This window comes from Trichosurus vulpecula, chromosome 1 (genome assembly GCF_011100635.1).
Source record: "Trichosurus vulpecula isolate mTriVul1 chromosome 1, mTriVul1.pri, whole genome shotgun sequence".
Lineage (NCBI taxonomy): Eukaryota > Metazoa > Chordata > Mammalia > Diprotodontia > Phalangeridae > Trichosurus > Trichosurus vulpecula.
This window is the reverse complement of record NC_050573.1, coordinates 23,219,547-23,283,980: the sequence shown is the minus strand read 5'-3', so window position 1 is coordinate 23,283,980 and position 64,434 is coordinate 23,219,547. Positions and strand designations below refer to the sequence as shown.

The 64,434-nt window shown below is 42.3% G+C and overlaps 2 protein-coding genes across 2 annotated transcripts; both read right to left on the bottom strand.

The window, feature by feature from the left end:
* Nucleotides 1-4,081: 4,081 nt before the first annotated feature.
* Nucleotides 4,082-30,692, bottom strand: LOC118833575 (2'-5'-oligoadenylate synthase-like protein 2). Its single transcript, XM_036740950.1, is given in 8 exon segments — nt 4,082-4,501; nt 5,441-5,959; nt 6,352-6,499; nt 12,586-12,848; nt 16,257-16,450; nt 21,370-21,658; nt 28,977-28,985; nt 30,495-30,692. Coding segments are annotated over 8 exon segments (1,734 nt in total). The 3' UTR covers nt 4,082-4,387.
* Nucleotides 30,693-37,109: 6,417 nt separating this feature from the next.
* Nucleotides 37,110-52,094, bottom strand: OASL (2'-5'-oligoadenylate synthetase like). The gene is made up of 6 exons (XM_036742409.1): nt 51,693-52,094; nt 49,916-50,216; nt 48,479-48,654; nt 42,538-42,779; nt 40,584-40,731; nt 37,110-38,959 (listed from the first exon to the last, which is right to left on the bottom strand). Exons 1-6 carry the CDS (start codon nt 51,888-51,890, stop codon nt 38,489-38,491), a joined length of 1,536 nt encoding a protein of 511 aa, XP_036598304.1. The 5' UTR covers nt 51,891-52,094; the 3' UTR covers nt 37,110-38,488.
* Between the last annotated feature and the right edge of the window lie 12,340 nt (nt 52,095-64,434).

The following is a 64,434-nucleotide window of genomic DNA, read 5'->3' as shown; positions in this document are numbered from 1 at the left end:
CCCATGATAAAGGATTGGAGAAAAGGGAAAAGGACTCATTGAAGTAAGGCTCAGTTCTCTCTTTCTTGGGGCCAAATACCTAGCTGGGGGATGCCCATATGGAGTTTCAATGAGCTCTCTTTTTATGCCACCTTAGCAGGATCTCCTACCATGTTTATAGCTCTTTGAGTTTCATTTCTTGCTTTTCCTGTTTGGAGACCCCAAATCACACGGACCCTTTGTAGGACAGAATCTCAAGGTTGAGTCTGGTAATTTTATAAGTTTCTTCTGGTTTTGATTTCACATTGTTTATTTGCTAGTTTGTTGATTTGATTTTCTGTCTCCTTTTCAGTAAGGTTGGATAAAGGTTTATCACTTTTGTTAGTCTTTCCAATGAACCAGTTTTTAATTTTATTTATCATTTCTATATTTTTCTTGGTTTCCTATTTATTTATTACTCCTCTACTTTTCATCTTCTCTTTTAAGCTATTATTAGGTTTATTTGTTGGCCTTCTAATTTTTAAAATGCACGTTCAGTTCATTAATCCTCTCTTTTTCTATTTTGCTATTGTATTTTTTAGTGATATACTTTTTTTTCTCTTAAAGATTGCTTTAGCTGCATCCCAGAAATTTTTGTATATTTTTATCATCATAATTTTTATTTCTCATAATTATTAATTATTTCTGTGATTTTTTATTTGATTTACTCATTTTAAGATTTTATTGTTGACTTTCTATTTGGGTCTGTGTCTTTTGTTCGTGTTCTCCAAACTGATTAACATTTTTATTGTTAATAAACATTGTCTGTGAAGAATGTACTTACTATTTCTGCCTTTTCATATTCACATGAAATATCTCTGTGCCCTACTACATGGTCAGTTTTTGTAAGGGTTCCATGTGATTCTAAGAAATGCATTAATTCTTTCACAGTCCCATGTCATAACTCTTTTAGCTAGTATCTCCAGCTATTTTTCCAATTGTATATTCTCTTTTTGTTTATCTTTCCATTAGATTTGTCCAAAACTTTGAGGACATTAAGGTCTCCTGTTATTATTGTATTAGTCCATGTCTTCTTTTAATTCAGCTCACTGTTCCTTCATGAATTTAAATGCTAAATAATTTGGGCATGTGAACTTAATACTGAAATTGTCTTGTTGTCTGTGCTTCCTTTCAGCATAATACAGTAACCTTGCTCAATCTCTTTTTATGTTGCAGATTTTTGTTTATGCTTTGTCTGATAGCACAGTTGCAACTCGTCATTTTTTGAATTCATCTGATACAGAGTAAATTTTCTTCTGAGTCTCTCATTTTTATTCTACGCGTGTCTTTGCTTTTTAGGTGTGTTTCTTATAAGCACCATATTGTGAGGTTTTGTAGTCCCTGTCAACTCTTTTTCATGTTATTGGATTAATACATTTACAATTAAAGTTATGAGAATTGGTTTATATTTTTCTCCATTTGTCTCCAATAGTGTTCCCCAACACTGCCCCCCCCCCATTAGCTACTTTTAAAAATTCCATTGCCTTTGTAAAGATCCCTTTGTCTCTTTAATTATTTTTCCTTTATCTACTTGAAGGTAATCTTATTCTCACAAGCTCTCATCCTCATGGCTTCCCCTTTCCACCTGTGTGTTATCCCTTTTCCTAGTTTTAAAGTTTTGCTTATCTTGTTAATTTTCTTTTCTTTAATCCTTTAGTTATCTAATTCTTCTCCAACTTTCCCCTTCTCAGTCAAGTAAAATCCCCTTTGCTCTTCCTCTTCAACTTGTTTTGTTAGTTTTTTTAATCTAATTTTCTAAGGCTTTTAATTTTTTCTTTTTAATATATTACATTTTAATTTCAGATTAAAATCCCTTTTCTGTCCCTCTCCCTTCCCTTGTGTTATTTGAGAGAGAAATTTCTCATTGGTCCCTCTGTTGTTATTTTGTGGTGGAGACAGCTACAGTTACTTTTACCACTTGTACATAATTCTCATTTGGAAGAGGTTTGAGAGAATCAAAAGATATCCAGTCCTCCATTTAGTTGGTTAGTGTGACTTGACTCTTCCAGAAGGGACCTTAGCAACCATCTCATCCAATCAGAATCCAAGCAAGAATTTCCTCTATGATCTCCTCAACAAGGGGTCATCAAACTTTTGCCTGAGGCCATCCAGTACAGTGGAATACCCTACATCCTGAGGCATTTTATTCCACTGCTGGACAGCTCTTAGGATGTTTTTCCTTCCATCCAGCCTAAATCTGCCTTGTTACCAATGTCCATTCATTGTTCCCAGTTCTACCCTCTGATACCAAGCTGGGAAAGCATTCTAGCAGATGTTTGGATAGCTAATGTCCCCCATCACTACTATATCAGACTTTTGATATGGGTTCCCCCAACTCCTCAGTGGTTTGTGGCATACTTTCAATTTAAAAAACCACATTTTCCTTTGATCTTTACCCAAATGCTCCCCACTATTCTCCATTTCCCCCACCCTCACCTTCCAATCCCTACTTCTTAGTTCTGTCGACCTGAAAGTTTGGTTAAAGGAGGCAAACAAGGTAGGTGATATATAAATTCATGATGTTTATTCCCTTAAACCTAGCAGAGCTAACTTACTTGTAAGTACAAGGAGCCAGAGCTTAAGTTCTGACTGTCTGAACAAAAGAATAAAAAGGTTTAAATACATTTTTTAGTCCCAACTCAGCATGCCTGTGTTACTCAATTTTATGATCCCCATGTATGTTTAACCATGATACAAGAAAAGGACTTTTCTTAATTGAATAGGTTGTAAATACAATAAGATAAGAGAGTTGACAAAGTGTCAATTGAAATTACAACCCAGGATCTCTGTATTTAATTTACCATTAACATGCCATAACATAGTATGTGCCCATAAAATATTAAGATAAGAAAAAGTCACATTATTCAAGATAGTTCCTCGGGTTAAGGGTCTCATCTTTAATGGCCATAGACAGAGGAAAGAAGGCTCTTAAGTCAGCCCGATCTGGCCTCGTTGACATAGGAAGAGGTATTCTCTGAGTTTACTAAGAGAACAAAGAAGCTTAGGTCCAGGCTCTTCTTCTAGTTGATTATTAGTTCAGGCTCTGGCCCTTATTGAAGTTACGAAATTGATATTAAATGATTGTCAGTTCTCAGAATTCTTTATGTGTGCGAGCCTTCTTAATATTAGTTTCTCTCTCTCTCTCTCTCTCTCTCTCTCTCCGCCCCCCTCTCCTTTGCTTATTAAGTTCTTTTGAATGAGGTATGTCCTGCCACAGTTCCCATGCCTGGAACAACAGGACTATCACCTCCCTAGTCAGGGACACCATGCTTCTCTTAATTCATTTGAAGATTACACTAGTTTTGCTGGTGGGAGGAGATATTATAGAGAATTTTAACTGTTGGTTCTTCACTGCCTGGAGGCTGATCTATGGGTCTGGAGAAACTGATTCCACAGGAGTAAAAAGAGCCTTATATCAGTTCCCCATTTCCATGTAGGTGACTGCCAATCAATTAATCAATCAATCAGCGATCATTTATTAATGTCTGTTATGTGCTAGACTCTGGGGACAGAGATACAAAGAATGAAAAAAAATCCTACTTGCAAGGAGTTTATATTCTAATAGGGGAGATAACACATCCGTATACATAGAATAAGTATACAGAGAATAGGGCATGGTTAGGGACTGAGCTGGTGATTTCTTTGACACAGGGAACTCCTAGGTGGGAAAACTCCATCTACTAATGGAGGTCAGCACCACCTCTGCAATGCACTTTCTTAAAGTGTTTCAGTGATTAAATGACTTGCCCAGGATCATCCCTTTGAGGAAACACTGGAGTTTATTGCATGCCAAAGGGGAGGAGGAAGGGGAGGGGAAGAGGTGACATGGACAGATCTGAGCTTTGGGAAGACCACATTGACAGCAGAGTAGGGGACAGACTGGAGTGGGGAGAGACTTGCGGCAGGGACATCACCCAGCAGCTGTTGCAATAGTCCAGGTATCCAGGGATATTCATGCCACTTGGATTAGCAGGGAGTCACCAACCATCACCCTTCCAGTAAGATGGAGGACACCTAGGCTTTGCTATCTGCCCTGCTGTAGCATCCTCCCAACCTGTAGGCACTGCCATCCGACCGGCTGATACACCCCAAAGAACCCAATGCCTTGCCATCCACCCCTTTGATGCACCTTTAGGACTTCTGGAGCTTCCCATTAGCTTTGCAAATGAACTCTGATGTGTGTTTTCTCCCCCAATTAGAGTGTGAGCTCTGGGAAGGCAGGGGCTGTTGCTACTCAGTGCTTAGTATATAGTAAGTACTTAATAGATGCTTATTCATTCATTCACTTATCATAAACCTCTTGAATCTTCTCCAGGGATTCGTTATAGACTGAAGTATGTATAGACCAAGCCACATATGGCACTATGGATCAGAGATCTCCCACACGTGAGCCTATCTGCTCCCTCGGTCCTGTAACACATCCTCTGTGCCTGATGCCTTTTGTAGTACACGAGGAGCCAGAGACACCAACAGGAAGAGAAGTCTGAAATGAGACAAATTTTATTGATCTGTAGAGCAAACAATTGGCTGGGACCACTCAGAAGACACAGAACAGCATGTCCATCTAGACCCTCCCTAGAAGCATCCCTTCCTTGTGTAAGATCAGAGTAGAAAAGGATGACACAGAGCAAGAGAAGAAGCATTGAGGGACTTTCTAGAGGGACAGCCTAGAAGGGAAGGCCTACCATCCCTGGCTCCTTTCCCTGTATTCTTATTTATTTTTTTAGATTTTAAAAAATTTAATAAGTTAATTTATTTATTTTTAGTTTTCAACATTCACTCCCATAAGTTTTAAATTTTCTCCGCCTCCCTCCCCTCCTCCTCCCTAAGACAGCATGCAATCTGATATAGGCACTACACATACATTCCTATTAAACATATTTTCATGTTAGTCATGTCATATAGAAGAATTAGAAGAAATTCCTTTCCCTCTATTCTGGGCCAGGCCTAAGTTAGGCCATTTTAGGAATTGCAGACCTGAGGATTAAAATGCAATAAAAAGCATTTATAAAGTGTAAAATGCATTTGAAAACTCAATTTAAGAAGAGAGGAAAAGAATCAATTTAAAAAGATAGCGGGTCAAAATCAAACACTCCTTCCTCCCCCTCATCCTGCAGAGTCATCACAGCAGCTAAGCAGGTACTTCCTGGAGGGCACTGAGAGCCCAGATGTTGCTGCTGATGCAAATTCTCACTTAGCTGGGCTTTTTTATACTTTTGAATGGCAAAGCAATCACACAGTCTCCCCACCCTTTAAAAGAATCATCCCAGTCCTACACTCAGGGCAGCCACCATCTGGCCCACTTCTGATATGAAAGAGAGAGTGAGAGGGTGGGGCAGGAAGAGGAGGAGGAGTTGGAGGAGTCAGGGCTTGCTTCAGTGATGGGAGCATGAGGATGTTCCTATGACTGCTAAGTTCTTACCAATGCCTCCTTTCTTTTCTTTTTCTCCAACCTGCGTTTTTCCTTTCTGGTCAACTCAAACTCCAGGGTGTCGCCATCTTTAATGCCATAGTCTATGAGATCTTTTCCCATCTGAAGGAGTTGACCTTGGAATCTTAGATTCTGCCCCGTCACAGGCAGCATTTTCTGATCTTCAATCTGCTGTTTCACCATCAGGACAGTATCTTTGCTTTCAAAGGGGTAGGTTTGGTAGGTGTCATCAGGAAATTTCACATGGATTTTGTATCTGGCAGAATTGATATCCAGCACTTGGATTTGTATTTGGTAGAAGATACGGTATTTTGCCAGGGTCTTGTGTCCCATCAATACCTCGGGCTTTGTGTTGGGTTCCTCAAAGGAGAGGCGCTGATCAGCTATGGGGATCTTTTTAACCCTTTCAATCTCCTTTTTCATCTCTTGGATGGGGTCACAGGGATTCACATAGTATTTCAACTCCCATAAACCAGGACATGTTAGAGTCACCCATATATTTCTTGCTCCCTGGGGGGAGGAGAGAGAGAAAGAGAGAGAGAGAGAGAGAGAGAGAGAGAGAGAGAGAGAGAGAGAGAGAGAGAGAGAGAAAGCATTGGTTATCTGTAGGTCTCTCCTGTCCTAGGTCACAAGAGCCCCCTCTCCTCCTGGGAAGTGCATTTGAGTATTCTTTGTTACCCATTCCTGTGCCCTTGACTACAGAAACCTTGTCATTAGAGAAGAATGACTCCAGTCCCAGGAAGAGTCAATCCTGGGGATGGAGTTCAGCTCATCTAGCCCAGACCTCATTCACTTTTGTTGGCTTTGTTGGACCTAAGAAATCCCAAAGTCATGTTAGAGGCTATGAGGGGGGGGCAGGAAATAGGTAGAGGTCTCTGAAGCCCCAAAGGAAGGGTCACTACCTTTATTCTCCAGCTTGAGATGTACCTTCCATCTTTCATTCGACAGCAGGCCTGTTTAAGGCAGTAGGAAGCCTCTTGGATTACTAGGTACCACTCACATTCGTATCCTACTTTGTTGGTGGGGTCTGCTGGGTCCAAGATAACTGGCCTATAATATCAAAGAAGATTGTCATTTTTGTGCAGGGAGGCTCCTCACCCAGTTCTGTCGGAACCATTTGGGCCATGCTAGAGAATGCTTCCTCTCCTAGTTCAGGATCATAGAATTTAAAATTGAAAACTAATTATAAGATCGTAGAATCAAAGATTTGAGCAGGAAGAGCCCTTAGAAGTCATCTAAGTAGCTAGGTGGAACAGAGAATAGACTACCACGCCTGGAGTCAGGATGAACTGAATTGAAATCTGGCCTCAGACACTTACTAGCTGTGTGACCCTGGGCAAGTCACTTAATCTCTGTTTGCTTCAGTTGCCCCAACTGTAAAATTGGGATAATGATAGCACCTATGTTCCATGGTCGTTGTGAAGACCGAATGAGGTAATAATCATGAAGTGCTTAGCACTGTGCCTGGTACACAGTAAGCGCCGTATAAATGTTAACTATTATTATCTTTATCATTATATCCAACCCCTTCATTTTATAGGTGAGGAAATGGCAGCTGCTGGGTAATCTTCCCAACCTCTTGGGTGAGGCATACCCATCAGTGGGAGTCCACTAATCACGGGTCAAAACAGGAGGTCCAGTTAAAAGTAAAGAGATTTATTAGCGTGCTAGGGAATCTGCTCTTGATGATAGCAAATTTGGATTTCTGGGGGACAGAAAATCTTGTTTTTTACAACCTTTCAGGCCCACTTAGACTGCACAGGCAATAAGCAACATTCTGTAGCAATTCAGGATAGAGAAGTAAGGCATTTCTCAGGCAAGGGAGAGGTTGAGAAAGAAGGGGATCAGTCAAGGGAGACAAAAGGAGAGTACAAGTGACAGGATGTAGTAGAAATTTAGATTCGAACATATTTCCCACCCATCAATAGGCCGTATGACCTACTTACAACACAGGAAGCCTAAGTGATGTGTGGTGGGAGGAGCTGCCTGACAGGAAAGGAAGTTATGTGGAGAGGAAGAGGGAGATGGGGAGGGGGAGGGGGAGGGGGAGAGGGGGAGAGGGAGGGAAAGGGGAGAGGGGGAGGGGGAGGGGGAGGGGGAGAGGGAGAGTTATGGCTGCTAATGGCCATTGTGATTGTTAGAACTGAACAGGCTGACTTAGCTGTACTGGGAGATTGTTTTGGGTAAGAACCCAGCAGGGGGTTGGAGAGGTTTTGGGATGGCGAGGCTCCAGGTTGTGACGTTGTGTGTTGGGTGTTTTGCTGCTCTGATAGACTGGATAAATGGCTTGTGGGATATAGTTCTCTGGTGTCTGAATAAATGGTTTACTTCTTCTACCTTCTACGTGGAGAGTCTCGTATACTTTGTGATACAGAACTACATAGGCATTTTGATAATTATCATCTACATTGTTATCATTGCCTTACTGATACGCAGGATGCTTCAGAATAAGAAAATATTACATGTTCAAGGGCAAGAGAGAAGAGGAAATGACCAAATACTTTTTATAATTGTGAAAGAAATCCTTTTAGACAAACCTGCGATCTCTTATCCAAGGACAAGCAAGTAGTTCTTACAGCTGTGGACGAGACCATCCACTTTGCCATGTGTTTGTATGAGAATTCTAATATTAGGCCACCAGGTGGCTGGGGGATCCCTACATTGTTAGTCCATCAAGATGTTGAAAAAATAGTTGTGGTTCTCCTTTTCCTCCCCACAAGGCTCTGAGAGGGAAACGACCTGCTTAGTTATTATTTCCATCAAAAAGCATCCCATTAAATTGAGGGGATGCCCATCAATTTGGGGTGGCTGAACAAGTTGTGGATGGAATACTATTATACTATAAGAAATGATGAGCAAGATGGTTTCAGAAAAATCTGGGAAGACACATGAACTGATGCAAAGTGAAGTGAGCAGAACAAGAACATTGTGCACGGTAAAAGCAATATAAATGACACAGGACGATTCCAAAGAACTCATGATGAAAAATACTTTCTGCCTCAAGAGAGAACTGATGAACTCTAAATGTAGATTGAAGCATATTTTTTCACTTTATTTTTCTTGTGTTTTTTTTGCAACATGGCTTATACTGAAATGTTCTGCAAGACTTTACATTATAATTAATATCATATTAATTGCATTCTCAGTCATTAAGGGAGGTGCTGGGGGGAGGAAGAGAATTTGGACCTCAAAATTATAAAATGAATATTAAAAATTGTTTAGAATGTAATTGGGAAATATTTAACGAAATAAATAAATGTAATGTTTAAAAGTATTTCATCTCTTGTCTCTCCTTTTTCGTAGGTTGTGCTGAAATGTACCCTCTCCTCATTGCAGTTTCTTAGGAGCTTTATCTAACTTTGATGAGTTTGTGGAGTCTTTTGTTCTATAGCCACTTTTCATTATTTACCCAGTTATGTAGTTTGGACCAAGTTCAGTGCTGGAGAGGCTGGTTTCTAATGAAATGTGGCTAGGTTCCCTGTTCTCACAATCCTCAGCTCATTAGACTCCAGTACCCCAGGACAACTTTACTTAGAACAAGGGCAATGATTCTCACCTATGATTTCCCCAAAAGGGGGAATAAAAAGGTACTCAATAATATACAATATAAACAGTTGATAATTGATTTCTACATTCAACAGAAATGCTAAACATCAATGATTTGCAGTATCTGTTTGACCAAAAATGAACTTAAAACAGCATCCAGTAATTTGGCTTATAATTGTCCTTAAATCTTCTGAAAGGCTGATACTATCATGAGAATGTAACATGGTCTGTAGGATTGTTTATCAAGTATTTTATATTTCACCTCAACTCTGTACTGTACAAACAATTCTTGGCATATCTCAGCTGATTAAGCAGCCAGGCTTTGGCCAGTTCTCTTGTCTGTGATGCTAAGTAAGTCACTTAACCTCTCAGTGGCTCAGGCAATCCCTAAAACTATGAGTTTCAGAGAAAGTGCTGATCTATTCCGGTAGAAGGAGTTTCCTCATGAGAAGTTCTGTTCAGAGAAGAAATCAAAGACTGGTCCAACAAAAATGTAGACACTTTTTTGGGGGGTGGGGGAAGTTTTTCTTATTTATTATATTTCCTCCAGGAGAATGAAAGTTCCTTGAGGGAAGGTTTATTTTGTTTTGTCTTTGTATTCTCTGTGTTTAAAAGCATGCCTGGCACATAACAGGTGTTCAATAAATGCTTGCTCTATTGAGTTGATTCAATCCACAAAAATATAATACAGCTAGTGAATGCCAAAGCTGGTATTTGAAGACTGAGCTTTTTGTCTTTAAATAGAGTGTGTTCTACAAGTGATGTTGCCACTGGCCATGTTGTTATTCTTCAGTCATTTCAGTTATGTCTGACTCTTTATGAACCCCCTTTGGGATTTTTTTGGAGGGGGGAAGGTGGGGCAATTGGGGTAAAGTGACTTGCCCAAGGTCACACAGCTAGTAAGTGTGTCAAGTGTCTGAGACCGGATTTGAACTCAGATCTTCCTGACTCCAGGGCCAGTGCTCTACCCACTGCGCCACCTAGCTGCCCCCATTTAGGTTTTTCTTGACAAAGATATTGGAGTGTTTTGCCATTTCCTTCTCCAGCTCATTTTACAGATGAGGAAACTGAGGCAAACAGGGCTAAATGACTTGTCCAGGGTCACACAGCTAGTAAGTGTCTGAGGCCAGATTTGAACAAGGGAAGATGAATCTTCTTGACTCGAGGCCTGACATTTTATCCACTGTACAACTCAGCTGTCCTTGAACCCTGAACACCTTCAGCAATATCTTTGGCTAGTGTTTATCTAGCCTCTTGAAGAATTCCATTCATAGAGAACTCACTAGCTCCTGAAAAAATCCTTGGGGATATGAAGAAGAAGGCAAAAGAGGAAGACGTTTTCAGTCATAAAGTGAGGTCTTCTCCAAACCTTATGTCCCTGGTACCCAGGGGTGATAGGGTTTTGGGGGGGTGAGGGATTTGATACAATTGACTCATTCCTTGCCCATCCTAACCCTTCTCTCCCTTTTCACCTACAAGGACCTTCTAATATCGTACCTCTTCCTGTGTAGCTTGTTAGAGGCAGCATGGCATGATGGACTTTGAATCAAGAAGACCTGGGATCCCACCTACCTCAGATACTTACTCCCTGTGTTACCCTCGGTAAGTTACCTAATCTCTCCGGGCCTCAGTTTCCTCTTCTATAAAATGAAGGGGTCTGACTTGGTGGTGGCTCTAAGGTTCCTTCTAGCTCTAAGTCTGTGATCCCATAATTAGTTAATGGAGTCACAGATCTTGAGCTAATAAGGACTTTACAGGTGCCCGGCCATGCCTCCGTCTGACATTAGCACGATGTGCCATGACTGCTGTTGTGGAGATGAATGACTGTAGCAGACAGTATCTCAAGGTAGTGATAGGTGTTGGACAACTTGGCTCGGTGGGACAATGTTTTGGAGAAGAGAGAGAGAGAGAGAGAGAGGGAGAGAGAGAGAGAGAGAGGGAGAGAGAGAGAGAGGAAGAGAGAGAGAGAGGAAGAGAGAGAGAGAGGGAGAGAGAGAGAGAGAGGGAGAGAGAGAGAGAGAGAGAGAGAGAGAGAGAGAATGAGAGAGAGTGAGACAATGAGAGAGAGAGAGAGAGAGAATGAGAGAGAGTGAGACAGTGAGAGAGAGAGAGAGAGAGAGGGAGAGAGAGAGAGAGAGAGAGGCCAGAAGAAGAGGCACTGTCACTCTTGTGGATTCTGTCTGCTGACTTCTGGGCAGCAGTGGCGGCTGCTCTCCTCCCCCTTTTCCCTTTCCTCCAGGACCTTGTGAATTCCTGACATAGAGGTTGAGGATTGACTAAATGACCCTCTTGCTAAGATGTGATGGACTGTGCTGGTGAAGTTGCAGTGTAGTTACAGATGCAGGGAATGCTACTTTTCTTCTCACTTGCTTATTAGAGAGAGACTAGCTTAAACTGTGGAGCATCATTAAGTGGGTCAATGATTATAGGGTGTTTGTATCCTTTCTAGTAGTTTAGGGGGAAGTGGTGGCCACTTATAAGGAATACAAGAAAATTTCAGGGTACCCGCATGTGATGGTGCTGACTGCTGCTTTCCCTAAGGGTTCTCCCATCAGGATAGGACTGAGCTCAGGGGAGGAAAGTCATCGCATTTCCCTCTGAAACCAGCTCAGGGAACTGTTGGCTTATACACTTAGTGGTTTGAGAACAGACTGGTTATCCTGGAGTTTGGAACACTGTGCCATCACAATCTACGAGCCAGAAGATATACTGGAGTCACACCCAGGCATTCTTAAAGAGACCCACACCATTTACCGGAGAGCAGACTGAAAGGAATGGGGAGCAGCTGAGCAGCAGCAAGGATAGATGGCAAGTCCCACCCGGTGCTTACCAAGCTGATCTGGAAAGAATGGGCAACACGGTGACAACAGGTGAAAGGGAACTGGGAGGGGAGCTGAGCTCTGGTAGAGAAGGGAGAGGCTGAGGGAGGCCACAAGACCCTTGCAGGTATCTTGGAACACTGAACTCAGGCAGAATCTTCTAGTTCTTATCACCTCTTTGAGCATCGAAAGCAGTTCTCTGAGTTCTCTTTCCCTGATTTCCCTTCCAGATTTAGACACAAGTACTACAGTATACTTAAACTCTCTTATCTAAGAGTTTCCCATACCCTGATTTGGCCCCAAATACAAAAACCCCAGGAGTTAGACAGAAAATTAACTTCTTAGAACCTCAGGTTCCTCATCTGTAAAAATGCAATAAATAATCATAAGATTTTACTGGGTTACTGTGTGACTCAAATGGCGAGCATTTTTATACACCTACTATGTGCCAGGCACTGTGCTAAACACTTTATAAATACTATCTCATTTGATCCTCACAACAACCCAGGAGACAGGTGCTCTCATTATCCTCATTTTATAATTTAGGAAACCGAGGCAGACAAAAGTGGAGTGCCTTGCCCAAGATCACACAGCCATGAAGTGCCTGAGGTTGGGTTTAAACTCAGCTCTTCTTGACTCCAGGCCCAGAGCTCTATCTGCTATATCACCCAATATGTAAAGTGCTTTTTAAATCTTAAAGCACTACATAATTGCCAGCTCTTGCAGGCATCACCCATAGAGAGCAGAGACAAGGAGAGGAGCGTTGCTCACCTTTTCTTCTTCTTGCCTGGTCTATCATACCTCAGCTGCCTTTTCACGAAGTGCTCAACCACATGACTTTCAAAATTGTAGTAGTCGGTCCAGTAGATACAGATCCTTTTGCACTCCTTCAGCAGCTTCATCACAGTCACAAATACTTTAGCTAGCCAGAAGTCTTCTGCTTTTTGGGTTGCTGTCTCCCAGGCATAGATAGTCAGCAGCTCCAGGGCATATGTGGGGGGGCAATGTTTTTCTGGGTATTTGTTTTCCACATACTATTAGAAGAGATAGAGACGTTTTAAGATTGAGAAGTTTTAGGATTTCAGATAGGGAATACTGTTCGATAAAGTCCAAGGTCTTCTCCATCCTGTTTTTCTCTATGTGTTTCTCACCCACTTGAATTCTCCAAGACAAGCATGTTCTTAATCACTTAGCCAATCCCTAGAATTTCAAGGCTCCCAAGAACTTCAATTTCAACCTCTTCCAAGACCTCCATGTATTGATAAGAAGTCTGAGTCTCACTTTCACCATGGCCTACCTTTACCTATACTTTACCTTACACTGAAAACGGAGATGATGGGAAGAGAGGAAGCATTTAGTCAGCTCTTACTCTGTGCCAGGTACTGTGTTAAGCATTTTACAAACATCTCATTTGATAATAACATTGCTCTCAGGTCATGGCATAGCAACGCTGGTTTTAGTGTCTAAAGATTCATTAGGTCATATAAGCACCATGTGGTAAGGTCGTTCTCTTGGGTCATCAGAAGGGGGCAGAGCTTAGGCTGGAAGAGGGTTGATGAGATCAAAGACAGTTCTGCGGAAATGGCCCAAGGGAAACAGTTCATACGTTTCTTGGCTTTCAGGGAATACTATGAAGGCAACCTCTGGTAAGCAACAGGTATATTTTAGTTACAATGTGATTCTAACTTGCTTTTCTCCTGCATTGATTAGCTCTTTTTGTGTGCTTGTTGGTCCAGACAAACTGGACTTCTTCTTGTGCCTTACACACGGCTCTACCTCCCATCTCTGCGCTTTTGTGCAGAATGTTTCCCGTGCCTGGAATGGTCTACCATCTCACTCATGTCTCTCGGAATTCCTAGTTTTCTTCGTAAACTCAGCACAGACACCCACCTTCTACGCGAAGCCTTTCCATTTCTCCTTGCTCCTTTTATTTAATTCAAGGACATCACCACCCTTCTAATTAGGTAGGTTTGCAACTTTAGCATTATCTTCAACTGTTCACTCTCATTCAAGTGAGACATCCAATCGTGTCTCACGGTTTCTATCCAGAACATCTCTCACCTAATATCCCATCCTCTCCACTCACATAGCCACCACCCTGAACCAGAACACTATCACTTCACATCTGGATTATCTTCTCCACTCACATAGCCACCACCCTAAACCAGGACACCATCACCTCCCATCTGGATTATCTTCTCCACTCACATAACTACCACCCTAAACCAGGACCCCATCACCTCACATTTGGATTATCCTCTCCACTCACATACTCACCACCCTAAATCAGGATCCCATCACCTCACATCTGGTATCTTCTCCACTCACATAGCCACCACCCTAAACCAGGACACCATCACTTCACATCTGGATTATCCTCTCCACTCACATACTCACCACCCTAAACCAGGACCCCATCATCTCACATCTGGATTATAGAAATAGCCTTTTAATTGTTCTCCCTGCCTCAAGCCTCCTCCTCCATGCTAATCCATCCTCCACTCAACTGCCAAGGTGATTTCCACACCACCCCAAAACACAGGATTGACCATGTTATTCTCTTACTCGATAAACTTCAGGAGTTCCTTACTTCTTCTAGGATGAAATACAAACTCCTTTATTTAGCATTTATAGACCCAGCTCTTTACAACTGGGCTCTTCTCCACATTTCCAGACTTTTTACTCCATTTCATGAATGCCACAATCCAACCAACCTGACACTTCTTGCTGCCCTCAAACACAGTGCTCCATTTGCTGTCTCTCCACTGGCTGTTCCCCATGCCTGCCTCTGCCTTTCAGGATCTCTTCAAAATTTAGAGCTCCAATGCCACCTTCTGCAAGAGACCTTTCCCTCTCTCCCCCTAGCTCCTAGAGTGTTCCTCTCTAAAGCTACCTTGCACCTACTTTGTATGTATCTTGTGTGGACCTACCTATCTATGTGTATGTTCTTTCCTCAAAATTGTCCCTTCAGATTTATAAAGCCTTTTACACAGATCTCATCCTCACAATAACTCTAGGAAATTGCCAAGTGCTAGGGTTACCCTCATTTTAAAAATGAGGAAATTGGGGCCAGGAGAAGTTAAATGACTTATCCAGGACCACAGAGCTAGGAAATGTCTGAGACTAGATCTGGATTCAGGCCTGCCTAATTCCAGGGCTAGTACTTTGTCTACAGAGGGTGTTCCTAAAGTCTGGACACATAGGAAAAAATGCATATTTTCAAAAAATGAAATAATTGAAATTTTCAACAACATTTTATTTAATTGGAATATAACAAATAACATCTTCAACTTCAAATAACATCATATGATTTCATATTCATATTCCAAGAGTGAATGTGTTAAAATTGACAGCAATGCGGAGTTATTGCATCGAGTTCATGTGAATCTTGCAAAGTGCACCAACGTTTGCATCACAAATGATGGAAATCATATTGAAGATGTTAATTGTTAATATTCCAATTAAATAAAATGTTGTTGAAAATTCAATCATTTCATTTCTTGAAAATATGCATTTTTTCCTATGTGCCAAGACCTTAGGAATACCCTGTATTATGCTACCTAGCTGTCTCTCTGAAGCCAAGGACTCTCACTTTGTATCTTCAGTGTGGACACAGTTCTTGGTACATGTCAGGTGCTTAATAAATGTTTATTGATTGTTTAATATGGCCCTTATATCAAGGATTCTTTGCCCTTTTTAATGTCCTGGACCCCTTTGGGAGCCCAATGAAGCCTATGAAATTTTTCAATACATAAAATAAAATACATAGAATTGCAAAGGAAACTAGTTGTATCGAAATATGATTATAACATTATTTTCCATATCCAAGCTCACAGACCACCACAAATCTATTCCTAAACCCCCAGATTAAGAACCCCTGCTTTGTATTTACTTTGTTTCTACTTAATAGTAAGCATACCTTGTTAGTTTGGGCATACATTTGAATATGTACATATTATCTCCCCTGCCAGAGTGCCAGCTTCTTGAGGTCATGGAGTATTTTATTTTTTAATCATTCTCTCTCCAGCACCCAGGACAGCACCTACCAATTTTGTTCATTGATTTAGCAATGTGACCTAGCAATCTTGATACCTGTGTGGACATCTCACAAGACCATAAGATTTATGGTTGGAAGGGACTTTGGAGATTCTCTAATCCAACCCTGTCATTTTAGAAATGAGGAACCAGCAATTGCAGAAATGAAGTGATTTGCCCAATGTCTCCCAGGTCATAAATAGGAGAGCCAGGATTCAAACCTGGGGGAAAATACCCAGTGCTCTTGTCAGAGGAACATCGTAAGGCTTCTAAAGGCATCTTTACAGTCACATCCTTCTCTTTGTCACAATCCCACTGCTCTTTCCCTTGGTCACACTGGTCTTTCTAGGCTGTCTCTCCCCCCACGCCCTGGAGCCATGGTGCAGCCTCTGCCCTGCCCACCTTACCTCTCGGTACCAGTATTTCACTAGGCGAAGAAGGCTCTTTAACTTGGTAGGACGCTGTTTCACAAAACTTTTTTGTAGTGCACTGAAGGATGGAGTGAACTCTCCCGGGCTCCTTCCACTCTTTATTAGATTTTCATAGACCTTTTGCTATACGGTAAGTCTTGGTTCCAGATCTGAGGGTGGATTTTCTTTTCCTGATAGTGGGAGAGGCACTGTCTGGATATAATAATCATCTGAAAGCAAAATCTGACTATATCACTCCTTTTTTTTTAAAATTTATTTAATATATTTAGTTTTCTGCATTGATTTTCACAAAGTTTGAATTACTAATTTTCTCCCCATTTCTACCCTCCCGCCTACTCCAGGATGGTGTATATTCTGGTTGCCCTGTTCCCCGGTCAGCCCTCCCTTCTGTCACCCCACTCTCCTCCCATCCCCTTTTCCCTTCTTCTCTTGTAGGGCAAGATAAATTTCTACGCCCCATTGCCTGTGTATCTTATTTCTTAGTTGCATGCAAAAACATTTTTTTTTTGTTTTTGAATGTCTGTTTTTAAAACTTTGAGTTCCAAATTCTCTCCCCTCTCCCCTCCCCGCCCCCTCCCTAAGAAGGCAAGCAATTCAACATAGGCCACATGCGTATCATTATGTAAAACCCTTCCACAATACTCATGTTGTGAAAAACTGTTTTGCTCCTTCCTAACCTATCCCCCTTTATTGAATTTTCTCCCTTGACCCTGTCCCTTTTTGAAAGTGTTTGTTTTTGATTACCTCCTCCCCCTATCTGCCTTCCCTTCTATCATCCCCCCTTTTTTATCTTCTTCCTCCTTCTTTCTTGTGGGGTAAGATACCCTATTGAGTGTGTATGGTATTCCCTCCTCAGATCAAATTCGATGAGAGCAAGATTTACTCATTCCCCCTCACCTGCCCCCTCTTCCCTTCCTACAGAACTGCTTTTTCTTGCCACTTTTATGTGAGATAATTTACTCCATTCTATCTCTCCCTTTCTCTCTCTCTCTCTCTCTCAATATATTCCTCTCTCATCCCTTAATTTGATTTTATTTTTTTAGATATCATTCCTTCATATTCAACTCACCCTGTGCCCTCTGTCTATATATATATATATATATATATATAAAATATATATATATTATATATACACACACACCTACACACATATATACATACACACATTATATATATATATATATACACACACACACACATATATATATATATATACACATACACATATACATACGTGCATATTCCTTTCAGCTACTCTAATAGTGAGGTCTCGTGAATCATACACATCATCTTTCCACGTAGGAATGCCAACAAAACAGTTCAACTTTAGTAAGTCCCTTGTGATTTCTCTTTCTTGTTTACCTTTTCATGCTTCTCTTGATTCTTGTGTTTGAAAGTCAAATTTTCTATTCAGCTCTGGTCTTTTCACTGAGAAAGCTTGAAAGTCCTCTATTTTATTGAAAGTCCATATTTTGCCTTGGAGCATGATACTCAGTTTTGCTGGGTAGGTGATTCTCGGTTTTAATCCTAGCTCCATTGACCTCTGGAATATCATATTCCAAGCCCTTTGACCCCTTAATGTAGAAGCTGCTAGATCTTGTGTTATCCTGATTGTGTTTCCACAACACTTAAATTGTTTCTTTCTGGCTGCTTGCAGTATTTTCTCCTTGATCTGGGAGCTCTGGAATTTGGCGACAATATTCCTAGGAGTTTTCTTTTTGGGATCTTTTTGAGGAGGCGATCTGTGGATTCTTTCAATTTCTATTTTGCCCTGTGGCTCTAGAATATCAGGGCAGTTCTCCTTGATAATTTCTTGAAAGATGATATCTAGGCTCTTTTTTTGATCATGGCTTTCAGGTAGTCCAATAATTTTTAAATTATCTCTCCTGGATCTATTTTCCAGGTCAGTGGTTTTTCCAATGAGATATTTCACATTGTCTTCCACTTTTTCATTCCTTTGGTTCTGTTTTATAATATCTTGATTTCTCATAAAGTCCCTAGCTTCCACTTGCTCCAATCTAATTTTTAAGGTAGTATTTTCTTCAGTGGTCTTTTGGACCTCCTTTTCCATTTGGCTAATTCTGCCTTTCAAGGCATTCTTCTCCTCATTGACTTTTTGGAGCTCTTTTGCCATTTGAGTTAGTCTATTTTTTAAGGTGTTATTTTCTCCAGTATTTTTTTGGGTCTCCTTCAGCAAGTCATTGACTTGTTTTTCATGGTTTTCTTGCATCATTCTAATTTCTCTTCCCAATTTTCCCTCTATTTCTCTAACTTGGTTTTCCAAATCCTTTTTGAGCTCTTCCATGGCCAGAGACCAGTTCATGTTTTCCTTGGAGGCTTTTGATGTAGGCTCTTTGACTTTGTTGACTTCTTCTGGCTGTATACTTTGGTCTTCTTTGTCACCAAAGAAAGATTCCAAAGTCTGAGACTAAATCTGAGTGCATTTTCGCTGCCTGGCCATGTTTCCAGCCAACTTACTTGACCCTTGAGTTTTTCATCGGGTATGACTGCTTGTAGAGTAAAGAGTGCTTTGTTGCAAGATTGAGGGCATGTGCCGTTGTTTTCAGAGCTATTTCTATACAGAAAGCTCTGCCACACCAGTGCTCTTCCTTCCCCAAGAACCACCAACCAGGACCTGACTCAGATCTAAGAGGCTCTGCACTCCTGCTCTGATCCGCCACTTAATTCCTCCCATCAGGTGGGCCTGGGGCCAGAAGCAACTGCAGCTGTAGTTCTGTAGCTGCACCACCCCCACTGTCCCTGGGGGGGGGTGGCCGAACCGTGAACTCTTTTCACTCTGTCCCCCGCAGCTTTTCCCACTAACCTTCTCTGTTGTCTTTGGTGTTTGTGGGTTGAGAAGTCTGGTAAATGCCACAGCTCACTGATTCAGGGTGCTGGGGCCTGTTCTGCCCGGCTCCTGGTTTGGTTGGTCCTGCTGCCACTCACGCTGGGCTGTGCTCCCCTCTGCCCACAGCCCTGTGCATGATAGACCTCACCCAGCGACCATCCAGGCTGTCCTGGGCTGGATCCCTGCTTCCCTCTGCTATTTTGTGGGTTCTGCAGTTCTAGAATTTGTTCAGAGCCATTTTTATAGGTTTTTGGAGGGACGTGGTGGGGAGCTCACGCAAGTCCCTGCTTTCCAGCTGCCATCTTGGCTCTGCCCCCTATCACTCCTTTTCTTATGAATACTCAGTGGCTCCCTATTGTCTATAGGGTAAAATGCCTCAACTTGATATTGATAGCCCTTCACAACCTGCTCCAATCTATCTTTTCAGTCGTATTAGTCTTATTTTCATCCATTTGTTATATATCATTATTTTAAATTCATTTTAATGTAATTTTATTGATGTTTTCTCTTTCTTATATCACCATGGTTTCCCATGTATCTGCCTCCTCCCCTTTCCTGAGAGCTGTCCCATATGCCAAATAGTGTGTGTATCTTTTTTAGGGAGGAAAAAATCAGAATAACTGACTGATACATTGAGAAAGTCCAAAAATATGTGCAATATGTAATGTACAACACCTGTGCATCTCCCGCCTCCACCAAAGGGTGGCTTAGGGGTATCTTGTTGTGTCTTTTCATTTACATTATTCATTATAACATAAGATACGTTCTAGCCAAAGTGACCATCTTATTGTTCCTCACGCTCAATATGCCATCTCCCATCTCTGCTTTTACACCAAGCTGTCCCCCATCCCTTCTCTCCTCTACCTCTTGGAAGTCTTCTTTCAAACTCAACTCACTTGGTAGCTTCCGTAGAAAGCTTTTCCTGATCCCCCTAGTGGTCAGTCAGTCAAAAAATATTTATTGAGACCCACCAGGTGGCAGGCACTTGTACTGAGCAGGAAGTTGTTACTGCTCTCCCCCTCCTCCTCGATTGTCCCATGCGTGCTTATTTGTTTAGATGTTGCATCCTCCAAAGGATAATGTAAGCTCATCAGGGGCAGGGACACTCATTTTGTCTTTGTGTCTATCCCTAGCACCAAGCCTACAGTAGTTGCATAATACTTATTTATCGAATTGGATTGGACCTTGGAATTCACAAACAATTAGTTCACCATGTTTCAGCCCACCAGATATACCTCAGGAGCCTTCTCCCTGAAAAACAGAAACTCTCAGCAGTGTCAGGGCAAGGAGACAAAAAGAACAAGAAAGAGAAGATACAGGTGAACTTAAAAAATAAGTTTCAACGGATGACTCTCTTTCTACCTTTGTTTACCAAATCATCTTCCACATGCTTCCCAGATGGAGCTGCATCCCAGATAATTACCCTAACAGAAGTTCTTAACCTTTTTTTTTTTTTTGCATATCATGGATCCCTTTGGCAGTCTGGGGGAAGCCTATGTATTCCTTCTCAGAATACAGTTTTTAAATGAGTAGAATAAAATACATAGTATTTCTGTGTTGAGCTCTGAATTCAATAGACTCCAGAAACTTCCTATTAGCTCTAAGATAAAATTTTCAAGTCCCCTGGCTTTTAAAGCCCTTGAGAACCTGGGCCCTTCCTATTGCCAGTCTTGTGCCTTACTTCCCTTCACGAACCTTTTGATACAGTGACACTGGCCTCCTGGATGTTCCTCACACAAGACAGTCCATCTACCAACTCTGGTCATTTTCACTGGCTGACCCCCTGTCTGGAACTCTCTCCCTTCTTGTCACCTCTTCTTGGTTTTCCTGGCTTCCTTTATATATTAGCTGAAATCTTAGCTTCAGAAAGAAGCCTTTCCCAGTTTAAAAAGCTAATGCCTTCCTTCTGATATTACTCTCAGTTTATCCTATCTTTATCTTATTTGTACATACTTGTTTGTATATAGTCTCCCCCATTAGAATGTGAGCTCTTTGAGAGCAGGGACTGGGCTTTGCCTTTCTTTGCAAACCCAGGGTTTAACATAGTGCTGGGCGTACTTTGCCCCAAATATTTGTTGACTTAATTTGTCTTATATCGAAATAAAGATGTAATTTTGTGTGGAACCCAATCCATCCCTCCCCACCCCCTATGAGAACTGTATAATCCCTTTGTGGACCTCAGGTTAAGAACTGTTCTCCTAGAAAGACTGCCCTGTCATGCAGGCATTCATCTGTTCTTACCTAGAGCATCGAAGACTGGCAGCACGTTCACATGGATCTGTTTCTTCCACTTCCTTGACTGGACATCGAAGTTCAGGGATTGGGGGGGCACAGACTTATTTGAGCACTCTGGTTTTGAGACGTTGGTAATGTCATAAGCTATGCTTTTTTGGCACTTCTCAAGTTTCTCCATCATGAATTTAATGATGGGACCTCGGAGTTTGTATTGGTCTTCATAGCTGGAGAAACAGCTCAGGAAAAGGAGCATGTCCACATCACAAGTGTGTCGTCTCTGTACAAGGAAGACCAGCTACGTTATCACCCAGGATAGGATTGCTATCGAGTTGCCTTTGTTAACCAAAGTGAAACTCTCTAAGACCTCTAAGCTGGAGCATTTATGAATCACAGCATCTGAGATGCAGAGCTCAAAGGGATGTTGCCACTCATTGAGTCTAATGCCATCATTTTACAAATGAAGAAACTGAGGCCCAGAGAGGAGACATTGCTCGCCCAAGGTCACACAGGTAGTAAATGGCAGAGCCAGGATCTGGGCCCTTATTTTCTGACTCCAACTCTGTCTCTTTTTCCATGGCAACATAGACTCGAAAGGGCCCCTTGGTCTCTATTATTGGACCATCTCTGTCCTCATGGTTCCAGGGGGTAAGAGAGAAGAGAACCAGCATGCATTAAGTGTCTACTGTGTGTCAGACACTGTACCGAGAACTTCACAAATATTTTCTCATTTGACCCTGTGTGAGGTAGTGAGAGAATAAAGTGTGAAGACTTCACAGGGTATATGAATATGTATATATATATATATATATTTATATATGTATTAATGTTTGAGAATCAATATTTAGAGAAAAGGGAAATGGGATAAATTTGAGTCTGTGGGAATCTGATTATTTAGCCTTTAGGAATATCTTTCTCCCCCTTCTTCTTTAGATTTGTAGATGTCACCTCAGCTGTGAATGGAATACAAGATTGTGAAAGCTTCCCTATGAATAACTCAGGCAAAGTGATACTCAAATAGTACAAATTTAGTTAGGATGTAGACCTCACTAGGCCTAAGTTTCGTTTTCCTGTAAATCATATGATTTCAGGGAAATCAGGTGATATTCCCCTCTCCCCCTCCCCTAGTCTACTCACAAACTGCCATCCTAACATTAAAGTTTGCCTATAAGGTAATTCTGTAGTTTCTGTGCTGGTATTGGGTAAAACTTATTCCTGGTTAGATTGTGAGGCCACCTGTTCCCTACAAATGGGGACAGAGGTCCAGCCTCTGGGGTGGGATTTCTTAGAATTGTTTGTACAAGGATATATATCCCCTTGCTTGCCTTCTCCCCCTTGCCTCTCTTCACTAGTATCTCTGCCCTTGTAGTGGGAGATGCCCAATTCTTGCGAGACTTGATCAAATAAAGCTTCTGTTTTGTTTCTACCTTGAGAAAGCCGAGACACCTGTTTTTTTATTTGAGTCGGTGGTCTGTTGACCCACACAGTTTGGGGGCTTGTCCGGGATTCCCCTCGACTGGGGGGGGTTCTGCTCACCAGGGAGCAGGATCCAGCGCGCACCATAAAAATTTATTGGGGGTTCCTGGTCCTGGTGTGGGGCTCCTCCCTGTTGAGGAAAAATCCTGAAGAGAGGAACAGAAGCTGTGCTAGGCTCCATGAAAAGCCCGGCTGGCCGGTGTGGTGTGTGGTGAAGTCATAAACAAGTACGCGTACTCTCCAGAGGTAAGCACTCGGAGGTCTGGGGGTTATCTGTTGAGTTTAAGACTCGGGGAGTGCGGTGATGGCTCCCAACCAAATTAGGGTGGGATAAAACCCCAAGGTCAAGGATGCTCTCGAGGATGCTTCACGGGGGACTTCTGGGGGAGTTGGGTGACCCTCCCCGTTCAGTTTGGCTAAGTTCTTCTGAACTTGGAGGGTGTGGTGATGGCCCTCGTAAATTATGGGAAAAAAAACAGTCTAAGTCTGTGCAGTCGGAGCACAAGCGTGAGGTACCTGTACATAGTCCTTTAGGCAATCGATTGCAAAATTGGAATGAACAACAAAAGTAGAAAGGAAAATGGCCATAGAAAAGAGCTCTTAAAATATTTGACCTAGGTGGGTGGAATGGATTTTTCCTGGTGCTTTGAGGAAAGCTCTCCCAGGGAAAGCAAAAAAGCTTTTGGATTTCTGTATCTTTGTGTCTGTGTCTGTCTGTATCTGTGCTTCTGTGTGTGTGTAATCTGACACCCTGTAATGTCCACTCTCTGGTTTTCTCTCCCTCCCTGACTCCAGTCTCTTCAGAGGAGTGGGAGGGTGAGGGAGAGAGAAAGAGAGAGAAAAATGCTTTCTTGATTAAGTTATGTGATGGAAAAGGCAAGGTAAAGAGGAGTGTCAGGTCAGAATTAGAAAGAAATAAGGTATGTGCATGCAGTTTTACAGGGGCTTTCATCAAAGTCCACCAGAAAGGAAAGGCAAGAAAGTTTAACCATGTAGGGAAGAGGCATGTGAAGGAAGTTTAAGAAAGGTATAATCTATTTGCACAAATAGTGCAGATAGAGGTTTTGAGAGTACAAGGTGGAAACTTTTGGCAAGTTATTAAAAAAAATGATAAATATATATATGCTCTTTCTTTCTCCCTCCATCCCAGATCTGGCCAATTTGGAATGTGGAGAGATAAGAAAGAAAGCGGGAACTTTTCCCTTAAATTTAAGTGAAATGTGTTACTTCTAATTTGATGCTTAAGATAAGTCAGAATTTATTATATTATTTGGCACTAAGGCAAATTCGGAAAATGCATAGATATGAAAAAGGGACACTTTGAGCTCCCCTGTATGAGGAGAAAAGGAAAAAATCTAGAATGTGTACTACAATGCATTGTAATTATGGTTTTCCAATTTTCAAAATTAAGAACTTTAAGTAATGATCCTATAAATAGAATTGAAAAATATTTAATAACATAAAGGTGTTAAATAAATCTATAGAGTTAATAAGTACTTTTTTTACATACAACTACAGAGATCCTTATGTGCGATTTAGTGACCCTTGTTCCTATTTGAATTTGAGAAAAAAAAGTGATTTAAAGCTTCCAAAACAGAGAAATAAAAGTCAAACATGAGAGCCAGTCTGAACATATTTTACCCAAAAGACTGTTACTTACTGTATTCCTGAGAAATAAAAATACTTCTTCAGATAGGAATTATCTCCATAGATATAACCGGGACTGCTCGGGTGAAAACATTTCTAGCTTGCTGTGATTTTCCTACATTTGCTACTTGGAAAGTTTAAAAAGTGATTCGACTGCAAATATACAATAGAGAGTTGGCTCCTTTTCAAAATAATTGCCCTGTGTACTAGCTGCTTTTTCTTATTTAGGCCCTTTATTCTGAGGTGTCTTTCACCTAAAAGTTCTAATATAAATTAAATCTTAATAACATAAAAACTGCAGAAAATAAAATACATGTCGCAACAAAGGCTCTATTCTCTGTTCTCGACTTTGCTGCTTTGTTGCCCTCTCATATCCCACTGACAACAACCCTGCACCCCTGGGCAAGCCCACACTTCTAGGCAACAGGTGGCAGAGGAACCTCTCCTCTCAAGCCCCCAAGTCATTGCTCCCACACCACTGGAACCTGGAATTTTTGCTCCTAGTCTTCCAAACCCAACAACCCCTATTAGAAAGTAAAGATCTCTCAGGGACCCTCCTCAATGACTCCTTAGACCTTTAATTCAGGTGCTGGACTCTGCAGCTTCCCAGCACCCACCCTCCCCGCCCCCCCAGTACACAGCCAGGCTCTGCGACTATGAGGAGAGAAGAAAAGCCTCTATGCTTGGTAAGCCTAAAGTATGTAATGATTTGGGAATGCAATTAATGTCATCTGAAATCTTTCTATTTGTACTATTTTGAAGAGAAAAAAAAATGATATGAAAACAATTGTGTAAAACTGGTTAAGTTACTTTCTCAGGCTTAATTGCCGTTTAGAAAACCAGATATTTTCTACTTTACCTGTAGTTAATGGAAGGCCACAGCTAAAACGATTCAGCCAGCACTTACCTGTAAGATTGTTAACTAGGTTATTTGGGATTACTGTTTTAATGTTAAAAACCAAGAAAGTTCTGAAGAGTTAAAGAAATTATGTCCATCCACCTTTCGGGCTAGATTTGTGGGTGGGTTCTATTAAATCTTATATGGATATTGATTAGGGTAAAGATATTGATCATTGCGAGTTATTAATATTGCTGTTCAATTAATTATCAACCCCCTCTGCCTGGAAGGGAAACTGACTATACCTTGTTAGCAATGATTCAAATTTCTTTGGCTTCCTTTTTACCCAGGGCAAAAGAAGTAGTTAGAATACTGGCCCAGCACATTTTAAACCGATCTAATTATAATAGGTGATTGCAAACTATTTGTAAAACTTTCCCACGACTGTAAACTGTTTTAAGTTAAAAATAATTGCTTCATATTCATTAACTTTATGTGGATTTTCTTCAATGTGAAGTTTTGGTGATGAGATAAATGATTCTCTGTTTGGGGCCATATCTGACTGAGGTAAAGCCACCAAAATGGAAATTAATTGGTTTTGGTTTTCAAGTTTAAGTAGATGATAATTGTTTATGATATTGTTATAGTTCTAAAATTTTTCTTATTGCATAACTTGGTAAGCAGCTGTATCATCTGTGTTGTTAGAGAAGCAATTTCTTTTGCAATCTAAATGTTATTAGGTTAAGAATTGTAATTTAAGAAATCTTAAATTACCAAATTTTGTCTTTAATTGTTTTGCTATCATCTGAGAAATTTGTGAGATCGTTAATTAAGCTATTGATGTTATTGCTTAGAGATAGTATTTACCAGAGTATGTTTAGTTTTGGTTTTTTCTCAATCATGTGGAAAAGGTTTGGTGATCAAAATTTAAGAATTCTTTAGCACTTAGGAATTAATAATAACATCAAGATAAATTATAAGCTATTTCTGAGAAAGAGAGATATTTTTTTTATGAGGAAAAGTTTTGTAAAATCCTTTGCATGATTTTTAGAAAGCCTCGACCTAGAATAAGTGTGCTCAGAGAAACAGCAAAAGATAGCAAACAGACCCAAGGTTTTTCTATTTAACCCCTTCCTGGGGTCCATGTTACTTCTCTTTATTTTGTAAAATTGCCAAGGCACCTGGAAACTATCTGCATGGGCAAGCCCCAGAAAAAGAACTTGTTTGAGTTATGTAGGTCCTAAACAATGAACTTAGCTTGCTAAGAAATTAAAAGTTTATGTACAATAGATAGAAAGGATTCTAATATTTGGCTTTTACACCAGGACAAGTTTAAAGTGGAGAATGAAAGATGTTTAATTAAATCCCTTATGTGTGTGAGTCCTGGTAAATCTTTACTGCTTATTGCAGCTCTGTATCTGACTCTAAGCTGTGATTGGTGGGACTTCCTGTTTAAGGTTAAAAGGCCCTTGGGACCATAACTAATTTTGTTTTGAGTTTGAATCTGGGTATAGTTGTCTACATTACATTGGTATCCGAGAGAAATGCCACAAGCTACTCAGAAGGAATGTGATCCATACTGTTAACGGTGGAGATCTGCATTTGGGACAAAGCCGAGGGGACAATCTTAGCCTCAGTCTAGGATGGGATCCTCCTGGCCTCAGTTTCCCCCTGTGTTTCTTTGGAAAGGAAGTTTCCCACCTATTTCTGAGTGTAGCAATGAGGTGGAAGAGATACTACATAATTGAGGAATTATAACTATATCTGGATTATAAACAGAGCCAAGGATGTTTTATCCTGTCATAGTTGGCATATCACATGTCCCTGCTTTTTTTCCTTCTATAGCAAATTTCTGTGATCAGAGCAAGTAGCCAGTAAAAGAGATGAACTCTTTTTGTGTTATCTTACTGGGCAATCTAATATTTTTATCTAGAACTAGGGCATGTGCAGAAATTTAAACAAACTGCTTAAGACTCACTTTACGATGTTCCCTTTGTCTAAAAAGGAATCTAAGAGCAGTAGTATTATTTCCTATGATCCTCTCTTACTGTTACCGATGTGAAATTCCATTACAGCACCTTTTTGACTGAAAGAAAAAAAAAACAACTTCATAATATCTAAGAATTCTGCAATAACTAGAAACTTTGTTTGTTATGATGCTTTGGAATCAGTGTTACTTATGGACTTTTGCACCAACTTAGTAAAGCTTTATGAAGATGGGTAGAAATGCATACAAGCCACTTAGAACTCACTTAGTAAATGTTCCGTAAGCAATGTGAGAATGTTATTTTGTTATTTGATTAATATCATGCATGTTTAAAATTTTGGTACAATTAATGATGCAAAAAAGAAAAATGGTTCGTGGCCTGGCTTATCATGTAGTGCCATCAAGGAAACATGACATGACTAGGTTAAGATTTTATATGTACTATGTTAAAAATTGGTTATTTAATGTATTTATGTGTGTACTGGAGTCTCATCCCTCTGGTGGGGAAATTAATGATGAGTCATGTAAAGTATGAGAATTTGGGTTCTGATGTGAATTTCTTAAACATGGCAATTGGCCAAGGTTTCAATTTTGAATTTGTAAAGATGATCAGGGTATAATTATTAGAAATGGTAACTTAAAATTGTGCTAAGGTAAATTTTGTAGGAGAATGGACAGAAGCCGGTTCCTCCAAGAAGAATGTGCTGTGGGGATGGCTGAAACAAATACCTAGGACCAGAAGACTTCGTTGATGATCCCTGCCAGACAGCTATATGGGAAGAGACTTTGGACTTTTAAAGGGATGGTTGTATTGTTGTTTTCTTTTGGGTCTCTGTAGTTGTACTTGTAAAGGGGACTGCCCCCTTTGATTTGTCAATACATCGATCAATCCTTCCGATATTTATTAAAAAGGGTAATGGGGACACCAGCATGATGGGAAAGAAAATGTGGTATAAAAGTGTGATGAATGAAGATAGGTGGGTGGATAGTTCATATCAGCAATGGTGTATGTGTGAAATCTTCAACATGGTGTTAAGGAGAGGAGGGAGTGTGTGAGGTAGTGAGAGAATAAAGTGTGAAGACTTCACAGGGTATATGTGTGTGTGTATATATATATATATATATGTATTAATGTTTGAGAATCAATATTTAGAGAAAAGGGAAATGGGATAAATTTGAGTCTGTGGGAATCTGATTATTTAGCCTTTAGGAATGTCTTTCTCCCCCTTCTTTAGATTTGTAGATGTCACCTCAGCTGTGAATGGAATACAAGATCGTGAAAGCTTCCCTACGAATAACTCAGGCAAGGTGATACTCAAATAGTACAAATTTAGTTAGGATGTAGACCTCACTAGGCCTAAGTTTCGTTTTCCTGTAAATCATATGATTTTGGGGAAATCAGGTGATATTCCCCTCTCCCCCTCCCCTAGCCTACTTACAAACCGCCATCTTAACATTAAAGTTTGCCTATAAGGTAATTCTGTAGTTTCTGTGCTGGTATTGGGTAAAACTTATTCCTGGTTAGATTGTGAGGCCACCTGTCCCTACAAATGGGGACAGAGGTCCAGCCTCTGGGGTGGGATTTCTTAGAATTGTTTGTACAAGGATATATATCCCCTTGCTTGCCTTCTCCCCCTTGCCTCTCTTCCCAGCCCCCTCCCAGCACACACTCCCACCCTGGTAGTGGGAGATGCCCAATTCTTGCGAGACTTGATCAAATAAAGCTTCTGTTTTGTTTCTACCTTGAGAAAGCCGAGACACCTCTGTTTTTTTATTTAAGTCGGTGGTCTGTTGACCCACACAACCCTCACAACAATCTTGGAAGGTAGGTACTATTACTGTCTGCAAAGCTGAGTAAGACAAAGGTGAAGTGACTTGCCCAGGGTCACACATCTAGTAAATGTCTGAGGTTGGATTTGAACTTGGGTCTTCCTGACTCCAAGCACAGCGCCCTATCCACTGTAATACCTATTCCAGAGATCAAAAACTAGAGAAAGTCAGACCCTAAAGCCTGCCTACCCTTTGGCTCCTGCAATTATGTAAAGTCAGACATTCCTAGACTTTCTGATTTGGGAGGCTTTGACCTTTGGCACTTGAGGATGGAGGAAGATGGGAGTGAGAAGGGGCTGGGAGTTTATCCAAGAAATTGCTGTTTGGGTCTTTCTTCACTGAGGACTCTCCAAGTGAGTTCTGATGAGAACAAATGATGACGAGTCGTCTAAAAAGTTGTCAAAAAGTTGAATGCAAAGGAAACTTACTAATTAACTTAGATTTTTAAAAGTCATGCACAAATGACGGAAGTACATATAGGCAACAGAAGGGAAGTACAAAAGCATAGCACAGTCCTAAGAGAACTGTGTGGAAGAGAGTCCGGCGAAAGTGAAGAACCGAGGCTATGAGAGGCAGAGGAAGGATTTTTATCAGAGACAGAGAAGTTGGTGCCAGAGGAGAGAGTGGAAAACCTTTGCTTGTTCTAGAATGATTTAGATGGTCTGCTCAAACTTTTCAGATGTTTACATTTACATTTTTGTAAATTACATTTGTAAATTACATTTACAAATGTTTACATTTTCCCACAGAAGAAACAGGGTTGCTGGGCAGGGGAACAGACTGGGGGGGAGGAGGAGGGGGGCCGGGGCGGAGTCCAGCCTTCATATATCAAGCATCTCTGTGCCACTTGATTCAGAGGAATCAGAAAGTGGACCCAGGGTAGTTCCTGGAGGGAGGTCACTTTTTTACCTAGAGTCAGCAAGAGTGGATAGAGAAGAGAGGGAATATGGACAGAGCTGGCCATAGTGGACATGTCCTATTGGGGAAATTAGTGGCTGGCCTAAGGGTTCAGGGTAACATCTACCTGTGAAGTGAGGAGCTGGTGATCCCAGGCCCTCATGTCTCTTCTCTCTCCTCCCACCCAAGGTGAACTTCAAACAATTTTCTTTTTCCTGTTTCACTTCCTGGATATCACTGATTCTCATGTTCTTTGAAAAGTCTGAGTGATTTAGGATCATAGCCCTGGAACTGGAAGGGAGAAGCAGAGGTCTATGAGACTAACTGACTTGTCCAAAATCGCACAGGTAGTAAGCATCAGAGGTGAGATCTGAGCCCTCAGAGCCGGTGTTCTTTCTGTCATGGTATCACCCTTCCTCCTATTCCTCGGTGAAACAGTTTCTGAAGAATGGATCTTACCTTCACCACCTTTGTCACCTTGATCTTTTTGCCTCTCATGGTATAGTCCTGGAAGCATTGCTTTTGAAAGAATCCAGCAATCCTTTCAAAGACATCTTTGATCTCATCCTTCCACTCTTTATCCGGCTGGAGCGCGTGAGCCACAAAGACACCGAGCTTCTCAGCAGGGGTGGCGTACAAATCGTCCGACGTCTCCATTCCTGTCAGGCTGGGTGAGAAACTCGCGGAGAACGCTCCCCCAGACCTCTCCCTGCCTGAGCTCACTTTTTACAGGAGGCTCCAGCTTCCCTGCCCCGCCATCCTTCCCAGCTCTATCAGATTACTGTTCAGAACGAGTACTTTCAGTTACGTTTTCAGTTTCCAGTCTGCTGGGAACTCGAAACTGTTCTGGCTTTTCCCAATATAGTCGTCCTCTTTCAGAGCCTCAGGGTTCCCCCTCCCAGCACACAGTCTGCATGGAAGGACTTAACTCCTTCTCCTCAACTGGACCCAGAAGGATAGGGACCATGGCTTCGGGACTTGATCGTGATAACGTCTCTTGACACTTGAATGAACGAGTGAAGTGGATGACAAAAAAAAAAAAAAAAACACTTAAGTGCTTCTATGTACCAAACACTGAATGACATAGCATTCAAAAAGAAAAAAAAAATCATGCCAGCCTTTGCTCTCCAGGAGTTCCCACTGCCTGAATGCATGCATGTAATAGTTTAGCTTCAGGGTGAATGGAAGGACCCAGGGCTAAATCGATGATCCTATGATGGTTAAATATAATGAGGCCACCTTGGGAGCACAGCTAAAAGGATTAGGCACACATTGAGTCCAAGATCCAAGGTCCATCATCAGACACCCCACCTGAGGCTGTGGTACTCCCAGCGCTGAATTCAGTATTCCAGCGATGGTCTCGGCAGGGCAGAACAGAGCAAAGCACATTTCTTCCTTATTCCTGTATGGTCTCTTGCAATTCAGCCTGAGGTCACTTCAACAACTGTATTTGCTGTCAATCTGCTCCATCACACTGGTGACTCACATTGACCTTGGGGTTCCCTGAAACCTCCAGATCTTTTTTCAGAACTGTTTGGCTGTGCCTTGCCCATTTTGTGCTTGTGAGTGTGAAGTATTTTTAACCCAAATGTAAGACTTTGAATTTATTTTCATTCAATTTCATCTCAGATTCAGATCAATGTTCTAACTTGTCAACTATTCAAAAAAAATCCCACTTTTGGCATCTGATGAGGTGGTTATTTCTCTTAGCTTTGTATTATCCACAAATCTGACCAGCATGTCCTGTAAACCTTTATCCCACATTAAAAACAAAGAAAGAAAGAAAAGCATATGAAGCCAAGGACCTGGGGCATTCCACTGGTGACTTACTTTCAAGTTGATACTGAATCAATCAACCAAACCATAAACATTTATTACGCCCCTTCTATGTGCCACTAGCAAAAAACAACTTAATAACAAAGTATGCTTGTTTAATTCAAGGTATTCTGCCTATACATGTACAGAATTATTTACACATCTCTACAGTGGAGGAAGAGACTTTTAACCTTTCTTTGTGTTCTCAGCATTCAGGACGGTGCCGGGCATTTAGAAAACTCCTAATCGATGTTTGCTAACTGACTCATGTTTGGAAACAAAAATCACATGAAAGGCAACTCCTACCAGCTTTCTGCCGTTGGGGCCTATGACTTCTGGCCCAAGACTCATGAGTCATGGCACTGAGTCATGATGGTAAAAATTAGAATGAAGCCAAGCCTTATTTATGTAGCCTTTGAAAGGTAATGAAAGTTTTGAAGACATTTCCTTATTCGGACTCCACAGCAGATCAATTTCGGTGATCGGTTTTGTTTCTCTGACATCCCTTCCAGTTCTAGAAATGTTTGGAGACCCAAAGTTTACTTCCCGAATATTGCTTCTATGGTTCAAGGACCATGGTCTCTGACTGTCATCTCAGTACTGAATAAAGATTCAATTTAATGGAGTTCTGTTGTTCAGTTGTTTTTGTTGTATCTGACTCTGTGGGTTTTTCGTGGCAAAGATACAGGCGTGATTTGCCATTTCCTTCTCCAGTTCATTTTACAGATCAGGAAACTGAGGATTAGGTGACTTTCTCAAGGTCACATAGCTAGTAAGTGTCTGAGGCTGGATTTGAACTTGGTCTTCCTGACTTTAGGCCGGGTACTCTATCCACTGTGCCACCTTTCTGCCCCTAATCATTTATTAAAAGCCTACTATGTGATGGGCACTGGGAAGAGAAAAAACTAAAAACAAAGTGACCCTTGCCTTCAAGGAACCTCAATTCACCTGAAGGGATACACTATATAAGCAGGGAAATAAATGTGAAGAAATATCAAGTGGTTAATGTCACCTGGTTGCCAAAATATATTATATTGCTCTCCAAATGAGAAACATGTACAGGAATTATGTGAACTGTGCCTCTTTTTCTTCAAGGAGCACATCACATCAAAAGATCTTCTCTCTCTAAACAGGGGTTCTGCCATTCCCTTTGGCAGTCTGGTGAAGCCCATAGACCCCTTCTCAGAACAGTGCTGTTCAATATATAAAATAAAACACAAAGGATTACAAAGGAAACCACTTATATTAAATGACAGCTATCAATATAGTTGAAAGATAAGTTCCTGGACTCCAGGTTACAAACTTTGGCTCTGAAAGGCCTTATGTTCTATTTCTTGAAAATCTTGATTAGCTGTGGGGCCACTCTTCAAAGCTGGGGCTGTCCAGGAAATTTCCCTTCACAAAATAATTTGAGAGTTGGAAGCTGCCATCTAGTCCAGCTCATGTGGGAGAGAAATTGCTTGTCTAGCCTCCACCCAAAGACCTCCAAAGAAGTGGGGATAGTCCAGCCCAATCATCCAATCATTAAGAATTCCTTCTACTCAACAATTAACTCCAAGCAATGACTCATGTTTTGTAATCTCAACAGACCTGTCAGTTGGATTGGGAAGAACGAATTCCCCGTATCTAGGGGGTTCCATGGTGCAGAGAGCACCGGGCCTAGAGTCAGGAAGACTTTGTGAGTTCAGATCCAGCCTCAGACCTTTACTAGCTGTGTGTCCTGGGCCAGTCACTTAACTGTTTGCCTCAGTTTCCTCATCTGTAAAAATGAGCGGGAGAAGGAAAATGGCAAACCACTCCAGTATCTCAGCCAAGAAAACCCCAAATAGGGTCACAAAGTCGGATATGACTGAAATGACTGAATAATAACAAAAATGAGGGAAGGGGGAAGGGCACGGGCCTCTTCCTGTTGTGAGTGGGAGGAAAGAAACTATCAGGGCAATTGTGTTGGTAACCAAAAATGGGCTCCTTAGCACTTAGTCAACAAGTGCCCTTGACTAGTTTGGCTTTTTCCCCTGAACTGAATGCTGTTTGCATGTTGGATTGGAGCATGTCAGCTCCTTCACCTTGCTTCCCTTGCTTAAGCAGATCAAAAGAACCTGTGTTTTCCCTGGTGTACCTTACACCCCCGCAGAAGCCGGATGGTTAAAAACAGCTTCTGTTGGAGCCAGAGACTGCTACAGCTATAGCCACAGCCGAAGCTGAAGCAGGAGCTGCCGGTAGCAGAGCTGACCTACGTGTGGATTGAGGAGTGCTGAACAAGGACTTGAGGCCAGTGGGTAATCTTTTTACCATGGAGGGGAAGCATGTATATGATTTTGCTTTATACCATCATGCTTTTCTGTGGCCTCCTGGTTACTCTTGTGAGGCGGACTTATTGGGCCTGGAAGCTTTTGATCAATAGATCAAAATGGGGATGCTGGTTCATGGGTTGGTTACTGTGGAGCCTAAATATATGCTTTGATTCTTCTGCTTCCTACTTTGAAGATTCCTTATATCTCGCGGTTCCGAACCTTTCAGACATATATATGATCCTCTTTGAAATTATAAACTCTGCCCTCATACTACAGCAATACATATATCAAGGATGTATCAGGAAGAAAACTAAGAGGCAGCATTATATAGCAAGGCAAAAAGCATTTTTAAAGTGCTTTCCATAGGCCAGACAGTGCACTAAGTGTTAGGATACAGATGCAAGCCCTCCAGGAGCTCGCACACTAATGGGGGAAGACAAAACACAAAAAGAGCTTTAAAAACACAGTGAGGTGGGGGAGGGGTGAGGTGGAGGACCAGCAGTGGTTGAGGGTACTCAGTGTGGGCACATGTTTTTTAAGTCCAAAAAATTAGGAATAGATCTGGAAGGGGAATGAATTAATTATATGAAATGGGAATATACTAGAGTCCTTTCAAATAAGATCAGGAGAGAAGCAAAGGAGTCTGTCATCACCACTTCCATTTAACATAATGCTAGAAATACTAGCTATGGCACTAAGACAAGAAAAAGAAATTGAGGGAATGAGCATAGATAAGGAAAAAAAAGGTCTCTTTTTGCAGATGACAGTGTCTTTAAAAATGTTAGAGAGTAAATGGAAACAACTGAACGATAAACAATTTCAATGAAGTTGCGGCATGCAGAATAAATGTACTTAAATAATTAATATTTTTGTATAATGCCAATAAAACTCAGCAGGAAGACACAGAAAGAGAAATTCCATTGATAATAACTACAGAATCCATAAACTATGGGAGTCTATCTATGGAGATACGGGCAAGAACTTATAGGACTACAACAACGAAATATTGTTTTTGGAAATAAAGCTGGTCCTGACTTTATAAAAAAGCTTATATGTTAAGCCAGTTGGTACATATAAATCAATTACTGTTTTTTTATCATCTATTGTTCCTTTAAGCATAATTTTTTGTTTATATCTCTTGATTTTGTATCTTTTAATTATTACCTTATCAGAGATAATAAGTACAACTCCTAGTTTTTTTGGAATCCCATAAAACATGACAGATTTTGTTTTATTCTTTCATTTTCATTCTGTGTGTCTGTAAATTTAAAATCTTTCTGGTGTGCAGCAAATTGTGTTTTTCTTAAAAAATCCATTCTTCATCTCTATTTCTTTTTATTGGGGAATTTAATCCAATTTCCCAATTGTTATATGTAATTGTCAGTGGTACTTATTCTTCAATTAACTACACTGTATGAGTGCACTTACCCACCTATCTGCACACACACATCCTATAAACTTTCATCCTTCTAAAAATCTACATTTGATCTTTGTCGTGTTTAAATTAATCTGAACCTATTCTTCTCCATCTAATTTCCCTTCTCTCAGGTTATCCTGGACCCCCAATACAGGGGGAGACAGATTTTTATGCATTAAAAATACTTAATCAAATAAGAACAATTAATTAAAAGAAAACAATTAACCAGGATAGAAAATTAGATAATCTGATTTCTAATTGAAGGAAAGATTAAGGATTTCCCAAATCCCAAATTTCGTGAGATTATTTTTATTGCTCTCTCTCTCTGTCTCTCTGTGTCTCTCTCTCTCTCATTTGTTTGACCCTTCTCATGCCCAGCTCAGAATATGTTACATAATCCTCTATCCCTCTGTCTCCCCACCTCATCCATTCTTTCCTTCCTGTGATATTATTCTATGACGATCCTTTTCCAAGAAGTGTTATTTGGCACTGACTTGGAGTCAAAGGCACATGGGTTCAAAACTTGTAGCAGACATTAATTACCAGTGTAACCCTAGGCAAATTACTTCCCCTGTTTGGGTTCTCTCATCTGTAAAATAAGGGGCTGGTCTTGGTGACCCTTCTCTTCTCAGCCTTCTCATCTTGGGATATTTCTCCACCCTCTGACTCCTTTCTTTAGTGAATTTCTCTCAGTGCCTCCATTTTGAGGAAGTGCCCAGGCCAGCCATGCTCACTCCTACACTGATCTCTTGGCTTTGCCCCTTTATGGGTACCTTCTCTCCTCTACTCCTTCTGCTTCTATGTGCTGTCTTCATCCATTAGAATGTAAGCTACTTGAAGCAGGTACTGTGTTTCTTTTTGCTTGTATTTGTATTTTCAGTGCTTAGAGCAGGGGCTGGAATATAATAAATGTTTAATAAATGCTCTATCTATCTATCTATATGTCTGTCCATCTATCTGTCCATCTGTCTGTCTATCTATTTATCTATCTATCTATCTATCCATCTATCTATCCATCTATCCATCCATCCGTCATCCATCTGTCTGTTTGTCCATTCATCCATCTGTCTATCTATCTGTCTATCTCTGTCTATCTATCTATCTATCTATCTATCTATCTATCTATCTATCTATCGATCTATATGCCTGTCCATCTATCTGTCCATCTGTCCATCTGTCCATCTATCCATTTATCTGTCTATCTATCTATCTATCCATCCATCCATCCATCCGTCCATCTTTCTGTCTGTCTGTCTATCCATCTATCTGTCTGTCTATCTGTCTATCTATCTATCTATCTATCTATCTATCTATCTATCTATCTATCTGGTCTGTCCATCTATCTATCTACCTATCCATCTGTTTGTCTGTCTGGTCCTATAATCTATCTATCCAACTCTCCATCCATTTCTGTCTCTATCTTGTCTGCCTCTATTTGTCTTTCTATCTATCATCTATCTATTTATCTATATCTGTCTATCTGTGTGATGGGTGAAAGATAAAATGACTGAGGAAACAAACATTTAAGCTTCTGAGCATATTGATTTATTAAGCAACGAATGTCACTTGCATAACAAATCAGGACCAGTAACCTTCCTCAGCTTTGGCACTGGACTCCCAGTACAGGGGGAGACAGATTTTTATGCATTAAAAACAATTAATCAAATAAGAACAATTAATTAAAATAAAATAATTAACCAGGATAGAAAATTAGTTAGTCTGACTAGTAATTGGAGGAAAGATTAAGGATTTTCCAAGTTGTGAGGGGGAGAGAGAACAGGTACAATTCTCTGACATCAGAGTAAGACATGTTCCATTGCCCCAAATATCTGTATTCAATCAAAGCAATGTTGAAACAGTACTGTTTAACCAGAGCAGGTCTAGTTTTCAGATAAGGCATATGAATTGCTTGAGATATATAATTGTGAGAAAACTCCTTGCATTGATCTTTGGATCTGACTGGGTTTCTGATCAGCATAACCTAGGTCCTCAGTTAAGGGTCTCTAAGCAACTAGTAGAGATGGTCCAGCTTCCCAGATACACAGGGTTAGGTTCAAACAACACAATAAGGTTTTCTCCCAATTTCCACAATTGAATAAAGTTTTCTCTGGTTGTTATTGGAATAATAAAATAGTATTAGAATAATTATTAAAATATTATTAACTTATTAATAACTTATCAATAATGGTTATTATTGATAATAGTTAATAATCTGATAATCATTATTATTGGAATAATAGTGGGAAGATGACTTGCTTCCTTCTCTACAACCATCTCTGGGATTCATTGGAGTTACCCAGGTCTTCTTCTTGTTCTGAAGCGGCAGTGTTCTGTGATGTATTTTTCACAGAGACATAGCTTCTGGGTAATTAATCATTTTTATTAATTATTGCTAGTGGATAATTAATAAAAGGGTGTCAGTGGCACTCTTGAAGCTAAAAGACCATTCATGCAGGCCTCTCAGTGCTTATATGTCCTTGGAAGAGTGGCTGTTCTTGACAGGCAACAATCAACTCTGATTGGTTAACAATTAATAAGAGGTGCACCTATGCTGACGAGGGGGTGGGGGACATGACTTTGACCATTCTTGCTCCCAGACCACCCCCAGTCTCGGGCAATCTAGACAAAGGATCTACCCCTCCACCTGAGCCTGCCATTGGAACACAATGGGTTGAAATTTGCCTTAGATTAAATCCTTTGTAAGGCTTTCTAGTTGAGTGGAGATTCCCACACAAGATTGAAAAGCCTGTATCTTAGGGATGGGGATTTGGGCAATCTCATCCATCAATGATGTCCTTCAGCAACTGAACAACCTACAGGTTTCTGGTTTCTAAATAAGGAAATCAGGAAGTAAAAAATCGTGGTGCTGATTCAATAATTGATTATTAATATGAGGGAAATAATCATTTCTCTCAGTTCTTTGGAGGTCAGCGTTTACTCATGATGATGGTGTCACTGTCCTGGATTCCATAATCTCTGAGGCTCTTGTAATCATGAAGTCTTTGACCTTGGAACTCTAGGAGCTGGGACTTTGCTGGGAGTCCCCTTGCCTCTTCAATCTTCTCCTTCAAGTCCTGGATGTAGTTATCAGGGTCAGCAGCGAAAACGTTGGTGTGGTTGTCAGGACCCTTAACAAAGATCTGGATCTCAGGTCTGAAGGTTTCCAGTAGGTAGACAACAATTCGGTAGAAGATCCCATGTTGGGCTAATGTGTCACTCCCTCTGAGGAGCCGCCTTTCACCACTTGGATCCTGGAAGGACAGACGTAGCTGACCTGTGAGTACTCGGTACTGTCTGATTTCCTCTTTCATCTTCCAGCTTGGGTCGTAGGGGTTCACCCAGAGCCTCCAGTCTTTCCAGTTAGACTGTCTCAGGACCACCTGAATATTTCTGGCTCCCTGGAAAGGAGGGAGATAAAAGTGATGAGGTGATGGCATCTGGACCCCTAAAAGGAATAGACTCCCCAAACCACTTCCAAAGGACATCAATGGCTCTTGGTGGGCAGATGTGTCCACTGCCCCAGAAAACACCACCACCCTCTGCAGGAGCATTTGTTGGTTTACCAAACCAAACACACTATTTATTCCTAGTGACAGCCTTATAGTGACAGCAACTGGTTACATATCTAACAACAACACAACAATTAGCATTTATATAGCCCCTACTATGTGCTAAGCACTCTGCTGAGCTGTTTATAAATATCTCATTTGATCCTCACAACAAAAGTAGGTGCTATTATTAAATCCATTTTACAGTTGAGGAAACCGAGGCAGACAGTGGTTAATCAACTTTGGGATCACACAACTAGCAAGTGTCTGAGGCTGGATTTGAACCCAGATCTTCTTAATTCCAAATCCAATGCCCTATCCACTGTGCCACCAAGCTGCCATCTAACAATTCCTTATACTTTCAGAGTGTTTAGTACTTAGATGAGTGTGTTTCTATCCGCATCAGTGGGAATGGGAAGATCTCTGGGACTGGAATTAGAAGATCCAGAGGAGTGGAGTTTGAAACTTGCCTTTGCCATGGTTAAATTCTTACCACGCTTTAGGCTTCAGTTGTTAGGGTGGTAGATACAGATACCTGATGTCTATAGAGAATGCTCAGATATTTACAATGCACTTTATGAACCCAGTCTCACTAGAGGCTCACATCAGACCTAGGAGGCAGGTGCTGCAGGCATTATTATCATCAGTGACATTTCACAGATAGATAAACTAAGGTTCAGAGAAGATTAGGAACTGATTAGGGTAGTACATGGTAGGGGGAGCAGTCAAACCCTGGTCCTCTTGACTATATTCCACCATATTGCCTCTCTGGCATTTGCCTAAGTGTTGACATTTGGCGGGGGGTGGTATGTGCATCTCTTGGTATAATCCCTTCCCTTTCTCTGCTCCTTCACCCAGTCCCAGGCTATCACTATGCATACCCCCCTCCCCACTCCCATCCCAGGGTCTTGATGCCACTGGTGTCTCCTTGGCCTTTTCACACAGTCACCCAGAGTGACTCTTCCCAAAGAGGGTAGCTGGCCTATCTCCACCTCTGGGCCTGGTCACCTCTACCAACCCAATTGGAAGCTGAAGAGTAACAGCAAAATCGACCCAGTACCCTCCACTGCATTTGCCCCACATGCTGGAATTCCTGCTTATGGGATTGCCCTCCCTTCATGATATCCAGTAATTCTAGGATCCTAGCTGACTCTCCATCCTGAGGGGAAGGCAGGCCAGGGGCTGTTACCAGGATTATTGTTGGAGAGTCAGCACAATGTAATGGAAAGAACTCTGGCTCTGGATTCAGAGGACCCAAGTTCAAATTCTGACCCTGATCTCTCTGCCAGATTCTTTGTCCTACCGAGCCCACTCCATGCTGTCCATCTGGGCCACAGAGGTGATCAAATAGGTGATCCTGTTCAAATTCTTCCTTAGGAGGGTCCCCAGGACCCTGGGGATGTTTGAGGGGGAGAGGCACAGGCTGGAGGTGGAGGGGGTGAGGAGGTCCAGCCATGGGCAGTGAGGCCTGTACCTGGACATCCCAGCTTTGGATTTCTTCATCATTCTTATTATAGCAGCAGTCCTGCTTCAGGCAGTGGGCAGCCTCCTGGGCCACCACATCCCATCTCTTTCCCTCTCCCACGTTGTTGGTAGGGTCCGCTGGGTCCAAGAGAATGGGTCTGGAACAGAAAGGTAGGATCAGGATGGGGCTCTGCCTTATCATTTAGCCCTCTCACTTCTTTCGCATGGAGCTTAAACCTGTTGCTTTGCAAGTTCATTCCACTGCTTCCAGTTCTGTCCCATGGGAACAAGCAGAACCGGTAGGATCCTTGTTCCATGGACAATGAACTGGTGAGCTGGAAAGAGTGCTGTGCCTAGAGTCAGGAAGACTCCAGTTCAGATCTAGCCTCACACACTTACTCATTTTCTTGGCCTCATTTTCAGTATGGCCTGAGGAGAAGAAAGCACTGGAGGCCAGGTTATAAGCACTGTTTGAAGGAATTGAGGAGGTTAACTCCGTCATGTGGAAGAGCAATCTAACTTATTGTACTTGGCTCTAGCAGAAGAAGGGGGGGAGAGAGAAGAGAGAGAGAGAAAGAGAGAGAGAGGGAGGGAAGGAGAGAGAGAGAAAGAGGGAGGGAGGGAGGGAAGGAGAGAGAGAGAAAGAGAGAGAGAGAAATAGAGAGAGAAATAGAGAGAGAAATAGAGAGAGAGAAAAGGAGAGAGAGAAAGGGAGAAATAGAGAGAAAGAGAGAAATAGAGAGAAAAGGAGAGAGACAGAGAGAGATGGAGAAAGACAGAGAGGGACAGAGAGAGAAGAGAGAGAAAGAAAGAGAAAGGGATAGAGAGAGATGAAGAGAGACAGAGAGGGACAGAGACAGACATAGAGAGAGAGAGAGAGAGAGAGAGAGAGAGGAGAGAGAAAGCAAGAGAAAGAAGGAGAGAGAGAAAGAAAGAAAAGAAGGAGAGGAGAGAAAATAAGAGAGGAGGAGAAGACAGAAAATGAGAATGAGAAAATGAGAGAGGACAGGAGAGAGAACAAGAAAAATGAAAGAGAGGGGGGAGAGAGGAGAGACAGAGAGAGGACAGAAAATGAAAATGAGAGAAAGTGAAAAAATGAGAGAGAGAGAAGAGGAGAGAGAATGAAAGAAGGAGGAAGAGGGAGAGAGAGAGATTTCAGTTTTTCCAGAATGGAAGGGGCTCCCTGAATGAAGACTGCTGCATTTCCCCTTAATGTAACTCTTTAAGCCAAGGCTGGATGACGTCTTGTTAGGAATGTCAAGGTGGGGATTCCTTTGGGGGTAACGATTACCTTGGATGGCTGCTGAGGTCCCTCCCAACCTGAGCTCTCTTCAGTTCTCTTTGAAAGAGAAGCAAGCACCATTCCAGGACTGCACTGGTGGGCTCTCCCTATATCTCATGCCATAGAGTCTTTGGCACTTCAGAGTTCATCTAACCTCGGCCCTTCCAGAAGCCCACATTCACCGCCCCCCCACCTCCCTGACCTGGGAGCATTCAGATGCTTCCCTTTGGGGTAAGAGATTGAGAACTAGAGGGTGGGAGAAGTGAAGGGGAACTGAATAAGCGGTTAAGCGCCTACTATGTGCTGAGTTCTTTAGAACATTATGCCATTTCATCCTCACCACAACCCTGAGAAGTAGGTGCCATTATTACTATTATGGGAGATGATACCCATCTTGCAGAAAACTAAAGAGGTCTTCTCCAAGCCTCATGTTCCGGGGGACAGAGGCAGCTGGATTTGTTGGAGGCGGGGGAGGGCAGGGATATCCTTGATATAAGTAATTCATTCCTACCCATGTCAGCCCCATTTTCCCTTTTCACTTTACGAAAGCCTTCACCTACTCATCTCCTGTATGGTTCCCCAATCTCACTCCTTCCCCATGAGAAAAGAAGCACCCCCTCCCCTTCCTTCTCATGTCCCCACTCCCCAAGAGAACAGAGGCAGGGAGAAAGGAGTAGGGCACCTATTTTTCTTTAGTTTCTGTTTCACAAAGTCTCGAATGATGGTGTTTTCAAAGTTGTAATTTGTGGTCCAATAGATGCATATGTTTTCATAATCCCGGAGCAGCTCCATCACAGTCACGAAGCCTTCTTCAGTGTTGAAGTTCTCGGCTTTCTGAGTTCCGGTCTCCCAAGCATAAATGGTCAGCAGTTCCAGGGCATATTTGGGGGGCAGAAAGGTTCGGGGGTACTTAGCTTTCACTTTCTATGAAAAAAAAGAGCAAGACCATCCTTCATGAGTTACAGTCAATCAATCATTCAGCCAACACACATTTATTAATGAATGAAAAAATATCAAGAACTAACACTTTCTTGAAGCCAGGCACTGTGCTAGGTCCCAGGGATGGCAAGGTAAAAATGAAAACAGCCTCTGCCACCAAGGAGGTTACATTCTAGTAGAGGAGACAACATTTACATGGATTTTAGATTCCTAGTAAATACCAGTTAATTTTAGGGATAGCAACACTAGCAGCTAGGTGATGGTGTTTGAATTGAGCCTTGAAGGAGATTTTAACAGGCAGAGGTGAACAGAGAGTGTAGTCCAGGCATGGGGCACAGTCTATGCAAAGGCATAGAGATTAGAGATGGAGTGTCATATTATGGAATGGCAAGAAGGCCCATTTGGTTGGACAGTAGAATATGGGAAAGTGAGTAATGTATAATATGGTTGGAAAGGTAGATTGGAGATATCATTGAGCTCAGGGTAGTCATGGCTTGACCTATCACTTTGACAGCTGTGTGTAGAATGGAGCTGGGAGGGGACAGCCTAGAGATAGGGGGATCAATAGAGAGCTATTGGAATAATCCAGGTGAGAGGTGATAAAGGCCTGAATTAGTGGAGTGCCTGTGTGAGTAGAGAGAAGGGTATAATGATAAGGGACGCTGTAGAGATGGAAACAAGACTTGGCAACTGATTGGATGTGTGGAGTGAGAAAAAGTCAGAAAATGAAGATGATTCTGAGCTAGTGAACCTGGGCCAAAACCCCAAAAGAACTCCTAGCATCAAGGTTTTCAATGCCACTCAGTTTCTAGGGTTTACAAGGTCACCTTAAATGCTTGTGTTTATTTATTTTTTGATTTCATTCATTGGCCGGAATGCCAGTAGTTTTAAAGTTTACAAGGCACTTGACAAATATTAACTCTTCCTAGACTCTCTAGTATCCCTGACAAAGGGTCAACCCTATGAAATAAATGTTATTATCACCCCCATTTCACCACTGAGAAAATTGAGGCTGATAAAGTTTGAGTTGATTTGTCCAGGATCACACAGCTAGTGTGTGTTTGAAGCAGCATTTGAACTCAGGTCTTCCAGATTCCAGGTCCAGCACTCTAATCTCTGTACCCTTTAACTGACAATGTACTAAATTATCTGGCATGGGCCCAAAGATTTGGCCAGCAGGAAGTGAGGTTGGGCTTAGGAAAAGCTGCCTCTGCTCTGGAAAGAGTAAAAATTTCAATAAAAAGGAAAAGTTTTAGTCCAGCTGGGCATCCTTGGGTGAGGTATCCTACTTCTCATGTGGACTGTTCTATGGAGCCAGCATCTCAAGAACTAAGAGTTGGGAGGGATCCAAGAGGCCATGGAGTGAATTCAATTCATACCTGGTCAAGGTTGTCTTCCCTGGTATTCCTGACAAAGGGTCATCCCGTCTCTGCTTAAAGATCTCCCTTGAATCTGTTCCACTTTGGCACAGCTCTCATTGACAGGAAGGTTCCCCTGACTTCAAGATGGCATCTCTATACCTTCCCTCCTGCATTGCTTTTGGTTCTAAATAAGGGTCTTCCACAGGGTAGCCTTTCAGATACTTGAGGATAGCTCTGGTGTCTCTCTGATCCTTCTTCTTTCTTCAGGTTAACTATTCTTCATTCTTTCAACCAGTGCCCATGTGGCATGGTCTCAGGTCTTCTCATAATCTTGGTAAACCTCTTTTGGGCAAGCCACAACTTGACTTTCCTACAGTATCATGTTTGGAATTGTGCTTCAGACATGATTGGACCAGGGAAGACTGCAGCAGAAGTGCCTCCTCCCTTGTTGTAGACCCTGTCTCAATACATCCTAGGATGAGTTTAGATTTTGATGGATGCTGTGTCATACCACTGACACGCTGAACTTGCAGGATAGGATCATGGATCCTAGAATCCTAAGCTGGAAGGGACCTCAGAGACCACCTAGTCCAATCCACTCACTTTATAGATGATGCAACAGGTGGAGGAAACCCAAAGTGACTTACCCAAGGTCACAAAGGGAGTAAGAGGAGGGTTCAAATTCATCCTCAGACACTTACTAACTGTGGGACCCTGGCCAAGTCCTCAACTCTCTGCAATCTGGCTTCTGACCTCATATTGCCACTTCAATGGCTCTCTCCAAAGTCACCAATGATTTCTTAGGTGGCAAATTCAGTAGCCTTTTTCTCAATCCTCATTCTCCTTGACCTCTCTGCAGCCTTTGATCCTGTTTATCATTCTCTCCTGCTAAATACTCTCTTCTTTCTAGGTTTTCAGGGCACCCTTCCTTTTGGTTCTCCTCCTACCTGCCTTACCACTTTTTCTGTTTCCTTTGTTAGATCTTTCTCCAGATCAAAGCCTTGTACATGTCCTTCAGGGCTCTGTCCTGGACCCTCTTCTATACTACTACTACTTTACTTGGTAACCTCATCATCTCCCATGGAATTAATTGCCATCTCTATATCCAAAAATGGAACTCATTATCTTTCCCCCTAAACCCTTCCCCCCTCCCACCTTCTCTATGACTGTCCTCCCAATCCCTCAGGCTCACAACCTAGGTGTCATCCTGGATGCTTCAACTTTCTCTCAACCTCCAAATCCAATATGGTTCCAAGGCCTGTCAATTTCACCTCTGCAACATCTCTCATCAATTTCACCTCTGCAGCATCTCTGGTTGATTTGACCTCTGCAGCATCTCTCGAATATGTCATCTTCTCTCCTCTGACACCGCCCCTACCCTGGTGCACACCTTCATCACCTTACACCTGGACTATTGAAATAGCTGCTGAGGCATCTGCCTGCCTCAAGGCTCTCTTCGTTTCAGTCCATCCTCCATTCAGTTACTAAAGTGATGAAGTGCAGGTCTGATCATGTCACCCACCCCACCCCAACTCAATAAACTCTAGTCTGCAGCATATACAAAGTCCTCTATTTGTCATTCAAAGTCCTTCATAACCTGCCCCCTCCTACCTTTCCAGTCTCCTTCCACCTTACTTCACACTTCCTCTTTTCCCTTTCTCATCTTCTTCCTTCCCCTGCCCCAAATCCTATCCCCAGGGTTCTCTAAGATCTGGTGACACTGGCCTCCTGGCTGTTCCTCAAACAAGACACTCCATCTCTTGACTGGGCATTTTCTCTGGCTGTCCCTCATACTCAGAATGCCCTTCTTCCTCATCATCTCTGTCTCCTGGCTTCCTTCCAGTCCCAGTTAAAAGCCCACACTCTATAGGAAGCCTTTCCCTGGTCCCTTTTAGTTTTAGTGCCTTCTCTCTGTTGACTAACTCCAATTTATCCTATACATAGCTTGTTGTACATAGTTGCTTGCATATTGTATCCCCCATTAGACCGAGCTCCTTGAGAGCAGGGATTGTCTAACCTTTCTTTGTGTCTGCAGAGCTTAGTACAGTTCCTGACACGTGGAAGGTTTATTGAATGACTAACTGATCTCTATCTGCTTCAGTTTAAGTGTTAAGATAGCCTCTGTTTGCTTCAGTTTTCGTAAGCGTAGATGACGATAATTATAACACCTACCTCCTAGGCTTGTTGTGCAGACCAAATGTCATAATCTTTGAAAGCTGCTAGCTAGTTGTAATTATTCCTTTGATTTACCAGTACAATAACTCTGTCAAAAAAGAAGTGGGGTGAGCCTAGAATGACCTGGTCCTGAGTAAGTCTGACAGGTTCTTTTGTGATCCCTGTTAACCTTTCTAAGGGCCTACATACCATTCTTTGAAGGAGGAATTAAGGACGGTGTCAAGATAGGATCTCAAGACCTTAGTAAGCCATTCCAATGGGTCACCCTGTTGGTTCCAGGGACTTCGAGTCCAGGAAGAAGCCAGAAACAGAGACTCACTGCAAATTAGTCCAGTATTAGCCCCATTTCTGCTTAGCATAGTATCCAGCACATTATAAGCATTTAATAAATATTTTATCTATCTCTTTATAATAGATAGAAAGAGGGGAGAGAAGGGAAGAGGCATCACTAGGTGCCAAGCACTTTACCAATATCATCTTACTTGATCCTCACAACAACTCTGGGAGGTAGGTGCTATTTTTTATTCCCATTTTACAGATGAGGAAACTGAGGCTGAGAGAGGTGCCTAAGGTCACATAGCTGGTGTCTGAGGCTGGATTTAAACTCAGGTCTTCCTGACTCCAGATCTGGTGCTCTATCGCATGTACCACCTACCTACTGAAATGTGTATGTATGTATAATACATACATTTATGTAATATATATCTATATATCTATTTGTCCATTATCTTTTTGTCTGTCTATCTATCTATATATCTATCTGTCTGTCTGTCTGTCTGTCTATGCACTCATCCATCCATCTATCTATCTATCTATCTATCTATCTATCTATCTATCTATCTATCTATCTATCCATCCATCCATCTCCATTTCTCACCTCCCTCTCCATCTATCCATCCATCTATCCATTCATTCATCTATCTATCTATCTATCTATCTATCTATCTATCTATCTATCTATCCATCTGTCGGTCTGTCTGACTTCACATCTCTGCTCAGGACATTTTGCTATCCTGGTGCTTATTTAGTCTGGGTCCTTCTGGGCCAGTCTCTTTTCCTCTGTGGACTTTTTTCTTATCCCTAAAATGAGAGGTAGGCTAAACGATCTCTAAGGTCCCTTCTATCTCTATTAAAACAAACAACTGATATTCATTTATATCTTCAAAGTTTACAAAGCTCTTAACAAACATTGTTTTCTTTGAGACTCACAAAATTTCTGTGAGGTAGGTTCTCTTCCTAGCCCTATTTTAAAGATGAAGCTGAGACCTGTAGAAGTTAGATGACTTGGCCAGGGTCACACAGCTTGTAAGCTGTGCCCATGAAGGTTGGAGCTTTGAACTTGGGTCTTCCTCAAACCAAGGAGGGTATGCTATAGAGTTTTCATGCTGACTTTCCAACAATATGGCCCTGAGAAATGGTGACCTATCACATACTTACATCGTATTTTTCCTAGTCATAGGGATTTGAGTCAGAAAGTTAAAATGACCTAGTGGGTGGAGTCTGGGCCTCTCAGTCAGGAAGACCAGTTAAATTTCATCTTCTTCACTTACCCTCTGGGGACCCCAGGTAACTCTAAGACTAAGTCATAGGATAGGTCCTGTTCTTTACTGGTAGAGGTTGGTAGAGGCCTCCTCATTGGGAGGCCCCTGTCTTACCATGGGTCATACTCTAAGAGCTTAGGGTTGTCTCATGGGTCATCAGAGAGGTCAGCAGTGGGCAAGCAGGGGGTCCTGCTGAGACCATAGAGGGTCCTGTGGATACAACTCAAGAGCAGCTATCTAGACCTCTTCTGGGAGATAGGGGCTGTGGTGATGTAACAACCCTACCCAGAATTCTGCTTATCCGCATGTACATTTCATAGAAGCCCAGATTTACAACTGGAAAGGACCTTAGAGGACATCTAGTCTGACCCTCATATTTTGTAGAGAAGGAAACTGAGGTCCAGAGAAGAGCTTATCCAAGGTCACATAGGCAGTTAGGAGCAGGGGCAGGATCAGAACCCAGATCCTCTGACTCCAATCTTTCCAAAGGAATACTATGGGTGTGTCCCATCCTCTTTTTAGATTATCCCTTGTTCATTTGACCTCTCTGACCCCTGGCAGTGAGGACCCCCCCCCCCGCCCACCTTTCTTCTACCATGGGGCTCACCTTCAGATACCAATGCTTCACCAGCCGAAGGAGGATCTTCACCTTGGCTGGCCTGTGCTTGAAAAAATTCCTCTGCAATTCAGTGAAGGACGAAGAGAACTCGCCAGCCTTGCTTCCACTCTTTATTAGATTTTCATAGACCTCTGAAGGTGGCCTCTCATTTGGGGCAAGATTTCCTGTAGGGAGGGGACACAGAGCAAATCCTGAATGTGGGGACAGGAAGATCTCTCTGGAGAAAAGTTGGAGGATTCCTTCTCTTGGAAAGTTGGGCTGGCATTACCTGGGGGTTTGGACTCCCCAATGCCCACCCCCCAGATACTCAGAATCACAATCTCAGAGGGGGAAGAGACCTCAAATGCCATCTATTCCCACCAGGAGTGAGCTAATAAATGTTTAACAACTGGTTCTCTGAAAAAAAAATGATGCCTGATACACTTTCAACATTTCCTCTATAACTTATTATTATAATGTTATTATCATGCTAATCTATGTTAATTTCATGTGAGTAACATGGAAATGTTATCATTAACATTTTATCCATCACTTTTTCAAGTCTAGACAAGCTACAAAACAATAAATCGAACCTTGATTTGTAGCTTGAGATTTCCAAGGCATAAATGCTCACCCTGAAAATTTAACAATTGACTCTCCAGAGTGGGATCCAGCTGGCTCTAGTCCACCCTTGAGTTCCACCCGTACCTGAACAACATGTCTCCCTACAAGATGCCCACCCAGTAGGGGGCCATTCAACTTTCGTAAAATGGAGCTCATCATCTACTCTTCCACTCTCCAAACTCATCTGTCTCCTTAACTTCTTTATATTTGTCCAAATGAAATAACATATGTAAACCTTGAGGTGATACATATATATATATTACATATATATTAGATTATACATGTGTATATATATACATACATACACATACATACATATATATATATATATATACATATATATGTATAAAAGTGCTACCTATTATTATCGTAACCATCACCATTATTTCCATCCAGGACACTACCATTTTCCCAGTTATTTTTTTTTCTAGTTTTATTCAGTTGTGTCCAACTCTTTGTGACCTCATTTGGGGTTTTCTTGGCAAAGATACTGGAGTGATTTGCCATTTCCTTCTCCAGCTTGTTTTACTGAAGAGGAAACTGAGGCAGAGTTAAGTAACTTGTCCAGGGTCACACAGCTAGTAAATGTCTGGAGCTGGATTTGATTTATGGTGACTTTATATGTTGTGTCCCCCATTAGCCTGTGAGTTCCTTGAGGGCAGGAACTTTCTTTGTGTCTCCGGCACTTAGCCCAGTGCCTAGTTAATAAGAGGCTTAATTGGACCTTGCTTAAGAGGCTTTTGAGCACTGCCCTCCAGACCTCTTCTCTCCAGCCTGGCACTGTTGCCTCATGCCCCGTGGGAGACACCGCTCTTCCCTTACCCAGGGCATCGAAGGCTGGCAGCACATTCACTTTAATAGGCTCACTCATCCTCCTCGCCTGGATGTAGAAGGACAGGAATCGAGGAGGAGTTGCGCCTGGACGCCGTGACTGTCTCACAGTAATTCTCTGAATGTCGAAGGCCAGGCTCTCACGACACCTGGTGAGCCTCTCCTCCATATGTGTGACGATGTGACCTCGGAGCTTGATTTGCTCTTGGAAGCTGGAGAAACAGCTCAGGAAGATGACCAGGTCCACATCAGAGCCATGGTTTAGGGTTGTCCCTTTCCCGACAGAGCCTCCCTGCCAAGGACAGACCAGGTGCATTATCAGCCCAAGCAACGTTAACCTTGAGCGGCCCTTGACCCAAGAGAGAAATCTCTGGGGGCTCGGAGGTGGAGCATTTGTGGACAGACTCCTTGGACTCCATCACCCAGTTTATACATATGTTGCATTTAATTTTTTGTTTAATTCTGTTTAAAATTCCTGTTTCCCCATCAATAGAATGTAAGTTTCTTGAGGGCAGGGATTGTTTTATTTTTCTTTGTATCCTTAACACCTAGCACAGTGTCTGGTACTTAGTAGGTACTTAATAAGTGTTGAATGAATGAACTATATAAGACACTTTTTGAACTACCTCAGTCTTAAGAGAAGTTGGGGGCTAGGTAAAGGCAACCCTCCATGCTGATTTTCAGTAAATGCCTACAATTAGGAGAAATAGAAAGCTTCTGCTTGTCCAATTTGGGAGCCTTTGACTTCAGACCACCCCTGAACATTTTAATATTTAGATCAAGTTGTGTGACCTTGGGCAAGTCACTGGACCTTTTGACGTCCCAGTTTATTATCTAGAAAATAAAGGGATTAGACTGGTTGGGCTCAGAGATCCTTTCTAAATCTACATGTAGAGTTCTGTAATTCCAAAGCAGAATGGGCCAACTTGAGTGGAGTGGAGAATTCTCCCTTATTGGGAGTTTTAAGTTACTTCTTCATTTCGGATTACTCCAGCACTCAGTCCTCCTCCCGCCTGCTACTGGGTGGTCTTGGGAACTGCCATGTCCCAACGCCAGTCAGCAGAAATCCTCAAAATGCTGTCTCCCAACTCTGACCACAACACTTCATGGTGCTGCCCACACTATCACCTCCCAGCCCTGGCGGGGACAGCCTGGGGCTCTCCTCACACTGCCACCTCCCACAAGGATTTTGGCCTCCAGTTATTAAGAGTCAGGGGACTGAGGAATCAGGGAGGGGCCCAGGATAGTCGCCGGGACATTGGCAAAAGCTAGAGACTTGGGTATATCCCATTAGAGAAAATGGAATAGGGGAGAGAATAAGCATTTATTAAGTACCTACTATGTTCTAGGCACTTCATAAATATTATTTCATTTGGAGATCTGGGAACCTCAGATCATCCTTTCTTTATGAAGTGTACTAGATTTAGAGATGGAAGGAACCTCAGACACCAAATAGTCCAATTCCCTCATCTTACTAAGGGAGAAAGTGAGGACAGGGAGGTGAAATCACTTGCCCACAGCCATCCAGATAGCCCATGCCAGAGGCAGCATTGGAATCCCTATCCTCTGACTTGCAATGATTTCTCCTGCTACAGGTTTCCTTCCTCTCCCCTCTTCCCCCTCTCCCCCACTCCCCTACCAAGGGCAGCCTCTGGGATATCCCTGGGTTCTCAGGCAGTCCAGCTGGCTACCTAACCTCTGACCTCTACCCACACTGGATGGAGAACAGGTGAAGGGCCACTCCCCAGAACTTCCTTGCTCTTCTCACCTTGACCACCTTCTTCACCCTAACCTCTCGATCCAAGAAGATCTGGGTGTGGAAGCACTGGGCTCTCAGGAACCCCTCGATCCTCTTAAAGACATTCTCAACCTCTTCCTTCCACTCCACATCTGGTTGGAGATTCTGAGCCACAAAAGCATCCAGTTTCCCAGCTGGAATCTGGTACAAATCAGGGTGGGATGCCATCAGGACCTGTGGCTACAGGGTGTTGTTGCTCGTCCTTGTTCTCGGAGAGCCAGGGGCAGCACAAGGGTGATGTTGTCAGCCTTATTCTCTCCCCTAGAATCTTTGAAGTTCAGTTAAGACTCAGCTGGTTTGGGGCAATGCCCATTCAACGACTAAGGGCTAGAAAAGAATTGAGACAAAATGCCACAGCCGATCATTCTGAGTGAGGAGCCGAAGAAGCAGCCCAGGAATAGGGCGGATCCTGCCCAGTAGCCAGCCCACCTTCTTAAGGAGGCTCATCCTCATCTGGTCTCAGGGGATACTGGGTAGGCTGATGGGTTAGGTCTGGGGAGGGGGGCAAGGCAGAGCTGTCAGCTTCCTGGTGTGAGGCAAGGTGAGCCCAAAGGGCTCCGGGTGCCTCAGAGAGCCCCTTCTCTTCCTGCTCCACCTTAAGAAATCTGGTTAGAAAAAAAGAAATGAAAAGTAGCCCAGACTTTCACTGTTTTCCTATCCCAGTAAGTTTCATTTCTCTCCTTTTTGAGGAAACTGAAACTGCCCTGATCCTTTCTACTGTGGAACAGTAGGGGTCACTCTCCCCTGAGGGTATTGAAAATGAATGGTTCCGAACTTCCTCTTTTAAATTCATAGAAAGCTGTTTTTATTTTGTTTTCTTTTTCTCAAACTATACGGTCCCAGCTGGAGACAGAGAGAGTGAAGGGAAAGAGAAAGAGGTGGAGCAGAGTCAGAGATACACACACACACACACACACACACACAGAGAAAGAGACAGTGAAACAAAGAGACAGAGACAGATAGAGACAAAGGGATAGGCATAGAGAAAGAGATAGAGTGAAAGAGAGAGAGACAGAGAGAGAGAGAGACAGAGAGAGACAGAGACAGAGAGACAGAGAGAGACAGAGAGAGAGAGAATTATTTCACATTGGATGAAGGTTTGGTATCTGGGATGAAAACAACTTTCTGTTCAGTGCCTTTAAGTATCAAAGATCTGGAAGATACCTTGGAAGTCCCTTCCAAATCTCTTCATTTTACAGATCAGGAAACTGAGGCACAGAGCAGTAATGTGACTTTTCCAGGGTCACATGGATTAAGTATCTGAGGCAGGATTCAAACTCAGATCTTTATGGCTAAAACCACAAGAGGCTCCCCCATCCTCAGGTACCCACACTCAGCCTGTGAATAAAGGGATGAAAGAAACTGTACTTGTCTGGGTTAATGACAAGTGCTTATGGCAGAATAAAAGAACACGTTTAGGGAGGAGTATCATTCTGACCCCCTAAAGATGGGCAGAAGTTCAAGTTCATTCCTTCACATTCCTGATACAGGAAAGGGGCTCCTCGCCCCTTTGCCTCCATCTCTGCAGTATCCGAAGACATGTAGGGGAGTCTGCTGAGCTGCTATTACCAAACTCTTCTGCTTTTGCTGATTCCTCCACGTTGCCAGGCCTGTGGCTGTGGGAGGGATGCCTCTCCTCTCTCCCTCCCTCCCTGACTCTCTTCTTCTCTCTCTCCTTCTCTCTCCCTCCATTCCTCCCTCCCTCCCTCCCTCCCTCTCTCTCTCTCTCTCTCTCTCTCTCTCTCTCTCTCTCTCTCCCCCAGTCCCTGGCACAAAGTAGGCACTTGTCGACTTTATTTTTCCTCCCTCTCCCCTTTCTCACACTGAACAAAAAATGAAAAAAAGACAGAAGCCCCTAAGAATAACCATGCATACTTAAGCACATCTCTCATTGTCCGTGTCCAAAAATGTATGGCTCATCTGTGTCTTGAGTCCATGCCCTCTCTGTCTGGGTGTGGGCACCAGGCTTTACCTTTGGTTTTCTGGAATTGTGGCTCATTGCACTTATCAGAATTTGAAATTTTTTCCAAGCTGCTTTTCTTTCCAATGTTATCTGCATCATTTCATACAGGGTTTCATACAGGTCTTCCAGTTTACTCTGAAATTGGCCATTGTGTCACTTCTCATGGCACAATTGTATTTCCTCATATTCATATACCATAATTTGTTTACCTGTTTCCCAGTAAGTGGCAAACCCCTAAGCTTCCAGTTTTTTGCTACTAGGAAAAGAGCACCTACAAATATTTTTGTATGTGTGGGTCCTTTTTTTGATTCTTTTTGGGGCCAAGTAGTAACATCACTATCACAGGAAACGCCCTGTGGCAAACTTATGGGGGAGACATGAACAACAGTCACACAAGATAGATGGACCTACATGTGCTGAGAAGTGTCTCATTGAAATATATGTCCATATCGATGAGATGATAGATCCATTTGACCATTTGAATAAATGCAAAATCTTAGACTTAGGTCCTAAAAAAGCAACTTCCCAAGTACAAGATAGGGGAGGTATACTGGGACAGAAATCTGTTTGAAAAAGATTTGGGGAGTTTAGTGGACCACAAGCTCAATATGAGTCAATAGGATAGTGTGACAGCCCCCCCCTTCCAAAAAAAGGGCAATCTTGGGTTACATTGATTGGTACAAATTTCATGAATAAGGAGGTGAAAGTCTTATAGTTCTCTACTCTAGTCAGACCACAGCTGGGGATCCTGTGTTCAGTTCTGGGCACCATAGTTTAAGCAGAATGCTGATAAGTTGGAGAGCATTTTGAGGAGAAGGACAACCAGGATGACTAAGGGCCTGGAGCTTATGTCATATGAGGATAAGCTGAAGGAATTGAGGTGTTTAGCCTGCAGAAGAGAAGGTTTGGAAGATGAAAGATGTCTTCAAGTAACCAAAGGACCGCCATGTGGAAGAGGAATCAGGCTAATTCTGTTTGTTCCACAGGTCGGAAGTAGGTGTAATGATTGGAGGATATGGAGGCTAGTTTAGGCGTGATGGCAAAAAACACACCCTGCCCCCAGACCCAACTCCATAAAAATTCAAGCTGTCCCATAGTGGAACAACCTGTTTCAGGAGGCAGTGGCTTCCCAAGGAAGTCATTCGTTACAGGGCTTCAAGAAAAGACTTGTCAGTTGTGTTGGATGGGGATTCTTGGCGGGGAGTTGGGGGGGTCATGGGGTGGATGAAGTGGCTGCCAAGGGCTTTTCTAGTCCTAGAATTCTGTGATTCTGCCACAGACAGTTACTAGATCCCGCCCCAAGTGTTCTCTCACTTCCACCTTCCCATCTCCTCCTCCTCTTTGCTTTCTCTTTCCCTCCCCTCTCTCTTCCCTTTTCTTCCCCTCTCCCTTCCCGTTCCCTTTCCCCCTCTTCTCATTCTCATTCCCTCTCACTTTCACTTTCCTTCTCCCTTGCCTTTCTCTCCCCACCCTGTCCCTTTCTCTCCCCCTCTTCCCTTTCCCTTCCCTTCTCCTCCCCTTCCCCCTTTCTCCCCTTTCCCTTTACAACCCCTTTTTTCTCTTTCCCTCCCAATTTCCTTTTCCTTCCTTTTCCCCTTCCTTTCCCCACCCTTCACTTTCCCTCCTTTCCATCTCCTCCTTTTCCCCTTCCCTTTGTCTTCCCTTCTCCCTTCCCTTTCCCTTCTCCTGCCCTGCCTTGCTGTGCACCGGCAGGATCAAACCTCACACCCTGGGTGTTTGTCCTCTCAAGCCTCTTTCCCTCTCCTTTCACTTTCCCTCTCTTCTCCTTTCCTTTTTGCTCCTCTTCCATTTACTTTCTCTTTCCTTCTCCCTTCTCTCTGGTCTCCTCACCTCCCTCTTTACTTTCTCTTCCCCTCTCCCTTCCCTTTCCCTTTCCATTTTTCTTTCTCTTTCCCTTCCCTCTTCCTCTCCTTCTCCTTTCCCTTCTCCTGCCCTGCCTTGCTGTGCACCAGCAGGATCAAACCCCACACCCAGGATGTCTGCTCTCTCATACCCCACTTCTTTGAGGAAGTAGGATCTCTGCCTCTTCCCCGCTGTGTCTCCAGATACTCCCTAAGCGGCAATTCCAGCCACTGCAGACTTCATTGGTTTTTCTAGAAGGACACCTCACTCAAAATCCTTCTGGAGTTTGGTGCTGGAGTCCTAACTTGATTTCAGCACAAGTATATCTTTCCTTAACCTCTCTTTGGGTCTACTCAATTTCAGCAAAAAATTTGTCCAGAGCCTACTCTGTACAGAGCTTTGTAAAGGCATTGGAGAGATGCAAAATTTTAGTCAGGACTTTGTCTCAGGCCTCATGGAGCTTACAGTGCAGCAGCAGGGGGAGACAGATAATTATAATATCTAATATTTCACAAAAAATGTGAGTGGGATGAATGAAAGTCTCTCATTTAAGGAAAAGGATACTTAATATTTTAGCTTCCATAATGCCTGAACTATATATTTAAGTTTAAGAATTAAACTCCACCCCCGCTTTTCCCCTGCTTAAACTTGCACATACACCACATATATCCACATCCTGCATACACATAGGGTTAGTATGCTTGTAACGGCTGTCTGTTAGTTTGAGGTTAAGGTGTTAGATTAAGAATCTTTACTTGTTTCAAGAATGTGAGGCCAACTACCCCACCCCCACCACGGATGGGGATAGAGGTCCAGGGGGTTTTGGGGGCTTCTTAGAATTGTTTTTGTAAGGGGGTCTTAGGGGGGCCCTTTAAGGGGTATATAAACTGACTGTCTGCCTTCTGAAACTTGCCTCCCCACCCTAGACCATTCTGGAGTGGGCGATGCCCAATTCTCCCGCGAGACTTGCAAATAAAGCCTCTATCTTTACCTTGAGAAACCTCTGATTGTTATTTCATTTTGGGGGATTACTGTCCCACACAAGTGCAATAGAGATCTTAATGGGATTTGAGGGGGAAGGCAGGTATTGACCAGAAGGATGATGGAAGACTTCTTGGAGGAAGTGACATTTTAGTTGGTGTTTAGTGACCCGGGAGACTTCCCCAAAAGGGTCCTACAGAATATTTTTATAGCACCTCTCTGCCAAGTTTCATCTGGGGGCCTCCTAGTTTCGGTATTTGGTTATGTGATCAACACCTCCATGATCGCCTTTCCTCTCTCCCTGACCCAACCTCCAGTCTCATTAGCCTGGATTTTATAGAATTATTTCCCTGACAGAGTCTTTAGGAGACAGCTCTTCTTGGGATGGGATGGAGGGTTAGGGCAGGCTGGAACTTGGGGAGTTCTCAGCCCACTCGAAGTACTGGAATGGGAAGGGACGAAGGACGGAAATGCACCACAATGTCCAGAAGAGGGTAGCAGAGGACTGACAGAATACTGGTTCTTATTGCAAAGAATTGGATGTTGGGGGCAGATGTGCAGCAAGGAAAAGGGGAACTCTGGGCTTTTGTGCAACAGGTGAAATTCATAGGACTGAGAGTGGAAGAGATGTTTAGAGTGCAGGATGTCAGAGCTGGAAGGGGCTGTTCCAATGTTCACATTCGGTTGTTTCAGTCATACCTGACTCTCCATGACTCCATTTGGGGTTTTCTTGGCAGAGATGCTGAAGTGGTTTACCATTTCCTTCTTTAACTCAGTTTACAGATGAGGAAACTGAGGCAAACAGGATTTAGTGACTTGCCTGGGGTCACACAGCTAGGAAGTGTCTAAGGCTGGATTTGAACTCATGAAGATGAGTCATCCCAATTCTAAGCCCAGTGTTCTATCTATTACACCACTTAGCTGCCCCAAACAATTGTGGCCCTTATGGGGATCAGACCCTAGCACCACACTCTAACCAGCTGAGCTAACTGGCCATTTTCCCCATAGAACAGGGACTTTTGGAGCTGGAAGGGGCTTTAGAACAAGGAATGTCAGGGCTGGGAGGGTCCTTAGAAGACGGAATGTCAGGGCTGGAGAGGCCTTAGAGATCACTACTTAAACCCTTTCTTCTTATAGGTTAGGGAATAGAGGTCCATGGAGGGAAACTAACCTGTTCAGGGTCACAAAATAATAAGGGACAAGTTATCTTGAAGTCAACAAATCTGCGTCCACTTCTTCCTTTATCTTCCCCACATTTCTCCCTCCTCCCCTCTTGAGATAGCACACTGATCTTGTTCTCTTGCCTTTTTCAGAAATTTGCTTTGAGAACAGTCATTTACATGCTAATATGAATACATTCCTCTTTGTCTCTAATTCTAATTGCTTTGTATCTTGTTCAAGGATAATTTTGAGAATGGGGCAGATGCTCCAGGTGAGGCAACTGACTCCTCTTCCCACTGGAGTCTCTGTTGGCTTCTAGAAGGACAGGAAGGTCCTTCTGAGATCTCCATGCTTCCTTCTCACATATCATAGGAAGATATACTTTTAGAGCTGGGGTGGCTCTTCCAGATTGCTTAGTCCAATCCTCTTGCTTCACTGAAGAGAACATGACACCCAGACTAGAGAAGTGATTTGACCAAGGTTATTCAACTCAATAGTAACTAAGCTAGAATTTTAAACCAGATTTCCTGATATGAGGTGTCCAGGGTTCTCTCTGTTATCTAATAGATCAATGACTCAGCTCATGACTTATTAGGAGGCTCCTATCTACCCAGCTGAGAAAAATATGAACCCCAGAGTCATTGATTTATTAGATAACAGAACTTTAGAATCTCAAATGTCAGGAAGGGGAGGGACCTCAGAGGCCATCTTTGCTCCATACCTGAACAAGAATCTCCTTGAGAACATAGCTAACAGGTGGTTGTCTGAGGCTTGAAGAACCAGAGGTAGTCCAATCCTCTTTTGGATGACTAATCATCAGGGAGTTTTCCCTGATATTAAGCTTAAATTTGATTTAAGCTCTGGGTCTTTCCATTGGCTATTCACTATACCTGGAATGCTTGCCCTCCTCATCTCTGCCTCCTGCTGCCTTCAAGCCTTAGCTAAAATTTCTCCTTCTATAGGAAGCTTCCTCTAGATGGATAGATGGATGGATGGATAGATAAAGAGATAGATGGATGGATGGATGGATGGATGGTAGGATGGATAGATCAATTGATGGATGGATGGATGGATGGATGGATGGATGGTAGGATGGATAGATCGATTGATAGATGGATGGATGGATGGATAGATAAAGAGGTAGATGGATGGATGGATGGGTGGTAGGATGGATAGATGGATTGATAGATGGATAGATGGATGGATGGCTAGAGAGCTAGATGGAGAGATAGACAGATCCTTTTCAATGCTAGTGCTTTTTTCCCTGTTGATTATTTCTAATTTTCCTGTATAGAGCTGATTTGTTCATAATTATTTGCCTATTGTCTTGCCCATTATGACTGTGAACTTCTCAAAAGAAAGGACTGCTTTCTGTCTTTCTTTGTACACTATGCATCTACCATAGTGGTTGGCACATAGTATGCATTTAATAAATGTTTTTTTGGCTACTTGACTGACACCTTAATGTCTTAGATCAGTGTCTCTGGGCCAAGCAGAATAAGTCCAATCCCTCTTTGGCCCTTTAAAAATTTGAATACAGCCATCATACTCCTGCCCTTCTGCCCTAAGTCTTCTCTTTTCCAGCCTAGACATCCCTGGTTCAGTCCATTGATTATCCATCATATGGCATGGCCTCAATAGATTTCTTGGTTGTCCTCCAGTGGTTGTTCTCTAGTTTATCTATGTCCTTCCTGAAGGGTGATTCTTCAAATTGAATACAGTTGTCCATTTGTGTTCCAATGAGGGCAGAGTAAGGGGATGACTTCCATCCCCACTGGAATCTCTGGGGCATCACCTGCCTTAGGCTGGATACTCCTGTAATGCAGCCTAAGGTGGTATTAGTTGAGTTTCCCTCCCAGCTTGAACTTCTGGGGTCTGGTAATCAACATGGTAGGTTTCTTCTTCCCATCCCTTTCTGGGACCACTCTGGAAATAGAACAAAACATGATCTTACAGACAATCGGGGCCAGCCTCATTGTTTTATAGAGGAAGAAAATGAGGCTTTGAAAATAGGAGAGCAATTTGCTCCCGGTCACAAGATTAGAATGTAGGACTTGAAGGAGAGGTTGGTGGAGGGGGAAGTGCAGCAGATAAAATTCTGGGCTCAGTTTAAGTCTTAGGTTTGAAACATGGATCAGACACAAGCTGTATAACCCTGGGTATGTCATTTCAGCTTCCTGGGCCTCGGTTTTCTCATTTGTAAAATGATGATCTCTAAGGTCCCTTCCCGCTCTGAATCTCTGAATCTGTGAATTTCTGGCTCTAAATTTAATGTTGGTTCCAGTCGTATCAACTAAGGTCCCATCTGTTTAAAGGAATATTACAATAGATAGATAGGTAAATAGGTTAGATGGATGGATGGTTGGATGGATAGATGGTAGATGGATGGACAGATAGATAAGTAGATATAGATGGATAGATGGATGGATGGATGGATGGTTGGATGGATAGATAGATAAGTAGATATAGACGGATGGATGGATGGATGGATGGTTAGATGGGTGGATAGATGGATGAATAGATAAAGTAGATATAGATGGATAGATGGATGGATGGATGGATAGATGGTAGATGGATTTATAGATAGATAAGTAGATACAGATGGATGGATGGATAGTTAGATGGGTGGATAGATGGATGGATGGATGGATGGTTAGATGGGTGGATAGATGGATGGATAGATAAATAAGATATAGATGGATAGATGGATGGATGGATGGATGGATGGTTAGATGGGTGGATAGATGGATGGATGGTGGGATGGATAGATGGAAAGATAGATGGATTAATAGAGCATTTGTTAAGTATGTGCCATGCGCTATGATAAAGGGAGGGGATACAAATACTAGAGGTTGAAAAGTGGAGGTGGAAGAAAAGTGAGTATGTTTGGGTTACCCATGAAGTGACAGTGCAGCCCAGGGACTCAATAATCACAAGAGAGAGCCACAAGGGGGAAGAGTAGCACCCTTCTCCTGACCTCCTTTCCCTTCCTTTGTTTTTAAAAAAATCCCTGTCTCTGAATCAGAAACTCCACTGGAGTTAGGAAGACCTGAGTTCAAATACGGCCTCAAACATTGACTGGCTGTGTAATCTTGGGCAAGTCACTAAAAAAAAAAATAACCCCCCCATTTGCCTCAGTTTCCCCATCTGTAAAACAAAGAGGTTGGACTAGATGGCCTCTGAATTCCCATTTCCCATCTCTGTGCTTTTGAACTGGCCATTCCCATTCCCCATGTACTCCCTTCTCATTTCTGCCTCACAGAATCCCTCTCTTTGTTCAAGACTAAGCTTATGCAGCACTTTCTACATGAAATACTTTGATCACCTCAACTGCTAGTGATTCCCTTCCCTCTCTATATTTATTTATTCACCTGTTGTCTCCCTCAGTGGAATGTAGGCTCCTTGATAGTAGGGACTGTTTCATTTTTCTTTGTATTTCCTACACCTAGGACAGTGTTTGATACATAGTAGGTGCTTTAAAATGCTTGTTAATTGATTGGTTGGTTGGTTGGTTGAGTTAGAGGTTCTGGGTTCAAATCCCACTTCTGATATTTACCACATGGGTGACTTTGGAAGCTTAATCTCTCCAGGCCTCACTTTCTACTTCTGGTCCCTGGTGAGACCAGAGGGCCTCTCAAGGTTGCAGTTGGATCTAGATCTATGATCCCATGATTTCTTGACTGTCCCTGGATGAGTCATTTCTCCCAGCTGGGGATCTGAACTAAGTAATGATTGGGTTCCTGGACTAGCTGACACCTCCGTGCTGCTCTTCAGAGAGATATTCCTTCCAGTGTCAGACGCGCAGATATGAGGCTCTGAACAGAGCAGGAAAGGGGAAAAAATCAATGCCCATCTCTCATGTCAGGGAGGAAAAAAGAGAAACTGTTAAAGCCTAATTTCAAGTCTGATGGACATTGCCTGGAAATATTTTTTTTTCTGAGGACAAAGGGTTGTATCCATCAGGTGATGGTTTTTAATTTTCCCCCAGCAAAGAGAACCTTATCAGGGAAAGCAAGGAAGTACATGCCTGTGTCTGTATTCCTGCCTCCACAAAGGAATTAACTGATTGGCTTACTTTTCTCTTTCTCAGCTGTCACACGCTGGTCCCTGACTGAACTCTACCTCCTCACCCCCAAAGTGAGCAGTGACCGGAACCACGGATGAGAATGACTCTGCATAGATGTAACCAGGGTGGGGCAATCAGAGCTTTGCCTCTGGGTGTGGAAATTTAGCGAGTGTTGACCAATTATCTAGTCCTTGGAAATCCTTGGAGGGATAGTGGAAAGACCCCTAGCTCTGGAGTCACAGGGTCTGGATTCAAATCTTCCCCTCTGATGCTTACATCTTGTGTAACCTCAGGCAAGTCACTTAAATTCTCCGTGCCTCAGTTTTCTTCATCTGTAAAAATGTGGTAGTTGGATAAATGGCTGCTGAGACCCCTCTAACTCTAGAACTATAATTCCTCAGCAGTGTAGAAACCATTGACTTTAGCTCCTAATTAACAAGAATGCTTAATTAAAATAGGAGTCTATTTTAATGAATTTGACAGGTGAAAGGGACCTCAGCAGCCATATACTCCAGAAAAACCCCCCACTATGTTATACTCGGCAAGTGGTCATCTACTCTCTGCTTCAAGGCCTCCAGCAATGGAGAGCCTACCAAAGTGGATAGGAAGCTTATTCTACTTGGGTCAGATCTCATTGTTAGACATTTTTTTCTCTTTGTTATTGTTTAGTCATCTCAGTCATGGTTGACTTTTTGTGACCTTTTTGGGGTTTTCTTGGCAAAGACACTGGAGTGGTTTGCTTTTTCCAGCTCATTTTATGGTTGAGGAAACTGAGGCAAACAGGGTTAAGTAACTTGCCCCAGGACCACATGGCTAGTAAATGTCTAAAGCTGGATTTGGACTCAGGTCTTCCTGACTCCAGACCCAATGGTCTATCTGCCCCCTCCCCTTTTTTCCGTTATATAAACCTACATTACCTTCTTTGCCTCTCCTTTGCTCATTTTGCACTCAACCATTGCTCCTGGTTCTTCCCATGAGGGTCAATCAGAACAGAAGGACTAGACAGTCCTTTTCCCATATGACAAGTATGACTCCAAGTATTTAAAGTCAGCTGAGTTTTCTCTTTTCCAGGGACCATCCTTGGTCCCTTTAACCAGACGCAGCCTTCCTTCTTCACATACAGTGACAATATCTCAGATAAGCTCCTTCCTAGCCCTCATCCCTTCCCAACCCAGATAGTAACCCTCTCAGGAACACTCAGCAGCCAGGTGGCATCCCAGAGTCTCCACCAATGAATGCAGGACCTGTTTTATGTCACTTGACATAAAGGTGAAAAAAAATCCCTGGTTGGATACCTGACCTAAAAATTTAGAAGAGAAATAAATCATATCCCTCACACAACTATAGGTAGAAGATATATTCTTAACTAAACAAGAGGTAGAGGCAGTTACAAAACATAACATAGATAACTTTGATTATTTGAAACTGAAAAGATTTTGCATAGACAAAATTAATGCATCTAGGATAGGAAGGGAAATGATGGAATGGGAAAAAATCTTTGTATCACATTTCTCTGATAAGAGTTTGGTATCCATATATAAACAACTAATATAGAAGACTTATAGCTATTCCACAACAGGTATATGTCCAAAGGATATGAACAAATAGTTTTCAAAAGAAGAATTTCAAAATTACACATGGAAACAGTGCTCCAAATCACTAATAATAAGAAAAACGTAAATCAAAATTACCTCTAGGTCTCATCTCATGCCTTGAAAATGGGCAAAAATGACCAAAAAATGGCAATAGTCAATGTCGGAGGGGTTGTGGAAAGATAGGAATACTAGTACTTTGTTGGTGGAGCTATAAAATGGTAAACCATTTTGGAGAGCAATTTGGAATCAATCGAAGAGATGGAAATGTCTGTACTCTTTGAACCAGAGATCCCAATTACTGGGTTTATATCCCATGAAGCCATCAATAAGAATAAAATCCCCATATACATCAAAATATTTATAGTAACGTTTTCTTGGTGATAAATAAGAATTGGGAACACTGTGTCCATCAATTGCAGATGGCTAAACAAATTGTGGTACATGAATGTGATGGAATGTTATCAAGCAGGAACTGATTGAAGAGATATGAGAAGATGCCTAAAACCTATCCCTTTGTGGAGATGGGAGGTCCACAGGTGTGATGCAGTGCATCACGTTTTCAGACTTTTTCAAAGTATTTGCCATAGCTCTTGGGGAGGGTTAGGGAGAGGGACATATGGGGTACTGTAGTGATGGGAGAAATAGAAAATATCAAGGCAGCTAGGTGGCAAAGTGAGTAGAGTACCGATCCTGGAGTCAGGAGGTCCTGAGTTCATATCTGGCCTTAGACACTTGACGCTTACTAGCTGTGTGATCTTGAGGCAAGTCATTTAACCCCAATTACCTTGCCTTCTCCCTCAAAAAAAATAGAAAATATCAAATAAAAATTTATTTGAAAAAGAAAAAAAAATTCCTAGTTATGGCTGTTTCTCTGACACAATACCTCACTTGGCAACTGGATTCAAGCTTCCCAGCCTGTATTAGGGGCTTAACAACCAACACCACCAATTTTGATTAACCTTAGGCCCCAGGCACTTAAGATCCACGGTGGGTACTGTGTCTGGCCTGGAGTCAAAAAAGGCCCAAGTTCAAATCCAACCTCTCAGACACTAACTAGCTATGTGACTCTAGGCAAGTCACTTA

Excerpts from the sequence above, each read along its gene's own strand:
- OASL (XM_036742409.1), bottom strand. The coding sequence starts at position 51,890 with ATGGCATCCCACCCTGATTTGTACCAGATTCCAGCTGGGAAACTGGAT. Across the intron at positions 48,655-49,915 it reads GCCAGCCTTCGATGCCCTGG|GAAATCTTGCCCCAAATGAG; the intron begins GTAAGGGAAGAG and ends CCCTCCCTACAG. Across the intron at positions 42,780-48,478 it reads TGAAGCATTGGTATCTGAAG|AAAGTGAAAGCTAAGTACCC; the intron begins GTGAGCCCCATG and ends TTTTTTTCATAG.